This window comes from Mixophyes fleayi, chromosome 2 (genome assembly GCF_038048845.1).
Source record: "Mixophyes fleayi isolate aMixFle1 chromosome 2, aMixFle1.hap1, whole genome shotgun sequence".
NCBI lineage: Eukaryota > Metazoa > Chordata > Amphibia > Anura > Limnodynastidae > Mixophyes > Mixophyes fleayi.
In genome coordinates, this window is record NC_134403.1 from 215,465,199 (window position 1) to 215,537,287 (window position 72,089).

Below are 72,089 nucleotides of genomic sequence, written 5' to 3' on the forward strand. Positions count from 1 at the left end.
GCCCATCCCATCCACCTTCGCTGCTCCAATCCCCAACCCTGGCACTCCAAACTTACCCGCTTCCTCCAAAAATGCTCTCGTACTGCCGAACGCCACTGGAGAAAATCTCGCTCCCTGGCCGATTTCCTCCACTTCAAGTTTATCCTCTCCTCCTACAGCTCTGCCCTCTCGCTCGCTAAGCAATCCTTCTTTAAATCCCTCATCTCCTCCCAGTCCTCCAACCCCCACCGCCTCTTCGCCACATTTAACACTCTCCTGTCTCCCCCCCTCCCTTCCTCTCTGCCACTGACTTCACCTCCTTTTTCTCCTCTAAAATCGCAGCCATCAGACTTGAAATCTCCTCCTCCACCCACTCTGCAACCTTCTCCTTATCGGCCTCCCCCTCTTTCATCTCGCTCCTCTTAGATCTGTACTTAACGCCACTGCTAGGCTTATTTTCCTCTCTCGTCTCCCCACTCTACCAAGCCCTTCACTGGCTCCCCTTCCCCTACAGAATCCTTTTCAAGCTCCTCACTCTGACTTACAAGGCCCTCGCCAACTCCACTGCTCCCTACATCTCTATTCACAGTCCCTCCCGCCCACTGTGATCGTGCTACGATCGTCGCCTCTCTTCCCCTCTGATTACCTCCTCTCACGCTCGTATCCAAGACTTCTCCCGCGCCGCTCCCCTCCATTGGAACAAGCTCCCCCGCTCCATCAGAACTTCCCCTAATCTGTCCTCTTTCAAACGAACATTAAAAACTCACCTTTTCCTAAAAGCCTTCCAGTCTCATGCCTAAACTCCCACCGGTCGACTACCTCTCTTTCTCATCCCTTCTCCCCCTTCCTCGACTCCGTCTCCGTTTCTCCGTCTCATCCATGTGTCTGTCTGTCTTCCCCTCCCTTTAGATTGTACTTTCCTACCTCCTGTTCCATCACTTTTAACTGCGCTCTCCAGCTACTCAGCTCACCTCCTCTCGGTCCCTCTGCCCTCTGTCTCCTCTCGCGTCTCTCCGCTCCCCTCAGTGACTCTTAACCCATCATCCGTGCCCACCCTCTTGGGCCATAGTTACCTGCCTGTACTCACTTTTCCCCTCCCTTCTCTCTCTTTCTTGCTGTGCCTGAGCCCCCAGAGTTATAGTGCTTAATGTTACTTGTACTGTGCTGTTTCACCTTGTACTGTGCCATTGTTTGTCCATGTAGGGCGCTACGGATATTTTGTGGCGCCCTATAAATAAAAATTAATAATAATAATAATTGTGTCTGTCTCAATAGGGCAAGTACCATATAAGCAGAGTGTACCTAGACCCATATTTAGAAATAGATATTTCTTTCTTCAGATCCTTTTCTAGTTGAATACGGGCATGCATATGCAGGGCCATCTTAACAACATTATGGGCCCCCGGGCAAAGCAGTGCACCGGGGCCCCTAGATATAGATATATAGATGTATACAGATACAGATATAGATATAGATATAGATATATAGAGAAAGATAGATGTACTTGCTCAGTGACCCTTGTAGGTTTTTTTTTTGCAGGTTTTTCTCTTTTGCAGGATTATTTATTCTTATTCTATGGGGCCCCCTTGCCCGTGGGGCCCCCGGGCAGCTGCCCATTGTGCCCAATGGAAAAGATGACCCTGTGCATATGCTCGATTTACTTGCTTTTGTCAAAAAATATACAGTACATTCATTTAGCGTTGATTAATCAGTCCCAGAATGTTTAAATATATCTATCAACCAAGCAACTGGCACTAAGCTCAGTGACTAAATGGCTGGATGTGTCCAATTTGGCCAACACAGTTGAAGCAATTGGGCCAAATGATGGGATGGCTTAGGGAAACTAGCATATGAACTGTGCAAATTCAAAATTCCAAGGATACAATATGAAAGAATTTTTCGCCTCACATCTTAATGGTCTTGTGAAAAGAAAACATCCCTTAATCAATTATGTGTTCTATAAAGGCCATTTATGAACCGCTATATATGTGGATGTACAGAGCAATCCACGCTTTTACTGAACACCACCATACCAGATTTTAGAATAGGCACCATAAAAAAAAATCTTCTGCCAGCTTTTACAGGTGTGTGAGCCAAGCTAAAAATGTGCATAGTGTATGTGGAAAAATGTCAGCTTAAAGTTCTACAATCCCTTTTCCTTCATTTCTTTGAAAGTAAAGACTGACGCCTGGTTTCCATAACCTCCCAGAACATGTAAAACTTCAGTCCTTCTGCGGGGAGAAAAATGCATCAGGCTAAACATTCACCTCCCCCATCTCTGCTAAATACCCATTTATCCACCCCGTGAATATCACGGGGCGGATAATTGGGGTAGGGTGGATATTAAATAATCCCATCTGTCAGGGATAAGCCCCTCTAGCTACTCCCTGATTAGATATCTTATCATATGTTCCAACCGTCATATACAATATATCACCTCTATTCTGTCAGGAAACCACTCCTGAACACTCTGCGCACTTGTGACTTGGAAGCTTACTGTAAGGGAACACACAGGATTCCAGCCCAAATCTCACACTCACCTCTTTCTCTAAGGCTACAGATTTCGCTGGTCCCGTCCCAACACAAACACAGGCTTCACACCTCTCAGCAACTGCCGCCAGCTACGAATAAGGCCCGTAGCAAGCCTATGACTTAATCACCCAATTGCGCACACTCTGTGCACCGGTAGCTAAATAGTTAACTCTTCTCACTCTGGTATCTAAAGAATTAATCCAGCCAAGCAATCTGTCTCTTCTAAACAGGCAATGGATTAGTTTAGAGCAATAAGGAGAGAACTATTAAATTTTAGATTTAATATAGAAAAAGTACAACGCTTACAGATAATAAAAACAGTTAGATAAAGATTTGACATACAAATAAAAAAATTGCAAACAGTTATAAAAACAAGTGGGATGAAAGTACCGAGCATTACTTACATATAATAATCTGTATGCCTGGGGCAGGCAGAAAAGATGGACAGTCCTTCAATTAGATTGATCCCCAAGAAGCTGACACTTTGTCCCTCCAGAACACAGATTTTTAAGCAAACTCAAATGGGACGGCATTCACAAGGGCAGTGTGAATGCTAATGTGGGGACCGAAATGTCCCCTGGGTGTCACCTAAGGTTTGTTCAAACTATTCCTAAGTTTTGTCCGGTCTTAACTTTCCTCAGATAACTCCCAGAGACATAACTTTCCCTTCAATAAACCAATCATAATTTCCCGCACATTTAAATACCAAATATGATGAGATTACAACAATATCCAATCTCATCCTGTAATACATGTGACTATGGCTGTTCCCTGTGTAGTTGGTATCTATGTTTTAAGACCCTTGTGTGGTTTTTGCCCCTCAGTACGGAGTGGCATCCAGATTTCCCAAAATATGAACGATGTAGACATTTTCCTTTGAAACCCATATTTCCATATATCTTTATAGGCAGTCTTCAAACGCTACCTTTGTCTACAAGGATCTCACCTAGGCATATGGCTCTCTAATTTACACCTAGGGTTAGTTTGTGTTTACACTACCTATTGAAAGGAAGTCAATTAGCTAGTGAAATATATGATCAAAAGCAATGGATGTCTGTGATCTGCATATCTTAAGCTGGTCTCTTCACAAAGGGCTTGCTTAACTTAATTACCTCCTACTGGGCTCATTTGGGCACACATTTATCTGAGTTGAAGAGCAGGTTAATTTATGTATCCAGGCAAAGTTTTATTTGGGCCCTGACAGTCAATATTCTATTTCAGAAAATCAGATTTATGCTCTCATCCTGACACCATCCAACAAAATGTATTTTTATTTTTGTTTGTGGATGCATAACTAACTTCATTCATGTGCCACATTCAGGGGCAGAGCGAGGATGCAGAGGTGGCAGAGTGAGGATGCAGAGGGGGCACAGAGAGTGGATGCAGAGGGGGGCACAGAGAGTGGATGCAGAGGGGACACAGAGAGTGTGGATGATGATGCAGAGGGGCACAGAGAGTGTGGATGATGATGCAGAGGAGCACAGAGAGTGTGGATGGTGATGCAGAGGGGCACAGAGAGTGTGGATGATGATGCAGAGGGGCACAGAGAGTGTGGATGATGATGCAGAGGGGCACAGAGAGTGTGGATGATGATGCAGAGGGGCACAGAGAGTGTGGATAATGATGCAGAGGAGCACAGAGTGTGTGGATGGTGATGCAGGGGCACAGAGTGTGTGGATGATGATGCAGGGGCACAGAGTGAGTTAGCTGTAAATTATTCTTTGACAGAAATATAATTGAAAAAAAAATATAAAAATATTATTTTCACAACTCTTTATGACTAGGATTGGTTTGTCTGTGAAAATGACAACTATCTCACTAGCTTTACACAAATCTGCCCTGTATGGCAGGGTGGAAAGAAAGTGCCACCCTCAGTCTAATTTGCGCTTTGCAAAAAAACATTGAGCATTCTGATGCATGTGGAAAAAGGTTGTATGGTCAAGTGTGTCCAAGATAGAACTTTTTGAATTGAACTCAAAGCACTATGTTTAGCGCAAACCCAACAAACACAGCACACCACCCAAAACTAGAGATGAGCGGGCTCGGATATCTGAAATCCGAGCCCACCCGAACGGTGCCGATCCGAGCCGGATCCGAGACAGATCCGGGTATTGCCGCCAATTGCAAAAACTGAAACCGAGGCTCTGAGTCATAATCCCGCTGTCGGATCTCGCGATACTCGGATCCTATGAATTCCCCGCTAGTCGCCGCCATCTTCACTCGGGCATTGATCAGGTAAGAGGGAGGTTGTGTTAGGTGGTCCTCTGTCCTGCTATATCTCGTGCTGTGCTGTGCTGTGCTGTTTAGTTCTGTGCTGTGCTGTGCTGCTCAGTTCTGTGCTGTGCTGTGCTGTGATGTGCTCTGCTCAGTCCAGTGGTGCTGTGTCCTGTGCTCTGTCCTTCTGAGTTCAGTGGTGCTGCTGGGTCCTGTGCTGTGTCCTGTTCAGTCCAGTGGTGCTGTGTCCTGTGCTCTGTCCTTCTAAGGGCATTGTAATTTCCCCATTATTCCCAAGTTAAAAAAAATTTTAAAAAAAGTTATAAAAAAAAAAAGTAATTATAAAAAAAAAAAATTAAAAAAAAATTAAAAAAAACAATCCTGCAGTATAAGTCCATTGGTACTGCAATATTACAAAGTTCACTGATTCTGCAGTATAATTCCAGTGGTACTGCTATATTACAAAGTTCACTGATTCAGCAGTATAATTCCAGTGGTACTGATATATTACAAAGTTCACTGATTCAGCAGTATAAGTCCAGTGGTACTGCTATATTACAAAGTTCACTGATTCAGCAGTATAAGTCCAGTGGTACTGCAATATTACAAAGTTCACTTATTCAGCAGTATAAGTCCAGTGGTACTGCTATATTACAAAGTTCACTGATTCAGCAGTAAAGGTCCAGTGGTACTCTCCTGTGCCGCATATAATTTTTAAAGGCTTTGCCGAGTGTGTGTGGCTTCGGGGTACGCTCTCTTGTGCTACATATAATGCAGAACAAAAATTTGGAGGATAAAGTAGGGAAAGATCAAGACCCACTTCCTCCTAATGCTGAAGCTGCTGCCACTAGTCCTGACATAGACGATGAAATGCCATCAACGTCGTCTGGCAAGCCCGATGCCCAATCTCCTAGTACAGGGCATGTAAAATCCAAAGAGCCCAAGTTCAGTAAAAGTAGCAAAAAGAGAAACTTAAAATCATCTGAGGAGAAACGTAAAGTTGCCAATATGTCATTTACGACACGCAGTGGCAAGGAACGGATTTGGCCCTGGCCCGTGTTCATGACTAGTGGTTCAGCTTCACCCAAGGAACAAAGCCCTCCTTTCCCCCCCCCTACAAAAAATTTAAGAGTGTTATGCTGTCAGCAACAACACAGAAAACAACTCTGCCTTCTAAAGAGAAATTATCACAAATCCCCAAGGCGAGTCCAAGGGTATTGGTGGTTGCGAAGCCTGACCTTCCCATCACTGTACGGGAAGAGGTGGCTCCTTCCACCATTTGCAGCACGCCCTCTGTATATGCTGGAAGGATCACCCACAGTTCAGTTACAGATTTGGCTAATGAAGGTGTGAATGTTGTACACCGGGAGGAGGATATTGATGTAGCTGGCGCTGAGGAGGATGTTGATGATTATGATGCAGACAGATACCAAATTGCCTTTCTCAATTTCTATTTATATTCTAGATGATATATAACGGCTGAATAGTTTTCTGTTTTACTCCTAGTGGAGAGGGGATCTGATGCAGACAGATACCAAACTGCCTTTGTCCATTTCTTTGTATATTTGAATTTCTAGTTCTATAGTCTATGCAGGCTGCTTTTTTTTATATTCAACTACAAGTGTAGGGCGGGGGGGGGGGGGGGGCATAGATAGCCACCAAAGTAACGTGGTCCATTTAATTTCACTTTCTAGCTCCACAGTCTGTGCAGCCTGCTTTTTTTATCTTCAAAGTATTTACAAGCCTTGCAATCTAAATTAACAAGAGGTAGTGACGTGCTAGAACTCCACCCTCTATATGCTGCAGAGGATGGAGGAGCATCAAAAGGCCATTCAAGCCTACACAGCCACCTACGACATAGAAAAAGGAGTGGGGATGCACCTGAGTCAAGCGCACTGGAGAATGATTTCCGTGTTGTGCAAGGTTCTGCAGCCATTTGAACTTGCCACACGAGAAGTCAGTTCCGACACTGCCAGCTTGAGTCAGGTGATTCCCCTGATCAGGCTTTTGCAGAAGCAGCTGGAGAAAGTGAGGGAGGAGCTGGTACACCATTGCGATTCCACCAAGCATGTAGCTCTTGTGGATGAAGCCCTTCGTACGCTTTTCCAGGATCCGCAGGTGGTCAGTCTTTTAAAGTCAGAGGAATACATTCTGCCCACCGTTCTCGATCCTCGGTTTAAAGCGTATGTTGTGTCTCTGTTTCTGGCGGACACAAGTCTACAGCGGTGCAAAGACCTGCTGGTCAGGAGATTGTCCTCTGAAGAGGACCGTGACATGCCACCAGCTCCACCTTCATTTTCATCACTGTTTGTGCAGTTCCAAAAAAGAGGAACTGCCATTTCTATTGCTACCTTCTTTCTTTCTGTATTTCCTGTGTCCTGTGGTCTGTTCTGCTAAGGGCATTGTTATTTCCAAGTTATCCAAAAGTTCAAAAAAAACTAATTTATTTTTATAAAAAAAATTATAAAAAATTAATTAAAAAAAAAAAAGAAAGAATTGGAAAAAAATATTACAAAATTTTAAAAAATCTAGCTTGTACTGCTATTTAAAAGTCTAACTACGATCATTCACTGTTGCTGTACCCAAAAATAATAGGTACTGCTATTAAAGTACAGTCCAGTGGTACTCTCCTGTGCCGTAGATAATTTGTAAAAGCTTTGCCAAGTGTGTGTAGTTATGTATCACAGGTTTTAAGAAGAGGCACAACACTGACAACCTGTTAGAGAAACTGAGGGAAATAATCTCTCTGTGGCTCACCTCACTTAGACTCTCCTGGGGATTCGAATAACTGCCATTTCTATTACTACCTTCTTTCTTTCTATATTTAAAACAAAAAAAAAAACTGTCATTTCTATTACTACGTTAATTGTTTGTGCAGTCACAAAAAAGAGGAACTGCGCCCTTAACTGCTATGTTGGTTTTAGACGTCCATCCAGTGTCCGCCATCTGTTTCCTGGAATTCAGACCAGTTGAGTTTTTTTTTTATTATATTGTGGCCCCGGTATCAAATTGGGTACCGGGGCCACTTCACTACGCAGTCCAGATACTTGTTTGGTGGAATTCAGACCAGTTGAGGTTTTTTTTTATTATATTGTGGGGACCACTCCACTACGCAGTCCAGATACTTTTTTGGTGGAATTCAGACCAGTTGAGGTTTTTTTTTTATTATATTGTGGGGACCACTCCACTATGCAGTCCAGATACTTTATTGGTGGAATTCAGACCAGTTGAGGTTTTTTTTTATTATATTGTGGCCCCGGTATCAAATTGGGTACCAGGGCCACTCCACAACGCAGTCCAGATACTTGTTTGGTGGAATTCAGACAAGTTGAGGGTTTTTTTATTATATTGTGGGGACCACTCCACTAAGCAGTCCAGATACTTGTTTGGTGGAATTCAGACAAGTTGAGGGTTTTTTTATTATATTGTGGGGACCACTCCACTAAGCAGTCCAGATACTTTTTTGGTGGAATTCAGACCAGTTGAGGTTTTTTTTTATTATATTTTGGCCCCGGTATCAAATTGGGTACCGGGGCCACTCCACTACGCAGTCCAGATACTTGTTTGGTGGAATTCAGACAAGTTGAGGTTTTTTTTATTATATTGTGGGGACCACTCCACTAAGCAGTCCAGATACTTGTTTGGTGGAATTCAGACAAGTTGAGGGTTTTTTTTATTATATTGTGGGGACCACTCCACTAAGCAGTCCAGATACTTTTTTGGTGGAATTCAGACCAGTTGAGTTTTTTTTTTATTATATTGTGGCCCCGGTATCAAATTGGGTACCGGGGCCACTCCACTACGCAGTCCAGATACTTGTTTGGTGGAATTCAGACCAGTTGAGGGTTTTTTTTATTATATTGTGGGGACCACTCCACTACGCAGTCCAGATACTTTTTTGGTGGAATTCAGACCAGTTGAGGTTTTTTTTTATTATATTGTGGCCCCGGTATCAAATTGGGTACCGGGGCCACTCCACTACGCAGTCCAGATACTTATTTGGTGGCATTCAGACCAGTTGAGGTTTTTTTTATTATATTGTGGGGACCACTCCACTACGCAGTCCAGATACTTGTTTGGTGGAATTCAGACAAGTTGAGGTTTTTTTTATTATATTGTGGGGACCACTCCACTACGCAGTCCAGATACTTTTTTGGTGGAATTCAGACCAGTTGAGGTTTTTTTTATCATATTGTGGGGACCACTCCACTACGCAGTCCAGATACTTTTTTGGTGGAATTCAGACCAGTTGAGGGTTTTTTTATTATATTGTGGGGACCACTCCACTACGCAGTCCAGATACTTTTTTAGTGGAATTCAGACCAGTTGAGGTTTTTTTTTATTATATTGTGGCCCCGGTATCAAATTGGGTACCGGGGCCACTCCACTACGCAGTCCAGATACTTGTTTGGTGGAATTCAGACCAGTTGAGGGTGATATATTGTGGCCCCGGTACCAAATTGTGTACCGGGATCACTGCACTATGCAGTCCAGAAAGCTACCTCGGTGAAACGTTTCGGACTAAAATCAATATTGTGAGGTGTGAGGTGTTCAGAATAGACTGGGAATTAGTGGAAATGAATGTTAATGAATGTTATTGAGGTTAATAATAGCGTAGGAGTGAAAATAAAACAAAAATACTTGATTTTAACACTTTTTATGTTTTTTTCAAAATAAATTCGAATCCAAAACCTTAAAATACGAACCAAAACCTTTCGTCAGGTGTTTTGCGAAACAAATCCGAATCCAAAACACAAAACACGAGACACCAAAAGTGGCCGGTGCACATCCCTACCCAAAACACACTCTCTCTCTTCAGTTGGGACTGGGCGATTGGTAAACCTGTGGCCCTCTGCTAGATAGTTGGAGATGGGCAAGTGCTTCACCTTCCAGCACGATAACGACCCTAAACATACTGCCAAGAAAACAACACAGTGGCTTAAGCATTGGAAAGGGAATGTCCTTCATTGGAAAAGTCACGGCATTGACCTAAATCTGTAACAGCATTTCATAAAACTCTGTTTTTTACGATAAATTTTCTGGACAGTTATATGTTATTCAAAGAAGCCTGGTACGCTTAAGAAACACTTTGTTACTTGCCAAGAATTATCTCATACTGGAAAGAGAGAAAAAGTGAATGCCAATTCAGTATTGTCCAATTTTTATCCCTAAGCTGCTCAGATACAATTATAGAGTATAGAAGTTTACAAGTAGAAAAACCAAGTATTTTTATTTAGGCAAAATATGCAAATAAGGATTCAGTTTGTGGAATATGCAGATTTTCAGGTAACAGAATAAACAGGAATAACTCCAATATACAGATATGAACAGGTGTGATGAATGGCAGGAATAGTCCACAGAGCAACAGGTTCCAAGCAATGACAAATACAGTTTAAATGCAGGAACAAGTATATTGAGTTACCCAATTGCCAGGAGGCACGAGGCCTCGTGAAAGGATAGAGGGTTCAGGATTCCAGATTGCCAGAGGCACAAGGCAGTCCAGGGAAGCAGACTAGCTGTGTCCACTAACCAGACAGAGGTCAGGGCAACAGGCAAACAAGCAGGGTCCGGTACTCAGGCAGAGAGTCACAACGGGAGATGAAACAGCAGTCAAGCAGAACTGGAACAGGGATAAACAAGAGACAAGCAGCAGCCAGGTATAATAGATGAACCGCCCAGAACACAGATTGAGCCAGGTATATGAAGCTGTGAGACAGGTGCTGGTACTAGTCAGGTAAGGAGATTAACTCCTACAGGAGAGGTGTAAGGTTCAGGGGAAAACAGCAGCACCTCTGATGGAATTGAGGTACTGCAGCTACATACAAAATATAGGCAGTCCTAACAATTTGATGATATTTTATGTTTTTCCCCTTTTTTTACTCTTCCTAGAGATGGTTCACATGCGGTCCTACAAGTACCCAGCTTCTTCTAGCGTTGTTGTCAGATTTGTTTGTTATAGCTTATAGCACGTTTAAAATGCCCACTGACATTCGCAAGTGGTTAGCACTTCTGCCTTACAGCTCTGGGGTCATGAGTTCAATTCCCAACCATGACCTTATCTGTGAGAAGTTTGTATGTTCTCCCCATGTTTGCGTGGGTTTGCGTGGTAGGTTAATTGGCTGCTAACTAAATTGACTCTAGTCTGTGTGTCTGTCTCTGTCTGTCTGTCTGTCTGTGTGTGTGTTTTAGGGAATTTAAGCCCCAATGGGGCAGGGACTGATGTAAGTGACTTCTCTGTATAGCACTGCGGAATTAGTGGCGCTATATAAATAAATGGTAATAATAATAATAAAAATATAGGGGTCTCTTTCTTTCAATAAATGTATTGTTTAAAGTTACCTGAAGTGTGTCAGACTGCCTATCACAATTCTAGAGCCTAAAATCATTAAATGTGTGCAAGCAAATGTTTAAAAGCACAAAAGTGTACAAGGCGATGACAACCTAGACCTAGATATGCTCCATTTGTAGAAAATTGGGCAAAACAATAATGTATTTCATTTTAGTTTGAAGTAAAAGAATGCCATAAAATTATATGAGGTATATATTTTAAGTTTAATCAACATTGATGAGTCATCATTTTTAAGATTTGTAGACCGATAGTTTAACAGTAACTCACAAACCATTATACTTGCCACTGCCAAGAGCCAGAGGGCCACAGGCTGGATGTGATACTGGTTCTTTTAAGTGGTTCATGTTGAAAGTATTAAAAACCGCTTAAATCATTTTACACAGATAAAATCCAGACTTTGCATTCCTTATACACAGCGTAAATATGTCACATACCAATAAGGTTACAGAAATCTCAGTAGTTGAATCTTACACAACATTTATCTGAAAGGCCTCTCACTGTAATGCTTCTTCTCCACATTGTCTGATCTAGTAAAAAACCTTCTTACAGAATATGTCACAGAAACATAGCACACTTGTTCCAAGTTTACTATTTAAAATCTTTCCTTATTTTATTCTAATGATAACATTTTGATTATCCTAAACATTCCTTAAAGATTAGGTATATTTTACAACCAATATTCTATGTTGACACTTTCCAGTATATAACAGTATGTAACAAATATGGTTTTAAAAAAAAACAACACAATTTAAAAATAAGCCTCTCAGGTATTAAGGAAAGCTTTTCCGAGCTTAAAATAACTTGTAACAATACAACTTGCAGTTCAAAACATAGGACTCCATGTACTAATAGCCCAGAGCCCTGTGTTTGGGGCAGAGTAGCGCCAGCTGTGCTCCAAAATTGAGCAGACGTGAAAGAGGATTTCAGTTCAGAGGTTTTGGTTTCTTGTATCAAAGGGGCAAACAAATAAAAAACTCTTTTTATTGAAAGCCTTACGTGAAAAACACTGAAGAAAGCCAGAAAGATAAAGACCAGATGAGCTTACTCTGTCACCTTGTCTTTTCTCTCACCAGTCTATATTTGAATTTACAGGTTACTGGGATAAAAGAGCTAGCCCAGTTTACTAACTACTAACTAGCTCCTACCCATTCAGTCTCCATTTTCAAACATTTGCTATACAAAATAGGTCAATCTGAAGAGCTCAGGGGCTTCAAGCATGGTACTGTGATAGGATGCCACCTTTGCAATAAGACGGTTCGTGAAATTTCATCCCTGATGGATATTCCACAGTCAACTGTAAGTAATATTATTAAAAAGTGGAAGCGTTTAAGTACAACAGCAACTCAGCCACAAAGCAGAAGACCACGTAAAATCAGAGCAGGGTCAACCCAGTACAGAAGACATAAATAGATTTCTTAGAGACTTCCATCTCCCCACTCTAGACCCTGAGGTAACCTCCACTCTCCATGCCCCATGGTACCATGCAGAAAGCCAGATGGTGATTAAAAATCTTCCGAGAGACAAAACTCAGGGTCCAGATGGAAATGTTAATGACTTTTATATCACCTTCCAAGCTGAGCTCATCCCCATAATTTTCAATGCTGGTACGGAACAGGAGACCTTCCCCTCTGAAATATTAGGATCTCAACTAATCACCATATCCAAACCGGGAAAGGACCCTACATTCTGTTTAAATTATAGACCCATTGTCCTACTTAATTCTGATATTAAAATATATGCCAAATTAATTTGGCATATAGGCTCAGCCTCATTCTCCCGATCCTTATCCATCCGGACCAGGTTGGCTTTGTTAAGGGGTCTCAGGCCACGAACAATATGAGACGGGTCATTAACATTATTGAGCGGGTTTTGGAGACGCAATCAGAACGCCTAGTCCTCTCTCTTGAAGAGGAGATGCGTTCAACAGGCGCCATTGGGGCTAAATAGAACGGGTCCTTCTCCGGTTTGGATTTCAGGGTTGGCTCCAGTGCCATTTCTGCTCTATACTCTGACCCCCTGGCCAAGATGTTTACCAATGGCTTCTTGTCCAATAGGTTTCCCAATAACAAATGCCACCAAATCGGCATGACCCCTGTCCCCACTTATTTTTATTCTGGTGATGGAACCTTTGGCAGCAAACATTATGTGTTCTCACTTGTTCCCAGGTATCACCCCAATAATACTTTATAAAAGCTATGTCTATTTGCCAATAACGTCCTGCATTCCTTTACGAAACCGGACACTTCGCTGCCGTCTCTACATACAATTCTAGATTCCTATAGTTGTGCTTCTTATTGCAAGCTAACCTCTAAATGGGAAGCTCTACCTATTAATATCTCCCCATCAAAGGTGAAACAACTTAGTGTAAATTTTTGCTATTTTTGGAAAACAACTGTGTTACCATATTTAGATGTGCAAATCACCCCAAATCTAGACGATAGCCTTGAATTTTTAGGCTTTAGTGATACAACTCTTACAAAGTCCTGGGTTTATTGTGAGGTCTCTTGGTTGGGAATGCTTGCAGCCTTTAAAATGATGTTGCTGCGAAAATTTATGTATTTGTTTCGGACAATAACTGTTGCCATACCTAAACGTATTCTTGTTAAATTACATTCTGTTATGATTACCTATATTTTTAAAACCAAACCTCTCCACATACCTAGCTCCTGGATGAGCCTACCTAAATAGGGATGTCTGACCCTTCCAGACTTGGGAAAGCAGACATGCATTATGATATTTACTCAACTCAGAGACTGGTCCCTGTCCTTATACTAAAAGCCTTGGATGGATTTGGAAATCTTAATCCGCATTTCCTCCTAGTGGACCTGCTCTAGGCTCTGTCGAAGTCATATAATTGGATGAACAAAAGTATATTGGTTAATATTGTTTTATTGGTCGATGGCTACACGTGGCATACTGCGATCGCATGGTAAAATACGCATGTACACACTCGCATTACAACATTTAGTTATTTATATAATTCATAACCAAATTGATTCCATTCTACAATGATTTATGAGCAGATAGTATTTAGTTTATTATTAGTTTATATATTATGATTGTATGTACACTTCAGTGTTATTTAGGGTTCAGGTTATAGGAAATGTGTCATGTCTGATATCATTTTATTCCCCTATTCATCAGCAGCTGTCTGGTTCCATCGCCGAAGAGATCGCATATTGCATACTCTAGTTATTGATGTTAGGCAATAAATGGTCAGATTGATATCAGACTGTAAAATGCTAATGGACTAGTTGTAACTGGTTTCTGGGCGGGAGAATCATCTGGAATGTTGACCTCAGCCTTTGAGGGGATTGTTTGAACTAGCCTATGACCTGTTTACCCTGGACCCACCTGAAGTCTGGACCTATAGAAGCAAGCCACGTCATCTGCATTGTTCTCTCTGTAACACTGAATGTATATATAATCATAGCTGCACTCCCAGTAGCTTCAGTCATTCTCTGAACCCAGTATTCAAGGGTGAACTACTGTTCACTGGTACCTGTGGGAGCGCAGCGGTATGTATGTATCTTTTGGTATTGGCTGTGCTGTACTGTATTATATTATAATCATGTATGGAACTGTTAAACTTTACATCTGCTAAAATAAATCATTTTGTGCATTGGAAACACAATACAATCGCTTGGGCAATGCTTATTTGAAAACGATAGAATTACTTTAATAGTTCCCAAACTCTGACAGCCCTCTAGTGCCCTGATGCCACAGATGACTAGAGATTCCCTGCTGGTGTGGGATAGAGTGTTGGTAGCTATCCCTGATGTCAGTGTTCCCACTAGAAATTTCCCGCAAACACACCAAAATTAGGGTCCTTTGACCCCTCCACAATTGGGGGGCGTGCTAATACCAGAAAGCTGGGACTGCGTCAAATATTTAATGTGTGGCTAAAGAAGTGGTATTATGAAGAGAGATGTGGATTATTAGACCTCAGTCATACCATCTGCCAAGATAGGGGCCTATACCAAAGGGACGGCCTGCACCCATCTTCAAGGGGAACCAGAATACTAGTCAGCAGTTTGGAAGCTTCATCAGGAACTATTTAAAATAGCAGAGGGGGGCAGTGCACTAAACAGGAATAAAACAATCTGCTCCCCCAACTAAGAGGTATTGTTTCTGCAAGCTAAGCACAGGAAACATATTCATAGCAACCGGACAATGCAGATCAAAACAAAATAAACATGTAGAGAGAGATAAACATAGAAGATAGGAACAGAAAATCCACAAACAACACTCTTAGAGTTATGTGTGCTAATGCTAGAAACTTAGGAAATAAAATTCCAGAACTAATTGCTTTGATGACAAGGGATGATCTGAATATTGTGGCTATTACGGAGTCATGGTGCAATGACTGGGACATAGCTATACTGGGATATACTTTATTTAGGAAGAGTAGGAAGAATCGGAGGTAAAGGGGGCAAAAGTTTTTTTAGTTATATAAGTGAAAGGGGATAAACAAAAGGAGGAATAATAAGACTAAAGACAGAGAGTGAGGATCTTGTTGAGGGAGACAAGGTAACAGCAGATCATCTTAATAATTATTTTTGCTCAGTATTCACTACAGAGAGAACGGGAAAGGGGCCACAGTTAAGTTGCAAGTATACTCATAAAAATGAGGTAGATACAAATACATTTACAGAGGAGAAAGTCCTAACAGAGCTCTCAAAAGTGAAAGTGGATAAATCATTGGGGCCAGATGGGATACGTACAAGGATACTAAAAGAGCTTTAGGGGGTGCTGGCAACACCATTAACAGAATTATTCAATCAGTCACTAGCTACAGGAGTAATTTAGATGACTGGAAAAAAGCAAATGTAGTTCCACTACACAAAAGTGGAAGCAAGGAAGAGGCGAGCAACTACAGACCAGTGAGCCTTACATCAGTAGTAGGGAAATTGATGGAAACACTCTTAAAAGAAAGAGTTGTAGAATATCTTAAATCCAGTAACTTACAAGATCCCAAACAGCATGGATTTACACCTCACACCTGTCCAGAAAGCTGTCCAAGTACCTCAAGTATCGCTGGAACCATCAAGTGCTGCATTCGGGACAGAACCGGAGGCTCCCTGCAAAGGGATGTTCTGCCGCCCGGCTGGAGTATATGGGGGCATCTATCCTACCTCACTGATTATTGCTACCTGGTTCTCTGGCCTCCCCACTGGCTGCGAGTCTGTATTGGAGATCAGACTGAGTGAGGAGACCGAAAGCAGTCACTTCCGGTCTGCGGCTGTGAACTTCCGTTCAGCAGATATGGAGGCTGGATCCCCGGCCTAAAGTTGGACACTCCCTGGACACCATCAGCGAGGGAGAGGTCCTCCTTGTATAGGTGTTGGAGCCAGCAGAGAGGTACCTTACCAGAGCTAGATTTTTGGCTTTGGGCTTCAGGTCTATAATGAGATAGCTGGTCATATTACTGCAATAAGCTGCTGCCATTTATGTTTTGACCTATACACTGCTCCACTATATCCCACTCTACTAAGTCAATAAGCAGTTTTATTCTACCTTCTGAAGCAAACTGGATATAGCATCCTGCGGGGAAATCTGCTTTTGATCCCAGCCATACTGGAAAGGGTGTTGCCTGAATATCTGTTCCATTAGCCTATAGACCCAACCGTTATCACACTACGGGTTTCTATATTATCCATATTGTGCACCCCTAGGAGCAACCAAAAACCTAATGGAAGTCTTTTGAATTAACATGTAAGTTAACCTCCCACATGGCACCCTAAGCAACAGATCGTCAGTCTGAGTTTCTCTTCAGACCTTACAGGACCAACTCACTGGGCAATTGGATATGGCTCCTAAAAAGATTAAGCCTTTACAAGACATTGCCGCTTTCAATGTCCCCGATTTCCGGCAACTTGTAGAAATCGGAACTTGATACATTTACCCCTTGGTATTACTCGTTTATTGTTCTGTACGGTTTTCCTTGTATGGTGCATTGTTTGTATTGTCTACGTCGCTGTGGAAATCTTGTGGCACCTTATAAATAAAGGATAATACCTGTGATGGGCGTCCATAATCTCTGGTAGTGTGGGCTTGTTTCTAAAATTGAGAAAATAGCAACTAGGCGCTAGTGGAAAAAAAACCAACTTCTTTTTATTATCTGCAGCTCTACTAATTAGCAGGTACTAGGGCTGTTACTATACATGTCTAAAATAGAAAAAAAAGCTGAAATAAAAATAGAAGAGCACTAATATAAAATAACAATTTAATAATAGTGATTTATAAACTTTAATAAACATAAAATCTAGAAACAACACTCAGCATAGCAGAATGGAAATACCATACACATTTCTTAATTGTGAATTGTAATTTTAATAAATGGTTATATTTTATATTATCAGCACTAATTCAATTTTTATTTCCCCTTGTTTCTAAAATATGCTGGATATTTTTGCCTCAGCTTGAGGTTTTAGCAAAATTTATATATATTTGTAAATATCAGAACTAAGTGAATTGAAAGAAGTCAGCACTTTTTGCTGACAAAAAATGTGTTTAACTTAAAATAATTGGCAAAAAACATCATTAATATATATTTTGAATAAAGAAAATGGAAGTTGCTCAAATCAATTTATAAGCTATATCAGGTGCATGAAAGGGTGGGGTTATCCTAAAAGGAACAAACACAGACAAATCCCCCCAGCACACTGCTATAGCCAGCAACAGATCTGCTATTTCTACTGTAGATAAAAATGTAAAAGTCTTAGTTGCACACATTTGCAAATGTATGTTGAAGCCACCCACCACTCCACGGTGCTTTTGCTAATAGGGTGGTCCTACTCTAAAAAATGACCACCCTATTAGCAAAATCACCGTGGAGTGGTGGGTGGCTTCAACATACATTTGCAAATGTGTGCAACCGAGACTTTTACATTTTTATCTACAGTAGAAATAGCAGATCTGTTGCTGGCTATAGCAGTGTGCTGGGGGGATTTGTCTGTGTTTGTTCCTTTTATATATTTTGAATGTCAGAAGATGACTGTTACTGTTTCTTTCACCAACTGCTGTGTATTTTCTGATAAGAATTCACTGTACAAAACTTTTTATAGTATTCAATAATTCAAATAATGAAACAAATAAGTAATGTGATATTAATATACACTGGTCAATGTTGACATGATAGCATCAGGCAGTTGTTGCATATTTGTTGGCTGCACATTAATACTGTTAAACTCTAGTTCCTGGACATTCCAAATGTGTCCTATTGGATTCAGATCTAGTGGCTGTGGAGGCAATTTGACAACACTGAACTTGTGTAACCAGCTTTAGTTGTGTGCATTGTAACATGGCACATTTTCCTGCTGGGAGTAGCCATGGCTAGATGGTGGCCATACAGGGATGGACATGGGCAGCAACAATAATAAGGTAGGCTGTGACATTTAAAACGATGCTCAATTGGTATTAAGAGGTCTAGAAAACATTCCCATACCATTACACCACCACAAACCAGTCTGACCCGTTGCCACAAAGGTGGTTGGATCCATGCATTTATGTTGTTTACATCAAATTCTGATCTTACCGTCTGCATATTGCAACAGAAATCGAGATACGTTACACCAGGAGATTATTTCCCAATCTTCAACTGTCCAGTTTTGCTTAGCCTGTGCCTACTGTAGCCTCAGTTTCCTGTTCTTAGCCGACAGGAGTGTAACCTGCCCACAGAACTGCCGCTCACTGCTTATTTTTTGTTTTGCGCGTCATGCTCCGTAAACTCAAGAGACTGATGTGTGTGAAAATCCCAGGGCAGCTGTTCATTAAATACTCAAACCACTTTGTGTGGTACCAGCAAATCATTCCAAAGTCAATTAAAACACATTTTGTCTCCATTCTGGGGTATGATCTGAACAATAGCTGAACCTCTTGTCCATGTCAGCATGATTTTATGTAACAAGTTGCTTCGACATGATTGGCTGATTTGATGTTTTCATTAATGAGCAGGTGTACAGGTGAAGTCCAGAGTGTATATGATCTTTGAATAAGTATCTATGTGATAAGTTCACAATACCTGGGAAAGATTGGTGTCAGACTCAGGTTCAAGCTTTTTGACATATCCAAGCAGCACAAGGGTTCTGGCGAAAATAATGCGAGACTCGCTCAGCGTAACTTTTCTTATTCCTTCTTTCATTACTATGACTGGTTCTATTTTGCTTACAACCATTAAAAAAAAGATTAAAATGCATAATTTAAATCTTTAATGCTAATTTTTTTTCTAAGTATGTTATAAACTCATTAAGCACCATAGGTTAAAAAGGCTATTGATCCAATATACTGCTTAAGTACACTATATGGACAAAAGTTGGACGTTTGATCGTTGCACCAACTGGGACTATAATGACATTGTATTCAAATACATATACTTTAATATTGAGTTGGTCCCCCTTTTGTAGTGATAACAGCTTCCACTCTTCTTGGGGAAGGCTTTCCACAAGATGTTGGAGTGTTTCTCTGGGAATTTGTGTCCATTCATTCTGGTGAGCGTTTATGAGGTCAGGCACTGAAGTTTGACGAAAAGGCCTGGATCTGTGCAGGCCAGTTCTTTCACACCAAACCATGTATTTGTAGTCCTTGCTTTATGCACTGGGGCAGTTATGTTGAAATAGAAAAAGGCCTTCCCCAAACTGTTACCACAAAGTTGGAAGCATAGCGCTGTCCAAAATGACTGTCTGCTGAAGCATTAAAATGGTTCTTCACTGGAGATAAGGGGCCTAGCCAAAACACTGAAAGACAGCCCCATAACATTATCCCTCCTCCACATTTGGCAGATAATGTTCTCCTAGCATCCATCAAACAAAGGCTCGCCCATCTGACTGCCAGAGAAGCGTGATTCATCACTCCACAAAACACGTTTCCACTGCTCTATAGTCCAGTGTGGGTGTGCTTTAAACCACTCCAGCAGATGCTTGGCATTGGTGAGATGAGGCTTGCATGCAGATGCTCAGCCATGGAAACCCATTCCATTAAGATCCTGCCGGACAGTTTTTGTGCTAAGATTAATGCCAGTGGAAGCTTGGAACTCTTCAGCTATGGAAGCAGCAGAGTGTTGGCAACTTTTACACACCATGTGCCTTAGCAATTGTTGACCCCGCAGTTATTTTGGTCTTTCACTTTGTTGCTGTTGCTTCTAAACTCTTCTACTTTCTAATATCACTTACAGATGACCGTGGAATATCCTATCACAGTACCATGCTTTAAGTCACTGAGCTCTTCAGAACAACCCATTTTGTATCACAAATGGGGACTACATGTCTAGGTACTTGATTTTATACACCTCTGGCAACAGGTCTGATTGAAAGACCTCAATTCAATAATTAACAGATGTGGCCAAATACTTTTGTCCATATAGTGTATTTCTATCAAAAAGTGGCTTAGCAGCAGTTTAGATTGAATATTCAATCCTATTCGTCTGTAATATTGTAGAAATCTTTTGCTTAAATTTTAAAGAGAATAGGAAGAGCAGTGCAGTATAGAAAAGGCCTGGACAACATGTGACTCTCTAGGTTTTGTGAAACTACAAGCCCCAGCATACTTTGCCAGGAGATAACCAACTGGTGGCTGTAGGGCACACTGGGATTTGTAGTTTCACAACACCTGAAGAGACACAGCTTGGCCTGGAACAGAGGAAACTGGGGGAATAAGGTGCACTCACTCTCATTTCTGCCATTTCATAAACATGAAAAAAAAAAAAAAAAAACCTCCAGACGTTTGTTAAAACTAGATATAAATGTCATTGGACAAGTGAAAGAACAGTCCAAGTTTACATAGATCTGTTTCTGCATAAATACAAAATGCTGCAGTTCTTAATTATTCTCAACTTAAAGACTCAGAATTCTTCTGTTGCAAAAATGGAAACTTAGGAGTTACCTGATAGCGGATTGAAGGTTTGTAAAATGCAAGAAAAATACTCATCTAATAATGTTAATTTCCAACATCCAAACATTTTAGATGTGTTATGTCTACAAGTATTGGCAAAATAGCTACTCTGGAAAACCATGGGTGTGCTTTAGCTCATTTGATGTGCTTTTCAAATGCTTAATAATGGAATGTGTAGTTAACTTTTATTTGTAATAACTTTTTTTGATAAACAAACATTCTCATACATTTGCACATAGCACTGTACTAATAATGCTAGTAAAAGCCCACAAAATATATCTGTATTTTGACATTTTAAATTCACTATTAAAATTTCAGAATGCAAAAAAAAATACATTTCTTCGACTTTTTTTTTTTTTATGTAATGCATTTTCATGTGAAATCCACATTTACATAAAAGGTGCCCCTGATGTTTTAAAACAGCATTTAGCAAGTGTGATCAAGTCACTGTTGCCATCTTGTGGATTCCTGTAGTGTCACAGCAGTAAATATCTACCTAAAACATTTCCTGTTTGTATTAAAAACTTAATATGTAGTAATTACTCTTTTCAGAAAATGTTATAGCCATTTTCTATGTAATATAGTTTAGAGGAAGAGAACAATTGAATCCATATGAATTTTTTAAAATGTATATACAAACCAGGAAGAGGGATGTTGTTCATAAGAAAGAAATACTTTATTTTCTGTCCGAATGTTAAAGTTGTGGATTTAACTGAAAATATGTGTTGTCAGAAAGAAAGCTAAATTTAGGTATGTTAAATTGACAGCACAAGAAAAGTGTTAGAGAGAAAGACTAGTAGAAAGTTGTTTCAAAGATAGGTGCACATATACTCCCAAGAGTAGTTGGATATAATAGTAGATTTGATTCCATAAATAAAAAATATTAAAATATAACTTATTGACTTCATTAAAATAAAATAAGATAAAAATAGCTAAATATAAGTGTTTGTGAATAAGGGGCAGCACATTGGCTTAGTGGTTAGCACTTCTGCCTCACAGCACTGGGGTCATGCGTTCAATTCCCAACCATGGCCTTATCTGTGTGGAGTTTGTATGTTCTCCCTATCTTTGTGTGGGTTTCCTCTGGGTGCTCCGGTTTCCTCCCACACTCCAAAAACATACTAGTAGGTTAATTGACTGCTATTAATTTGACCTTGGTTTCTCTCTCTCTCTCTCTCTCTCTGTGTGTGTATGTATGTTTGGGAATTTAGCTTGTAAGCCCCAATGGGGCAGGGACTGATGTGAGTTTTCTGTACACCGCTGCGGAATCAGTGGCGCTATACAAATAAATAGTTATGATGGTGAAAAGAGCTTGTGCATATAAAAAATGGCTGGATGCACTCACTCCATGGATCCTAAATACCTATATAACCTAAGTGTATGTAATCTATGTTAGATAAACTGGAGTGAACACCTTTAGCAAGCAAATCCCTATATGGTAATGAGCCCTTAACAGCTGATGTATGCTCCTATATAGCAGTCACCTCCCTATATGTAATCACTGAAAACAAATCAGCCTGTATAAATGCTGCTAATTGATCATGTCTATAACAGGGAGTAGATAACTGTCTGCCTAATTACTCCATATAAGCCTGAAATCTTGACCAGAATTTTTCCTTGATAATGTGTTTATGTATGCATATATATATATATTTATATTTAACACACACAGTGAGCAAATCAATCTGTATGGATGCTGCCTATGCTATGCTGTCAAGGCAATCCAGCTTGTTCATCTGACAGGATTTTTATACTTAACGGGACACACCCACCAAATGACATCATAATGTTCAGTCAATAGGAGGTGGTATCACAGTTATTGATTGCCAGTGTTCTCAGCCTATTGGAACATTGAGTGAAAATAAACCCACCCCCCAAAGCACTCCATTGATCCTATTCACTCATACAAAAGATAAGGACGCTGATTCATACAAGATCCTAACAAAGTAATGTTATGTATGGTTAAATTCTTATTTATCAATACATATATAACAAAGCATGCTCCCTCATTAGTTCTATTAAGAGTGCCTGTGTATGAAAGCATTATTCACCAAGAAGATTGGAAAACTCCCAAAGGGGCAAACCATAATGATCCTTTACAGTATAGTAATAGGCAAGGAGTAAAGAAACTCTCATGACTCTATATAACCATGTATATCTATAATGATACCCTTTCTAAGACACCATATTAATCTTTTATCTGGGGACGTATCCCAGAAAACATCATGTGATAAATATATGCGCACAACACAAATTGCTTAACTATGAGGGTGCGTAAGTATGTATCTGTGACCAAAATAAAGTTAAGGGGAAAAACCCGATGTAATAGTGTAAGTGTGAAAAAAATTTTTTGCTTAGGATAACTCAAACCGTTACAATATGGTTAACTCAAATCTCACCACACATAAAAAATAAGCCTACTGAAAATTAATAAATACATAAAAAGTGCTAGAGAATTGTAGTGTATAGGCTAATGCCTATTGTGAATATAACAAAATGTGAATGATATACAAGGAGATTTATAAATATAATCCATGTCTCATTTAAATAATATTCTTTCTTACAATGGACTATAATATTCTTACGATAGTGTCCTCAAGTAAATAAGGAATGTTAATTAGGTTGGTGTAATATCCAACGGTAAGTATGCAGTACAGAATCATGACAAACTATCACTAGCCCTCTCGGTTTAGTATCAGCATAACACATATATGTGTGTCTTCTTAGTAAGTTATAGCAATTCATTTAGAAGATTAGAATAAGGGAGGATCCTTATAATGGTAATCAGTATTATGACAATCTCAGACAATCCTTAACAATCTAAGTATCAGCTATATCCACCTTAGCATAGTAATAATTCATCTCTAAAGAAATGCTATAAAATTATTATTTTCATTGAGACCTTTTGGATGTACCGTATCTATCAGGAATATCATTTTTGATTCTTTCTTCAATAACTCTTGTTTCAAGTCCCCTTATCCAATACCTAGATTTATTTTCTCCATCCAAAATGTCATAAGGTATGTAGGGTTACTGTTGTGTTTGTTAATGAAATGTCTTGCAACTGTGGTCAATATTTTAAATTTTTTTACATTGTTCCGCATTGAGGATATTTCCAATATGCTCCAACAATCTTTGCTTTAGTGATCTGCTAGTCATTCTAATGGTGCTTAGACCACAAGTACAGGTGAGACAGTATATTATTCCCGGAGCATCACAGTTTATAAAACTTTTAATGGTATGTTCTTTCTTGAACCTGTCCTTAAAAGTTTTAATTTTTCTGAGGAATTTGCATGCTCTGCACTTACCACAAGGGAAAAACCAAACCACTTATTTTCAAAATTCCTGTTGCATTGCTCTTTTGTTGTTGAAAGTGGCTATGTACTAAAACATCTTGACGGTTTCTTGACCTTCCATCTCCCACAACTTCTTGGAGGTCATGATCTGATTTCAATACATTACTAAATTTTTGTAGTATAGATTGAATTCCACGCCATTGTTAAACATACTACATTTTGATTGTTTCATTGTAGGATTTCTTTATCAGATTACTACTATAACCTCTTTAAAAGAGGTCTTGCACATTATTCCTTTGCACGTTTCTACATAATTTTGTCACCACAGTTACGCCTCGTACGTAGCTAATCCCCTTTAGGGATACCCTTAATAGTTGCGGGGGGAGGTGAGAGCTTGAGGCATACAAAATGCTGTTTGTTGCTGTCTTTTTCCTGAACATATCAGTAGACAATTCTCTATTATTAATAATAAATAAAGTAAGATCTAACAAAAAAAAAAAAAAAAATTTTTTACTTTTTCTGAGCTATCAAAGGTTCGTTTTAAGTTCTTATGAATCTCTTTAAGAATCTCAACAGTTCCCTCCCAGATGATTAAAATATCGTATGTAAACCGTAACCACACAGGAAAAAAAAAAAACTGTGTATTTCTCACTCAGTCGAGAAAACTGTCTCCAGCTTCCACCATCCCAAATAAATGTTGACACCTATTGCCATATCCCTCACTTGCAGGAAACATTGACCAAAGATGAAATAATTCTTGGTTAGGTTAATTAATTAGTTTATTATTCCAATAGGTTATGGATAAAGTTGTTATGAGCAGTTTTAACTTTTGCATCAAGCGATTACTGGTACGGAATTCTTCTCCGTTTTGTGATTAGCACAAGGAAAGTGGACAGTTTTTAAAATAGTGGATAAAAGAAAAATCTCTTAGCTTTTCATTATTTTTTTTTATGGAAAAAATTACTTTTACATTTAGTATAACTTGACCGAGGGCTACACTAAAGAACTTATGTGGTTGAAATCTAGAAATAGATTAGGAAGATTGTTGCCCTTTAAAATATACAGAGCCATACCTGAAAAAGAACATTTAGTAAGTGAGAATCTGAACTCTGCGTTGTGGCTGTGATGAGGCTTTACAGACAGACAAAACAGCAAACCTGTCCAAATCCAGTTTATCTAAGGGAGGAAGGTGGTGTCAAACTTTGCCTGGAAGACCTGTGTTTGACATCTGTCAATCAGGATAGGGCTGGGGAGGAGCTTGGAATTTAAAAGGTTTGAATTTCCTGTGGGTGAGGCAATTGATGCTGGACGATCTATTAACTAAATGGTCTATTAGTTTAGTGCTAGGGATCATCAAGAGGGAATTACGTGTTTATATGAATCTTATTTGCCAGCACAGTGGCTTAAGTGGTTAGCACTGCTGCCGCACAGCACTGGGGTCATAAGTTCAATTCCTGACCATGACCTTATCTGTGTGAAGTTTGTATATTTTGGCCGTGCTTGCGTGGGTTTCCTCCCACACTCCAAAAAAACATACTAGGAGGTTAATTGGCTGCTATTAAGCTGAACTTCGTCACTCACGGTCTGTGTGTATTTGGGGAATTTAGACTAATCTTCAATGGGACATGGACAGATGTGAACGAGTTCTCTGTACACCCCTGCAGAATTAGTGGCGATATAAAAATAGCCGTTGATGATGATACAGACAATAAAACAGAAGATGTTATGCCCAAAAATATTTTGAGAGCATCGTCTTGGAGATACAAGTGTTCCCCTTCAACAGCACAGTCCAAGCCATGTTACTAGTTTGCTGAGATGGAACAATATCACAAAATAACTTATTTTTGGTGATGAAACCATTTAAAAATTGCAAATTTAATGTACAAATCCTACTTAAAAATGCTTTTGGATAACAATTTTCCTTTGAATTACATTTTGGAAAATCTGTCTAAGTATCACATACAAAATGTAACAATATACTACTTCTGGTCAACATGAATTGCGCAAACAATATATAGGATCAACAAGGTTAAGGATTACTAAAAGAAACCCAATTACTGAATACTAGTCAGCCTACACCCATATTCAAATTCAAGAAGAGCAAAAACTGTTCAACATTTTATTTTGTTGCACTGTAAGAACTGCACCCTTGATTTAGGAAGCAAACAGTGTAACAATTTTTCACGTGTGCCTCTTTAAACAGAACAGCAATAAACGAAAGAAAAGTAAACCCAAAAAAGAATACATAACATGACTTTTATTTGTTAAGTGTACCAGTCAACCGTCTTTAATGAAATCTGACTGCTTCTATAATTAGATATTTTTTGAAGTAAAACCAATTAAAAAGGGAGGCTATTTAAAGTTCAAAATATTCTGGTGTCTAAGACATCTACAGTACAAAGAAAAAAGAAAAGAAAATCTAGCAGAAATAAAAAGGCATTAGAAAAACAGAGCAAAAACATAACAACTTTTAATTTTTAGATTATGGTCAATATATTTTGTGTTCATTATAGGAATTTGAGGGGAGAAGTTAAAATAAAAATTGGAAAGTCAATTCTTTTAAACAAACTTGGTACATTTTTTGACACCGACTAGTTTTGATTCACAATAGAAATCAAGTAAATATATCTAGAGATGGCAATACAGAAATCCCTAGACAAAATATTCTGTAAGTCTTACATATATAAAAATAACCTTTACTCTATTTCTTTTATATATAAATGTGCTCCTACCCTGACAGAACTTGAGCTATTCAATATTTTATTTACATTTATTGAGCATAGGATACACTCTGCTCCACAGCAATCAGTCATTTTGGCTAAATGAGGCATTGTATACAAATTAGATTACGGAGAAGCAGTCTACTGTGTGTAGAAAAATATTTATTATATTTATTTCTGAAAAGCTTTTATTATATACATATCTAAATGTTCTTAGTAGTTTCTTTTATTTAAATAAAATTTGTATTTTGGGGTTAATGATCCTTTAAACAGGCTTTCCACCTTCAAGTGAATTACTGGCTTGGCATGTGCCATCTTGGAAATTTTACTAAACACATTAATATTTATATTCCCGTGGCTTCCGTCTGTGCTTTTCAGGCATATAAATGTATGCATCCTAACGAACAGTCATTAATTTTAGTTGCACATGGGTACTATGATGTGCTTTTTGTATGGATATACAAAAATTGGACTAAAAAGCACAGTAGTAAACAAGATAAAACAATTAATAGAAATTGTTAAAAGGGCCTGTACAAGCCAACATACCCCCATAAAGTACATAGTAAGAAGGCAGCTGAACCAAACATCCAAAAAACAACAAAAAAAACCATGCAAATTTAAATGCATTTAATTCTCTCAAGATGTCAGAACTATTATTACATTAAAGTCACAACATAATCTTCCATATTGAATCAACTTACATGTTAGCTATAGCTTTCTTTTAATAAACACTCTGGAAGCCATTGTCTTGTAGGTAGATGGTTAGACAAACAATAGCTTTTAGCTTAGTTACACAAACATTAAAAAGAAGCACATACTCTTAACATGGAGAGGGTATTGCATTGCAAACTTTCCAACATAAAAACTATATACTGCTTTGGGAGTATGCAAAATATAGTACATAGGCTGAAGTAAGCATGCAAACCATAAACATACATGACAGTTTTTGCAATGACTGTGCTTTCGTGCTTTGTAGAACTAAAGCCTGAACACTGTACATGTCCTTATATATTAAAGTTTAATGAGATTGCTTGCCACTATTGCTCAATATGACACCAAACAAAAAACCCTGAATAAAATATAAAAATAGATCTGTACAGAAATGCAGCGAAAAAAAACCCAAAACAAAAACACACAATTCCAGTATAAAATGCCATTACCGATGATACTTTTTGTTGAAATCACATCTGTCTGTTCCTCCCTTGCACCAGTCCCATGTATAGACAATTAAATGGGGCTCAAAAAAATGTGAACATTATGCCATACAAAACAGCTTATTTAGAACTACTAAAAATCAGTACAGCTCTACACCAGAAGCATCACTGCACACTACTTTCAGCATCATATGAGAATCTGTATTAAATGACATTTTCAAATGTTAGTGCTGTGAATTTCAGAGTCATAAAACAAGATATTGCTTTGAAACCGCTACAAATTTAGCGACTAACATATTCCCACAGAGAGAATATATCCAAAGTTATTAATGCTCATAAAAATAATAAAAATGGTTTAAACAAACAATGAACCCATTAGCTACCAGAAGGGCATGGTTTTAATAAGAGACATACAACTTACACACAATGAAATGTAAGACATGACAAAATTAACGTAATATACAATATTCAAAGTAAAGAAAATTAGGGCAAGAGCTTGCACCAAAGTAAAAACACAGGTCACATCTGCAGAGGGATGAAGACACTAGAAGGGTATGGCAAGAAAACGGCATCAGCGATGGCTCAATTATGGAGACTCGTCATTCTCCATAAGCTCTGGAGTCTCTGTAAAGCAAATGTTTCTGGAACAATGAAGCATTACGTTTAATTTTAATAGGAAGATGCTTTTATATTAACACCAAACAAAAACCCCAACCCAGGTTAATAAAATGTATTCGCCAGAAAATCAAGCTTTAAAAAAACAAAAACAAACACAAAACACACACACAATGATGGATTGCAAAATCTTCCAAGTGGAATACATCATTTCTCCCCTTCAGCTCTCTTCCTTGTGGTCGCCATCACACAACATTGTTTAGTCAGACAAACTCTTGGCGGCAGCTACATATGTGGCATGGCATTATAGCATCAGAGCTGACAGGTCTTCTATAACCAAATGTCTCTAATGGGGACTGCTGCATGGGTGTGAACATGAGCAATAGTGCCTACTGTCTACATGTATACTTAGCTGAACCCACTGCATGTTAAAAGTGGTCCATCAACATCATAATCCAGGATTGCATTCGCACTATGCATGAGTGAAACTGTAATGTGCAGACTCCTCTCTACAATTAAAGTGTGTGGTGGTGTAGATGTGCCTATATTACTCACTCAGTAATTCTATGATGCAAGATAGGTTGTTTTTTTTAACATAGGACATGTATTTTGGCAAGTTAAAAAAAAAAAAAGTGAAAATCCATACACGGAGGAAAACAAGCAAGGATCTGCATTTTCTGATAAACACAACCTATGCATATATTTTTTTTTTCCATTTAACCTTAATTCACATAAAGTGACAAAATCCTTGTTAGGGAAGCATGATCACAGCGGAGTAGTTTGCAATCTCAGTAAAATGCACATGTGAAGCTCTGTATCCCACTAGCACAGATGAATCGCAACTAATCAAAAGATTTGAAGGGCATATGCAAAATAAATGCTGTAATAAGTTCTGTATTGTGTTGCTCCCTTTCTTTCTGTCAAACAATGCTATCTCTAAAATACAGAAATGCAAATATTTGTATTCCGCACTCAAGTCTTGATCAATGAGGATTCCAACAAGCGAAAGATTCTTCAAAGTCATTGAATGAATGTGCTGTGAGAAACAGGTGCATTTATGTAAATGGCCAATGAAATGAAGCCAGGAAGCTGTTCAAAATAGTCAGCAGGAAACATAGGATCAAACAGTGTGAACCATGATATGACAGATATTCAAATTTAGTAACCAAAAACCCCACAAAATCATTTCAAATAGAAGGACTCAATCTTCATGTTGTACACTTTTTTAATGCTCTGATTGGTAATTGTGGCATTAGCCTTGCCCATGTTAAAGCCGCTTACAGAGAGGTCTCAAAAACCACAATACAGAAACACTCTTTATTACACACAGTACACAAAAGTCTGCCAGCCACACACAATATAACCCTATGACTTGGGACTAATCACTGAGTCATAGCCTCAGAGTCCAACCTGCACACATACGTAAGTGTCCAGAATGGGTGAAATTCAACTAGTCAGAGCTTGGGTCAAGTAGCCGAATCCCTTCCAGTATCACAGGGCTATGTGCAAGCAACCAAAAGATGACTGCAAAGACAAGCCAGTAGCGATTATCTGCAATCATATTCTGACCATATTAACCAACATGTTAAATAACGATCCATTTTATTTCAGCTTATTGGGTATGTTTGTCATTTTCAGAAACCATTCGTTCAATGTTAGGCTAATTACCAGCTACTGGTGCAGATATTGCAGCATTTGTGGCCGACCTATGATCAGCTACACCATACAAAACAGAACACATTATACTGCGATTCCTCTTTATAATCCCACCCATGCTTGTACTTTAAGCTGTTCTTATAAAGAGGCGTTAATATAATTGCATAAGAGGGCATTAAATATATAAATGCCAAGAATGCCTGGTGGTGTGTGTGGAACGATTTAAGGGGTGGGCACAGTACAGGTGTAGAAATTTCTGTAAAACCAGAAATTGCTAAAACTATTTATGGAGGAAAGGAATGCCTGGGACAGAGTGGGGAAAATAATGTTTTTTAAAACAAATATATATATAACCTAGCATGTTTTAGGCATGTGCTACAAAGACTCTAAAATTACAGAAAACCTTGAGTCCCAAGCATACAGATACCATATTAGTTTTATATATGTAGATGTATTTTGCTTTTTAACAAACAGGCCCAAGTCTTAGCAATTCAGGTCACATTGTAAGACAAACATTGAGAGCACACCAGTGCATTACAAAAGACTAAAGGATTTAAAAAACCAAAAAAAAACAAAAAATAATAAAAAAATAAACCCAAAATCACAGTCTAATAAATATGCAACATCAAGACAGAATAAAATAAAACATGTCTGTTGATAGGGTTAGACTAAATGGGATGTTATAAGCCTGATGGTTATAACACAGCTTATTCTTTCTACAAGGATATTGCAATCCAGCGGATATTCAATATCAAATATATATCTCTATATAAGGATATATATATATATATATATATATTTATATTTATATATGTACACACAATATCTAGATAATACCACCCCATTAGTTAGAAGGGGGCTAAGTTTATTAACAAAAAAACAAAAACAAAAAAAAGGACCATAAAAGACATCTGTTCCATAGCAGACTCCTTCTAATGCTTTATGTCTCCAACATGTGGAAATCTCTGTTTCAAAAACAAAAAAAATATGAAGAGGTAGATTTAAAAAAAAAAAGCTGAATGCGTAAGCATGTCTTCCTATAGTAATGGTTGGAGGAGAGGGGATTACAAAAAAAAAAAAAAAAGAAAGTTACCGATACTGGTACTGCAGTCCAATGCCTGCTTTGGGTGCAGTCAACGGCATCAAAAAACTGAAAACCTGCTCAAAAACAAAGTTGCTACATAAGTTGGTATTTCTTGTGCTGGAAGAGTATTGCTTTAGGATTAAAAGGAAGGGGGCAACGACCAGGGCTCATGTGCAATGTTATCTTTCAGGAAAGAATAGGGAGTAGGGAATGGGAGGTGGAGGAAAAATCTAGCACCATGTAAACCTTTCAGCACTGAAAGGGATTGCTCCACCTGCAAGTTTTTTTCCCAAAAGACAATGAAAGATCCAGAATTAAAAGGAGCTAGTGAGAATTGGGAAGTGTCAGATGTGGTGGTGGGAGGTACCGCTGGGCCAAAATTGCAGCGTCCAAAGGGCTCATTGGCTGAGCATCATACCCCAGTCTTCTAATTGGAGGAAAATTGCCAAAGTGACGTTTCTGCTGGAAGTTTTTGGCTTCATGGATTGTGTTTTTCTCTTCGGCCAAAAGAAGCTGCTGACGCATATAGTTTTCAAACTCATACTGTGATGATTCCTCTGTTACCTTTGCCTAAGAAAAGAAAGGACACATTGGGAATACAAACTTGCTTCATTCAAAATTGTAATTGAATAGTAGTCATACGGACTGGTAGATGTTGTATTTGATTATAGCCAACATTTTTCATTGGCTATATCAAACTACACCCACATTAAACAAACCATGTTTGCACAATATTAGCAATGCTCATTTTCTGTTGTGTTGTGTTGGTGGAAGGATTACTTGCTACCTATATAGTTAGATGTATTCGTAAAAGGTTGCAGGTGTTAAAAAGCAGGTAATAAACATTGAACCCAGAACAAAGTACTATGGGAATTCTGGTGCAACTTTACAAAGCAAGCCCCTCACAAATTTGGTGTAAAATATATCAATCTTCTATTCTGTTGGCACGTTTACAAATTAGACTGCCCAGCCCCCCATGTGGAACTCGCTGAATGGCCAAGTCCTATGCTTTTTGCATGGGAAAAATGACTGCCAAAGTCTATGGTAATATTAACCAGAGTACCAGGAGCTGTCCTATATCACCACTTTCTCTGTGCCCAGAAATGCAAAAATGTTTAAACGTTCTTGCCTCCATTTCTGACCTTCACCACCACAAGAACCCACTCTTTATTCCTTGATGGTAATCCTGCACTCAAAGTAACCAAGTATACAGAATATGATACATCTTTAAATACTGCAATAAAGCATATGGGCAAACCTTTTGGTCTGCACATATTTTTGTGTGTTTGTTCAAAATTTACCAGCTTTTCCTTCTAGCTGCCCTTACCTCTTGTGAACTTTCTGGACTTGTCACATGATCAATATCAGGTACAACTTGCAGTGGTCCACTGAGTGAGGACATGGATTGCCTATGGACAAAAGATAACATTGATATATTCAAAATATATTAGCAACCCATTTTCTACAAGATTGAACAAACATTAAAAGGGGGGAGAAGAGGGGAACAAAAAATAAGGAGATCAGAGCAATCTCTTTAATTTTATCTATGCCAAACCTGTGTAGAAAACAGGGGAGTCAGATTAAATAAGGGGGGCAGGGGTGTAATTTTGTGACCAGAGTGTTCAGATCATGCTTTCAAATGGGTCACATTACAGCCCTCTCAGCCAAGTATCGGGCCAGTCACCCAATAAACAACCGTTCAGCCAGATATTGCATTAGTGTATAAGCTCCAGCGATGGACAAGGATCGTTCCAAAGCAGAGATCATTGTTTTGATAGTTCAGCAGAACTATAAATCTCTTCCAGCTCTGGAACGGCATCCTTCCAATCCTGCAGTGTGTATGCACTCACAATAAGGATCTCCATAGAGTCATGATTTTTTTTCTGCCCATGGTTATGACCGTTGAAGAGCACAGACCTGAGGTTAAACCTTTTAAAACATTTATACTGTGTACGCATGAATCGTCATGCTGATCGGGACTATTACTACCTCCCTCCAGTCGTTGGTACAATCATTGTAGAGAACACATTGATCAGAAAATTCTATAGTGTGTACCTAGCCTTAGGGGGAAATTAAAAATGGCAGCGTTACTGACGAAAGTATCATGGCCTGCGCATTATTCCTATTAATACGGAAATCTTTAACGCTGGTTTTTGCTCACTGCTCAGGGAGCCGTGAGCAGAAATCAGGGTTAAAGTTACCATATTAACGGTAATAGAATTAACGCCTGGTTGAGCACGGCCGAATTGAATATCATCTTAGAGTCAGTAAGATATTTTAATTTAATTACTTTATTGCTCGGTACAAGATTAATATAATTTTTGCTTACAATGTAAATGCTAGAATTGGTACACAACTTGATTTTACTCAAAAGTAGTAAAAGTGTAGCTTTTCATGAGATACCACCATAAACAGCATGGAGAACCACTTATTGAATGTAGATGTATAGGTTTTACAGGGATGTGCAACTTCCCTCTACATATGTTGTATATAAATTAGGTTACTAATAGCATGACCTCAAAAACGTAAACATATGATGATTAAAACATTTTAATTTCTAGGTCACATTTACACATAACTGTAAAGAAAAAAACATTAAACTACCATTTGCTGGCTTGGTTCTAAGAGAAGGACATAAATAACCAACCATGAGGATATGATGCCTCCAAGAGACTCCAGAACTTCTGATGCAGTCAGCCGCTGCTGAGGGTCCAAAACCAACAACTTCCGAATGAGACAAACTGTGTTCTCCGATACTCGGCCATCTCTTTGTAAACATAAAACAACAAGTTTAAAACGGAGAACAAAAGTAAAAATCTACTGCAAAATGATTACCTACAAGATGGGTACACTTATATAGGCACTCATGAAATGCCAATGTGGCATCTCTCAGAACCATATAGAATTAGCATGCAGTAAGCAGACAGAAACAGCTTTGGCAGACCATAACTTTAAAAAAAAAAAAAAAAAAAGTCTGACACTCTTTTTCTTAAAAATATGCATCTCCAATTAATGTGATTTGCAAAACATTTTTACCACACACGCTGCAACATGTGGGGGGGGGGGGGGTTCCTCAAGCAACCTCTAGGCTTTAAAAAAAAATACTATCAAAAGCAAAATCAGATCGTTATTAAATGCAGTCACAGATGACTTTATTGGTCATATGTAGTCTTCATCCTCTGACCCCATTAACAGGCCACAGTGCCAGCAACAGAAATCCAGCAACTTAGCCCAACCACCAAATAGCTAGATCTGGACAATTTGAGAATGAATTATGACAGGTATCATCTAACTCTCCCTCTATTTTTTCCCCCCATCATCTGCCTGTCACTAAGGAATTTATTCCTTTTCTAATTCTATTTATTCCCTGTCTCATGTCTGTCTACTTATGACTCCCTCGTACATCCTGCTATGTATTTTGCTGCACTCTGTGTGCGTCCCCATAGCATAACTCACACTCATTTGTGCTACTTATGTGTATTACCTTATCTATTTGCTACTTGCTTACTGTATCCAGCGATAGAGTCTGATGCACCTTATAAATAATACTCCAGAAACGTTGTGCAACATACATTTGAAAAATACAGTTCACTTTGGATGTTGTGTAGAGCAACCATGGAGTCAAATAACAATGTCAAGGATCCTGCAATGCAGGCATGTTTTCAGAAAAATGTTTAATGTCCACTTCTAACCGAATTTGCAAAGGTAAGGCATATAAGGATTGACTATTTATGTAGCACAAGACTTGCTCTTAATTTTGGTAATAAAAAAATAGCCCAAAAAGGACCTCAGCACCCCCATATTACTCATCCCAAAATGGCACAAGACATTCACTTGCCATAAAACGCCCCCATGCGCCGCATGTACCTGCCACTTTTCTCCATTCACACTTCTCGGCATAACCCCACTCACTGACTAATCTACAGCCTTAAAATGGCTTACCCTTACAGACAAACCACAAAGCTTGAGGGAGAGCACATGGTGCAGAATAAACTGTACTCCCTCATCGAATATGCTGCGTGACCTCCCTGCATTGTACAGAGGAAGTGTTATTACACAGAAGGCAGCTGCTCTCGTTCAATTATATTATATGCTTTAAGTTACACAATAAAGCATAAGTCAGATCGGGATAATGGAAATGGAGTCCACAGGTAAAGACTCTCCAGCCCACTGGTGCATGTGTGCCACCTGTTGCCCACCACCATAGTAGGCAACTGTTACTGTTTTATTGTTTCAATGTGGTTGCCACCATACAAAACAATTAAACTTTAGTGCTGCAGAGAAGTTGACAATTTTAATTCTTAAGTTACAGCGCCTGTTAAAAGCAAAGAAACTCTTGTACTCAATATCCTCCGGAAGCAGTGTTTTTTGTTTAGTTTTTTCTGTTTAGTTTACGCTGATGTGCTCCAACAAATAAAATTACCAAAAATCCTATTCTGCGTTCTGCTGATGGTGTCCATATTAATGCTTTTAAACTGTTTGGGAAACATTAAAATTTAAATAAGGCACACATGTGTAAAAGTCCATTTGCTTACATTATTTTATTATCTTTTGGACTATCAGTACAACACAAACTAGGGTTTGTCATTTCAAATCGATTGGAGCACATTAACTTTTTGAAGTACATGCTGTTAGGATTTTTAACCGATTCTCTATGCGTGTTGCTGTCATCTATCGCCCCCCTGGTCCACAACAACAATTTCTTGAACACTTCTCTGCATGGCTCCCTCACTTCTTATCTACTGATATTCCCACCATCATCATGGGTGATTTCAACATCCCCATTTCTAATCCACGTTCCAATGCTGCTTCCAAACTACTCTCTCTAACCTCCTCACTTGACCTCTCCCAGTGGATTGAATCTGCTACTCATCAGGATGGCCACTGTCTTGATCTTGTTTTCTCTAGACTATGCTCAGTTTCTAATTTCCTTAACACTCCTTTTCCCCTCTCAGATCATCACCTTATTAGCTATGCGCTCACCCCCAGTTCTTTACCCTCCCTAGTGTCAAACTCTTCCAAGCGTCCTCGTACCCGCAGGAATATCAACGCTATTGATTTTCAACAGTTTTCCACCTCTGTCCAACACCTTCTCTCCCCAATTTCTACATTCTCCTCCCCTGATCGGGCAGTACCCCATTTTCATCAAACCCTAGCAACTGCCCTGGATCAAGTGGCTCCAGCGACACTACATACTTCGCGTAGAATTTGTTGCCAACCATGGCACACTACAGTAACACGAACTCTACAAAAACTTTCTCGTAAAGCAGAACGTCACTGGCGTAAATCTTGTGCCTCTAATGATTTCATCACATATACTGATATCTACCGCTCCTACAGAAATGCTCTGGACACTGCTAAACAAGCATACTACCGATCTCTCATCTATGCTCAGGCTTCTAACCCCAAATGCCTCTTTAACACATTTAACTCTCTTCTGAATCCTCCAACTAACATCAGTGCACAGGATCTTGCTTCCTATTTCAAGGACAAAATTGATAAGATCAGGCTTGAAATGGTATCTCCCTTGACCAGCAATCTGCTCAAATCCTTTGTAGCACCCTCTGACACTCTCTCTTTATTTGATCCCACAAATGAAGAGGAAGTTTCTACTCTCTTCTCATCTTCCTACTCTACCTCCTGTCCTCTTGATCCCATTCCCTCACAAATGGGTATGTCCCCGTCTCCTGTGCTCATTCCCCCTCTAACTAAAATCTGTAATCTCTCTCTTTCTACTGGTATTTTTCCATCTATATTCAAGCATGCAGTGATTACTCCCATTTAAAAAAAACAGAATTCTGACCAGAACTCTCTCATAAATTACCGCCCCATCTCCCAGCTCCCGTGCCCCTCCAAGCTTCTCGAGAGAATTGCCTACACACGCCTCACACACTTTCTTACAGCAAACAACCTATTGGATCCTCTTCAGTCAGGCTTTCGCTGTTAACACTCCAGAGACTGCGCTGACCAAAGTTGTCAATGATTTGATCACAGCAAAAAATAATAACCAATACTCTCTTCTAATTCTCCTGGATCTCTCTGCTGCATTTGACACTGTTGACCACTCTCTCCTCATACAAACGCTGCAATCCCTAGGTCTTGAAGGCACTGTCCTATCCTGGTTCTCATCCTACCTATCTAATCGCTCTTTCAGTGTTAATTTCTCTGGATCCACCTCTGCTCCGCTTCCTTTATCAGTTGGAGTTCCACAAGGCTCAGTCCTAGGTCCTCTGCTATTCTCTATCTACACCACTTCTCTTGGAAAACTAATAAGCTCCTTTGGATTTCAGTATCATCTCTATGCGGATGATACACAAATTTATCTATCCTCTCCTGATCTTTCACCATCTGTGTTGTCTCGCGTTACTGACTGTCTTTCTGCCATTTCATCTTGGATGTCTTCTCGCCAGCTCAAACTCAATCTTTCAAAAACTGAATAATATTCCCACCCAAGAACAGAAGCTTCCTGCCTGACATTTCTATTTCTGTCGATAACATGACCATAAATCCCACCCTGCAAGCTCGTTGCCTAGGTGTAATCCTTGATTCACAACTGTCGTTTATTCCCCACATCAACTCTATATCTAAATCATGTTACATACATCTAAAGAACATTTCCAGAATACGCACATATCTGACACAAGACACCGCAAAAACATTAATTCATGCACTCATCATCTCCCGCATCGACTATTGCAATTCCCTCCTTACTGGTCTTCCCAAAGTCAGACTTGAACCCCTACAATCTATTTTGCACGCAGCGGCTAGACTGATTTTCCTTACTAACCGTTATTCCTCTGCTGAGCCACTCTGTCAGTCTCTACATTGGCTGCCTGTATTTCAACGAATCCAATATAAAATTCTTCTACTAACATACAAGGCCATCAACAAGATTGCACCGACATACATTTCCTCACTTGTCTCGAAATATCTCCCTACTCGACACCTCCGTTCTGCACAAGATCTACGTCTCTCCTCCACTCTCATCACATCCTCCCATTCTCGGTTACAGGATTTTTTCCGGGCTGCACCTACTTTGTGGAATTCCCTCCCACGCACAGTAAGACTTTCCTTTAGTCTTCAAACCTTCAAGCGCTCACTGAAAACCCACCTCTTCAGACAAGGTTATGATATTCCTCAACCATCATCTTAATTTCAATAGATTACCCTATTGCCATCCTCTACACTGCTAACGCAAGACAACAACCTTCTCACCAACATTGCAACACACACAGCCCACTCAGTACTTTTACCTTTGCAGTCTGGCTGGTCCATTGTGCAATATGATGTAGTACATGCCCTTGTGTTTCTAACTCCCATTGTCCTATAGATTGTAAGCTTTCGAGCAGGGTTCTCTTACCTCTCTGTCTGTATGTATTACCCAGTATTGTCTTATTAATGTTTGTTCCCAATTGTAAAGCGCTACGGATTTTGCTGGCGCTATATAAATAAATGTTGATTATGATGAACTTCAACTATACATGAAAAAACAAACACCAACATTTTTTTTATTCAGACAAATTACGCAAAATAGACTAAGAAATTCATCAGGATTGGGGAGGGGGGTATTTTGACATGTATTTTGCCAGAACAATACATTTATGAAGATCTTTCTAACTACTATGGATTCATTCAACCTACTAAAGGAAAGTGTACCTGAATAGACAAATCTTGCATGCCATTTTTGGCTTGTTATTTTATTAGTTATGGTCACTTTTACATCTGGCATCCTATGACTCATTATTGCACACAAGGAATAATTTCAAAAGCTATCTGTTTATTGAATGAGTAAATTGTATAGCTAACATTTGAGAGATTAGATTACAATGGAACTATCAGATACATGCTTGAAAAGTTACATTATGTGGAAGACTTGGACACACAAACTGATCACACAGTTGAGGAAAGAAACCTGATGTTATTTTCCCTATGTAAAGAGAACCAACCACAAAGTGATGCCAACACTGCAACACCGCTTCCAAAGCCATGTAACGTATACGTTACCAGTGTAAAGTGTAAATATGGCCATGAGCCATTTTCAAAATACTAACAATTAGGACCACAAAGCAAGAATTATAAAAGAGGGAGTGTGTGTGTGTGTGTGTGTGTGTGTGTGTGTGTGTATAAATTCTGGTCTCCAAAGTAATGCATACTTTACAAGTGACAATGATTCAAACATGACTAGAATAAAATACATAGGCCACAGCTAACCCAAATATATGTAATGTGCCTAAAGCAGCATGAAGATTCACCTAACCTATACATGTCTTGTTACTAGAGAAACGTAAGAATTAATGTGCTAAAAGGAAGACTACAGCAACTCACTCTGGGATAGAGTATTCTGCTGCCTTAATTTTGCGAAACAGTTCCTGAGGTATGCTGTCATAGAAAGGGAATTGACCATACAGCATGGTGAAAAGGACCACTCCAAGTGCCCACATGTCACTTGGCTTCCCACGGTAAGGACGACCTTGGTACAAATGAAAACATAAAGTTAAGAGACAGATATAGTACAACATCTCTGGGTCTAAAATGAAGTCTAGTTCCTCACCAAAACAAAAAATGAACATATCTGGTCTGAAATTCCATACATTTTACCACCCTCTGAATGTGTTTAGTTACAGGGCTGTATTTAATAACAGTAGAAATAGATTGCAAGGTAAAAATAATCTATACATAGTTGGTGGCCAGAGATTGGCAGTTTTAAAATAGTTAACGCTAATAAAGTGTGTATTTAAAAGAAAGTGTCCTGATTCAACTAAAATATTTAACTTGATGTACTAATGCCCCCCATATAAATTGATAAAGTGTCCTCGAGTTTTGTTGTAGGTTCTACTTACCACTAAGAACATCAGGACTGATATATGCTGGACTTCCTCTCTGATCCTTCAATAGGTCATCTTCACTCACCAAGTGTTTTCCAAGGCAAAAGTTGGTGATTGTTATTCTATGAGTCCTGAAAAAGAAATGCAAAGCATAAATCTGCTTTGTACACCAAAAAAAAAACCAAGAAAAAAACACCCCACACATTGCAAAACAGGACACAACCAAGAAATGCTACCATGAGATTACAACTTTGGACATCAACGCAACATTGCAATCAAATGGCTGAATTTACAGCACTTCAGATCACTTGGAGAATTCAAGTCCTTTTACTTGGAGATCTTAAACATCTCCGTGGATGTGCCCCTTTCACCCTTACAACCTTAACAAGCGCAAGTCTAATTGACACATATCAATAAATGCCCCTATCTGTCAAACTCCTTCAATTGGGTGGTGTAAACTTTTGACGCCAGAATCTTGGCTCTCAAATCCACCACAAAATTAGGAGCACAATGTGCAAAGGAGCAGTGCAAATGTGACTTGTGATGTGTGTAAGTGAACATTACTAAAGCCAAATGACTTACACTACAATCAACTGAAACTACCATAAAAAAGTACCAATTTATATTCCACCCACCAAGAAAAAAAAACAAAACAAAAAACAAAAAAAAAAACGATTGCCAGTAGAGGAGATATTGGACACAGCTGTTTCTTTACGGAAACCACCCAAATGGACATACTCTGCCTCACAAATTACAACTCCACTCCCCAATTCTTTGCCCCTGCAAATTTAAAAGTAAATTCATCTTATAATCCCTTCACTGCCATGGACTTAAACATTACACCATGGCCGTTCTGCTCACAGACAATAACCATTACAATCTATGCTTTAGCAGCTGCCAGGTCAACATGTATCAGTTTGTATGTGCATTCTTACAAATCCTGAGCATAAAATCTATACTTTACCATTTTTATTTATTTTTTCCCCACTGTATCTCTTTTCCTACATTACATGAGGAAGATGTTATTACTATAGATCAGGGTTTCCCAAACCAGTCCTCAGGGATCCCTAACAGTGCAGGTTTTCTGGATCACATGTGACATAATTAGGACCACCTGTGCATCTGTTACAATGTGTCAGTCAGTAATGATTACACCTGTGCTCCAGCAAGGAGATATGGAAAACCTGCCCTGTTAGGGAGGCGTGAGGACTGGGTTTGGGAAACCCTGCTATAGATGATTATCTTGCCCCTCAGTTCCTGCTTTCAACTGGAGATCCTAATGAGCTAGGATTACTACTAAAGGGCCACCCTGTTAATTCCTAGGCCCCTGTGCAATAATCCTTGCCCTCCCAGCCTCTTCCACATTAGTACAGCTGCTCATATTCATAAACCATTTTTAGTATAATTACAAACAAAGGCACAGTTTTTATTATGATTTGAAGCCTAACAAAAATCAAAAGGTATGTTGCTGAAAAAGTAAATGAGGACAGAGGAAAAAGAAGACAAGCATTATGGCAATAACTAGTCAACATCCATTTCAAAAATATCTGTATGCTATGTTAGCCACATTGAGTACAACATTGCTCACTGTGGCTAACATAGCATACAGTTTCTAAATAATATAAAGTAGAACAACAAGTATTTAATGGATGAATCAAATAATTTAGTTAAAAAGTATTAATTGTTAAAACTTTAAGACAAATGTCAATTTATACTGTTGCTGTTATTTTTCTTAAATTTAAAGTCTAGGAACCAGACCCAGCTAAAGTCTGTAAATAAGCCCAATTGTAGCCAGTTGGCTTAAAAAAACATTGTGCTAAATGTACTTTTAATACATCTTTCTGTGTAACCGTGTGTGGGTGATGTTCAGGACTGTATTTTATATACACATGAACCTCTATTATCCTAGACTGAACAGGCTGTATTCTTGGAGATGAATCATCGTGATTAAGCCAATAGTTTTATACAAAAGCCCACGCTAAGCTACGGGGAACACACAAAGTGCCACAAACAACTCATTTCTATTAGATTCAAATATAAACTGCATGTGGAAAAAGGGTAAATGCTGTCAATTGAATATATTGGGTATATCAGAATAAAAAAGCATTGGTCAGAATTATATCTGGCATGTAGAAAATATCTGGTGGGACTATAAAATCAGAAAACATATTTTAGGACAAAGTCAAACATAACCATACAATTGTTCTGAATGAATAAACTGCAAAACATTATGGCACAGCTTTGGAAAAATCTATTCCCCATTAAACCCCTGCACAACACCCAATCCTATCTACATGACATTTTAGAAGTTTATATTTGATGGTCTAATTGTTACTTCCATTTGACCATGTCCATATCGAGCAGTAATTTTACCAATAACAAAACTACACTGAGTGACGGATGACTGAAGACTGACTTTCAAATGCTATGAAGACATACAATATAGTAATAGGTATATCAAAGTCTAAACAGTCCCTTCAAATGATTGGTAAATCGCTTACCTTTTATTTAACACCATGTTACCCAACTTCAAGTCTCTGTGTACAATGTTCTTCTGTGGAAAGAGGAGAAAGCACAATACCAGTTATCGGCAATAAAAATACAAGTAAAGTAAAAGTAACGCAAGTTGCTGCATAGATGACTGTCAAAATGATATGGTCACAAATGGTTTACACTTATTACTCTGGCTCGTTAAAAGTCATTATGATTTTTAAAACAAGTGGTGAATGCAGGAGTGAACAGTTTCAACAACATCAAAATAAGCAGGAGCAGATACCCTCCGGGAATGCACATGAGAGGGAGTGGGAGAGGGATCTGGGCCCTCCCCCGGAGGAGGACTGCTGGGAGACCATCAGGCTGAATGTGGCTTCTAGTTCCATCTCCACATTAAGGAAAATGCATACAAAGTCTACTACAGGTGGTATTTCACACCTGACAGGCTCGCAAAGATGTACCAGTCAGCCTCTCCCGATTGCTGGAGAAATTGTGGTCACCGAGGCACCTTCGTGCATATTTGGTGGTCATGCCCGGTTATCTCCTCCTTCTGGGACAGGATCTCGAGACTCCTTTCCTCCCTCCTCCAATGCCCTATCAGGAAGAACCCATGGTCCTTCCTACTCTGTTATCCTATACAAGACCTAGACACCCACTCCGCAAAACTTGCTTCGCATGTCCTGGCAGCCGCCAGATGTCTGATTGCTAAATTTTGGAAGCAAGCAAATCCCCCCCCCCGTATCTCTTCTCTTAGATCTTATATATGGTTCATTGCCAACATGGAAAAAATCACGTCGCTGCTGCGAGACAAAGAAGACAAATTTCATCAAATTTGGGCCCCCTGGCTTTATGCCTAAAATCCCCGCAGCTTTCTCTTCCTCCAAACAGTCTCTCCCTACACAACTCCAAATAACATCGACCCCCTTACTTCTTTAAAATACTCCCATGCAGATCTGACAGCGCTCCCTTCTGAAGGTGAACATGCTTTTCTTAAGTTTATCCTATGAGTCGACCATCTCCTCCCCCCCCCCCCCTTACCTACCCTACACCTCCTTCAATGCCTATTCCCTTTCCCTCCCACCCCTTACCCATTACCACTTTGTTATATTGCAATATATCTTACTGTTTTGTGAGTGACATTGCTGGATATCTACTCTGCTTTGTGATTATTTCAATCAATATGTTTGATGTCCAAAGTCTATGTCATTCATACTTTATTATGCAATAAAATTTTGAGTTAAAAAAAAATAAATAAGCAGGAGCAAATGGATGGTGGCCCTTGTTCCCTGAAATGTGTACCTTGTGTAGGGCTTCCACTACTCTGACAACATCATAGAATATGACCACAGTTTCTCTTTCCCCCAGCCGTTTCTCCTTGATAACATAATGCTGTAAATTAATTAAGTCAGCAGTCTTGTCGCTGAAATCATGGGCACAGAGGCAGTCCAGCACCAGGCATATGCGTTTCCGCATCTTCCTCACTAACTTGTTGGCGTCCATATCTTCAGCAATTTCACATGTCCGGTCCTAAAAAAATAGATGCGTGGGCCCATTAAAACAGAAGAGTTAGGACTTGCCAATAAGCACCACATAAAAGTAATTCACACTGCAACCTGGACAACAGATATTGCTGTTGTATTCATAACAGTTGCACTTTAGCTTCTAAGGGGGGTATTCAATTGAATGCGTGATCGCCGAAAATCGAGCGCTCTAAAAATATTACCGTTAACACGGTAATTACTCGCTGAATTTCAGCTCGTAGTTCCCTGAGCTGCGAGCTGAAATCCAGCGAGTAAATTACCGTATTAACGGTATTTACGCGCAATATTACCGTATTAACGGTAATATTTTTTGAGCGCGAGTATTTTAGTGATCTCGCTCACAATTGAATACCCCCCTAAGAGTCCTCCTCTGTTTTTATGTAGACATTATCCTATAGCAAAGTATCAGGGAAATGCTTTCATCCCAAATAAAAGCATTCAGAAAGCTCTCATTTGTATTCAAGCAAAATCAATCTTCATAATTAATATTTATGGCGCTTTAGATTTGAAATGCATAGAATTAAACTGGGCCTCATTCCAGATTGCAAGACAAAAGTAGGACATAACTATTTTCTCACCATATATATTACTTTTATTTTGATACAGGCAATTTAGTAATTATATATATATATATATATATATATATATATATATATATATATATACACACACACAAAAAAAAAAACTTAATAGGGTATCTTTCAACGTTTATAATTGTGTGGTATTGAGCTTAAATAATGGAACAATGGTTATAATTTTCCTAGCAAAACATTTTACGCTTCAGTGTGATTCCATTGAACAGCCTATCAAAATCTTCTCCCGCAATTATCTCCATTTTCTTTAGTTGTGACAAGTCACACATACCTTTTTGAAAAAAAAGTGGATGCACAATTCTGCAATCTCTATAGAAGTTTAGAAAAACCTATCAGTAAAATGAGCAAAGAGTAATGAAAAGGAAAAATTCAAACAATCCCAGAATACAACTGGAGTGCTTACTTAAAATACTGAATTGCTATTGGAAAATACTGCAGTACTCGACAGAACAGTTACATAAAACATGTGAAAATTAGACATTCAAAATTGTTACTAATTCGTTCACAATACAGTTCTTCTATAGTTCAAAATTTGCAATAAAATCTTAAACTTGCAGACTAAAAAAATAAAACCATTTAGTATTTTTAACATTTGCCCATGTAAACTGTGACTTCAAACTTTTTACAAATAAAAATTATAAAATAAAGCCAGGTATGCTCGAACATGGTCCAACTCATACATTTTATAACTTAATGTGAGATTTGAACACAAATGCACAGCTTAGCAGTTTATTTCCCTAGTTTTTCTCATCTGTGTTCAATAAATCTTCCTGTATAGTAAAATCAAAACCTGCACATATGTACAGTGTCCCAAATACAGATGCTGACAAAAAAAAAAATTGCCACATCATTGTATATATCTTTGGGTCCATGCCATTTATTCCTCGCTGCTCTCTCCTCATGATTTCTATGTACTATTTTAGGGCACATAAAAAAGATTGCTGCATTCGCCTGAATTTAAAGGTAAGTAGCATTAAGCCAAAGCCATATCTGAGAATCCAGTGTTTCATTCTCATTCAGGATGAGGCAACAAAAAGAATATCTAGATGGGGGATATTAGGTAGCAATGAGAAAAAAACCTCTGCAGTCAATATAAAGTTAGACTACAACCCACATAGCTCTAAATGTAGTTTAAAGTCAATCATAATAACCCACCAACTACATCAATTAAAACGCAACTCAGAAAGAGAATGAAATAATATATTTATTAAAAGAGCAGTTTCCCCCTTAGGCATGTATTCATGATTGGACATACACATGGGCCACACTAAAACCATTACCGTTGTTACGGTAGTTCTAACGCCGGCTTTTTGCTCGCATCTCCCTGAGCAGCGAGCAGAAAGCCAGGTTATTACCGTAACAACGGTAATATCTATAACGCGGTGGTACTTCGGGGAAACTGAATTCCCCCAATGTAATCTGTTAACACCAATATATAATCTTAATAAAAAAATAAAAAAAACACAGAGTATGCTGTTAGACAATGCATTACCTGAAAGAGACCATGATGATGGACCACTCCATCTTGATTGTGCAGGAGGGATAAAAGAGAATATTCAGTGTGCAATAGCATTTTGCCTTGTCTCTCCTCTTGCGCCTCCCCTACTTTGTTTGGTCTTTCCTCCAAGCTCAGGATCTGATGGATCAGAGAGAACCTTTTATCACTCTTGCTAAAAGAAGGTCACATTTGAAATATTTACTGTAAAAAAAATGCATGATATTGTCAAAACTGAGCACAGTATGCTGATTAAATGATAAACTACAATCATGTCTGCTGAAGGTAATTCCAATCTTGAAAATAATATTTCCACATTTGGACATGTCCTATAATAGGGGGAATCCTTATTAGGCTAGACAACCTGAGAATTAACTAGAACCAACCACTCCGCAGCATGCTGGCCCTGCTCCATGGTGAGTCACTCTGCTGTTGGTGGCGCCTTTGATGGTTCTAATGCCGATTCAGATCACATGACATTAGCAAGAGGGAGTGAGATAGACAGTACAGGACTGAGGAGACAAGGTTATACTCACACAGCATGAAAATTTTACAAAATCGTGGGTCTGAGAAGTCTGACAAGGGAAAAAAAAAAAGCCTGGATCCTAAGATTAGAAACATTATCTATTATGTGTCAGTAATACTTTTGAAGACATTTCTAAAGGTGGAAATTTCCATCAAGTTCTAGACTACTATACTTTCTCTCTTGTTAAAATAACAAGGTACGAATAAACTGCAGGGAGCTGGGCTACACTAAAAAAAAAAAAAAAAAGAAACATATATTGTAGCCTTCCTGTAGGATACTGAAAGAAAATATGAACACAGACTTATTTTTTTCCGCATTAGATGCAAGTTGTCTATAATGTAGAATACACAAAGGGTAGTCAAAAGTATGGTTTAATATCAAGAGTGAAAGAAAAGCTCACCTTGAGCTGGTAAAAGTCATCTGTGCCATCCTTTCGTGCCAAACATTGCACTATACTGGGCACTGGAGAATTCCCTAAACGTGGACCTAGCGGGAAAGAAAAGTGAAACTGGATCCTTAAATATATAGATGTTGTGAAATAGCATCATTTGTCTGAGCAAGAGCAGAACATGGCCCATGCAAACTTTTGCTTCTTTATTCCGTCTCCATTCATATATATGCATTAAAATGAAAAACAATATCGCTAAGGGAGACAAACTAGTGCACTGTATGTGTATTTTAACTTGACTAGATTGAAAGTCTTTTTGCTGCAAAACTATATATGAAAAGAGATAAACACCATGCAGAACGGTTGGTTAAGTCTTTGAATACTAGGCAAACAACTTCTGAAACAGAATACTTACGACTATTTATAGGGCACAGTTATCTATATATGTTCCCATTTCCACTATGAGACAAGGACACAACCTGTGCACAGTGTTAGATGCATTACTTTCCTCAAGTTTAATTAGAGAGCATACCTGCTGCATTTTATTACTACAATATCTATCCTGGTTACATATTAACATTGCTGCCATATCTACTGATCCAAACATCCTCTCAGAGCTAATTTGTGAACCTACTGGAATAGGAAAAAACGAAGAAAAACCTTACTTAACGATTATCTAAAAAAGAAAATATATATCGGAGAAGGAATTCAATAAGCCACAGAGAGCCTCCGAATGGTCGCAAAGGCACTCCAATGCGATGTAACATTGAATTGTCAATTAGCTGCAATTTTCAGCACATTTTCAGGTACTACGATACCTCAACATCGCAGATTTCTCCTTGCACCATCGCAGCAGAGTGCCTTTCCGACCGGTCGAGACATTTTGCGGCTAATTGAATACCCACCTAACATTATAAATGTTGACATTACAAAGTTAATTATTTACTTTCTACACCTTGCATTTCTTGTACTGTATTGTTAGGGGTGCCAATGACCACAATTCTAAAGATTTAACTCTACCTACATAAAAATTGAAAATAAATCCGGCAAAAGATCGATGGGCACCTGAATCTGGGTGTATGGCAAAATATATATCTTATCCTTTCTTGTTTTTACCTTACAACTACCTAGTGCAAATGTCATGGCTGCAGCGCTGGACATGGCTACCCCTTGGTTACTAAGAGAAAACTGGTCATCCTGCATTTGGTTGTAAAATACATTGTTGCCCCACAACCTCATTCACTCTACAACACTGCATCTTTTTCCCAAATAAATGAAATGCAATTGCCCAATACTATATGAAGATAAAAGCAATGTTAATATGTGAGCTGTATAGGTATTATTTTTACGAGGCGGATACATTTATCCAAAGCTAAATTGTTAAGTTCTGTTACACTGTGTTCTGATTTTAGAGTCATGGAAATTTTAAAGTGACTTTCAGAAGTGCATGATAAATATCAGAGAAAAGGTGCTCAGTTCAAGCAATCAGAAGACTGATGTAACTATCTGGAACCAAAAAAATGTTCTGAGCATGTCATGATTTTTTTCTTATTTCATTTATTTAGTGTTAGTAGTTAGTTTCCATTTGCTGAATAACCTAGTAGTGTTATTACTGGGTAATTCAGCCAATGGAAAAGAAAGAAAGAAAAAAAAAAAAGAAAATCGTAGCAGCAGTTACGACTTAAGTTATGAGCCAGTGTGATGGAAATACAGCTTGTTTATACATGAAAAAACAAAGTTTGCCTTTTAATCCTTCAATCAAGGTTGCTTTAACAGTTAACACAAATGTGTATTTAAAAAAACAAACAAAAAAATTCATATTGGAGCGATAAACTCCTCTGTGTGGGTTATTCTCAGGAGCCACACCAAATCCAGCGATTTAACACTTTTATAGTGGAGTACAGAAAAAAAATTCTGTTTAATATGTCCGATTGCACTGTAAGAATGATTGTGGCATAACCCTAGCTGTATAAAATGCATTATGGTCACCTGACTACACTTTGATAAACTGTTATATGATACAAAGCAGGATATTAAAACAGAGGATTCAACTTACCCAGAATGAATGGTCCTGCTCTCTTGGCATTACTTCCCGAGATACTGGTGCAAAGTGCCTTGGGTCTGGCAGAGGTCTCACCAGAAACCCTTTCAGATGCTCTTCTCTTCATTCTCTATCTGGAAAGGGAAAGGATAAGAGAAACGGATGTATGGGGTGAAATGCTGCTTAATCATTCACGTGTGACTTTTTCCCAACACAGTTTCTCCACCTACTGATTTTACAGTCAGATCCTGAACAGACACTTCTCCATCTGCCTTCGCAAGAAAATGCACAGAAGGATATCGTACACAACGGAAACATTAATAGGTCATCTGTGTTTTAGAAAGAATTAACCATTTTCAGATATAAAATCGTTCTGAAAACAATACAAAAAAATGCATCTGTTCATATATCCAAAATATATCCTTGCGACATCCAAGAAAAACCTTGAGGACTTATACACTGCTAGGCTGAAAAAGCATACCTCCTAAATTGCTTTCATGAAATCAGAAGTTGGTATTCTGTTCTATTTACAATTAAAAGCATTCTAGCCAAAAAAAACACTGATGTATTAAAATGTTCATTAAAGTGATTTCCAAGATGTGTATTTCTCATTTTAATGATGAGAGCAAGTAAAGGGTGACCGTTGCAGAATTCAAGAGCATACAAAAAGGCAAATTTCACTATAGTCTGCAATGCTGATCTTTAAAACAGGTAATAGAAATATAAACCAAGTCAATCTTTTAGATAAACTGACGACATTATTACATAACTGAGCTTGTTTTATTAAGCTCCAGAATTAGTGCTAGCGTAATAGGTTACCGAGAGAATTTGCCACAGAGGACATCTATGTAACCTATTTATTACCAACCTTAGAGAATAATATTGCTATTCACATATGTTGCATCACATAAGTGGCAAGAGAACTGATCTACACACAACACCAAACTCATGCAGCTATCTTTACTCATCCCTCAAGTATTATTTATTTCAGCCACGTGAAGATAGTGGGATAGTGTCTCTAACGGCCTGTAACAGTTGTCACAATATTACATTTTTCAAGCAGTGATGTGTTCAGAAGAATAAGATCAAGGAATCAACATGTTGCTAAATTTCTCATTAATTAATAAGTGTAGTGCATTTTCAATATATAATATCAAAAGATTAACATAAATGATTGATCAAATGTATTCTGCCTCCATAACCAAAAACCACACAGTACACCCAGCTGACACATTTGGTCATTTCACATCAAATTACAAATGACTCCTTGACACCAACGATTACTCTACCTACTCAAAACTGACTATACTGTTACTAGGCCGGTTGAAAACATTTTGGTCAGCGATTGCATTGAAGTATATACGAGGTCACATGAGAATCAAAATGTATACGCTCCATTTAATCTGGTCGTTATGCCAGTGCTGAATAAATTAAATGAGCCTGCTGATGCCAAATTGGAAGTCCTATCTATTCATGTGAATGGATGCAAACCTTCTCTGGCTCATTAAAAGATCCTACTGGCTCCTAGGTTTAACTTATTTTTAACATTAATTTGTCCACTCCTGCGTGAAGTCCAATGGTCCTGTGTTTAGCAAGATAGGCCACAGATCTGCTTGTTTGATTATTATACAGATTGATAGGATTGTTCTTATCAAAGGCTAACATTGTCTTAATTAATAAGGTCCAATCACAGAGGAACTGAATAAGTTATTTTGACAAGAGATTATGATCCAAGACCACCCACTTGATGAAATATTAACACATATTGGGATAACTACATGCTAAACAGTCAATGAAGTCATTTTATTTTTTGTTTAATCTATTTTTATATGCAAAGCAGTTTGCGAATATCACCCCCCCACACACACCCCCGTTACATGCAGGCATTTTACACCTTTATACAGTTTGATGAAAACTGTGGCTCCCTATAACCAGCCAGGAATAATACGAATTGATGAGGATTGTGCAAATCAGTGTGGTGGTGAAGAAAAGATAATATGGCACTCACCTTCTAAATATTACCAGGAAAATGAGAAACGCTGTGTGTAAAGTAAAGAGTCTGTGTTTATAGGAGCATTTATTGTTGAACAAAGCCCCTTTGTACATTCAGAGGTGCGTGGGAACAATTTTCCATGCAAACTAGCTTCCAGGCAGCCATGAGGCAAAATGTCCAAGTCTCCCCCAGAAAACTGTTGTTTTCAATATGGAAAACAGTGTCTCCTACAAACATGCATGTCAGACTAGTACTATGGAGTCTGCAAACAAGCAGCAATTTTTCTTTGATGAAGTACATCCCACGCACACTTAATTCTTTTACTAAATTATACACACTCATTAAACATAGGTAATAAGAGGTTTTAAACACATTTACACAGCAATTTGCAACTGTGTATGTAGCTTTCTACTTATTGTGACCCTAAATGTCTTCTGCAAAGTCAGTTTAAATGTACAACAAACTTTACTAACGCTGTGGTGTTTTGTGGTACAATAAAAGTTTAATGAAAAAGTTGCACTAGCAATGTATTTGGCATACAAACCTCAAAATAAAGTATTATATTATGCAGAACTAGCAGTGGTTATACAATGCAGAGACAATAGCCTCTGTGTGTCGTCATACTCTGCATCACTATTTCTTCTAGCTAATTCCAACAGTCTGTGAGATCTCTGAAAACATTTAGATACAACAATAATAGAGTGCTGTTGTGTTGTTTTGTAGTTTTGATTACAGTAAATGCGAGATGGACAAGTGCAAATAGGTAAGACGACTAAATGAAAAGGAGAAAAATACCCCAACTGAATGCACAACTATTTAGAGAGAAGGGAATATATTGTTTCACTTTTTTTTTTATAACCAAAGCATCGTTTAGAGGTAGCTATACCCAGGGTTTGTCAATCCCACTAATAGTACTACTAACATTTTATTGCACTTTATTGTAATAAATATATATATACATCTTGAACCTGCCTCCTGTATAAAATTGTAGGTCCAAATCTTGCAATTTTTGCCAACACCTACAGCAAAACTAAATACTGTTATGTTTATGGGAGGAGATGAGTAAACATAGAAGGTTGGACTGTCATCACACACACTCCCACCAACAACTCAGAAACATGTGTTGCAGATTTTCATAGATCATAATAACAAAATAAAGACGTATAATTTATTTGGTTGTGAAATCTTAATCCTATTTTGATTTATCTGTGTTGCCACCCAGATGCTAAAAGAAAAAAAAAAAAAGTGTGTTTTAACTTTGGTTCCTTATGGAAAAATATTTTTCCCCTGGCACGCTAATCAGCTTCATCTGGCAAGGCAAGAAGACAGGTAGCATGAACTTTAAATGTTGCATCAAATAAAGTAGCTGAGTCATTATTAAATACCCGTGTCACATCCACTGAACTAGACATCAAACTATAGATCGAATTATATCAAACATAAATTATCCTACGGAAAAGGGATTCCATGTTATTAAAAAAAATAAAAAATAATGAGTTAAGCCATGTTTAAAAACAAAACATAACATTGAGTGTTTACACTGAGCGATAGCCTTTACTATGAATACTTGGCATACTTAGCGATTCCTAGTAACTATATGTATTATATAAAAACCTGTGTTTATAAATCACTCATGTTTTTCAAACACTTACTGATCAATAATAAATTGTAATTAAGGCTGCTGTATAACAAATGCATCTATACTGACATTAGGGACACATGAAATAACCTGCATTCAAGACAGCCTACACAGACTAGTGAAAGCTGACTATGAATTAAATATACACCATCCATTAACCGATCACAAAAGTGGAACCGATATGGAATATCTTGTCACCTTTATATTGAACATTCAACAGTAATAGACATGTTACATGATTGTTACAGCATAATAGTTTCTTATAAAGACACCTTTTTAAATGCCTACATGAGATTAGCCATGTTCTCCGCAGGTATAAATATTGATCTTAATTAAGGAAAATTTCAACAACCCATGAACATGCATGCATACTCTGCTCCTGTAAAAATTAATCTACTCCAAGCTTTATGGGTTTGAGCATAACTCTGAAAAGGTGCATGGTGGAAAACACAAAAATGTTCACAAAGTCCAGTCTACTTCCACTTTAAGATCACCCCCTTCATTCATTTCAACTTTTCATTTTTATTTCTGCCAAAATATATTTCAGCTTAGCCTCATTTATATGCTGAATTGATTTCACGTGACCATTTTTTGTGGTTGAAGTGTGCCAAGAAATGCACCCTCCATTTACACTTATGTAGGAAAGTGCAAAATGCACCCAATTAAGAGTATTGGGACAAGACCTGATCTCTGACACCTCTGAGCCCCTTTGCTGGGAGAAAAAGGCTATGCACCAAAAAGGCAAGGACGTTACCTATAAATGCACCCTTTCCATCCCCTTCTCTCATCTGAACACACTCATACCAAAACACAAAACAATTTTTTTACAGATGCACTTAATCACCACTTTGTCAATGCCATGAGAGGAGCTTTGGCAAACTTTTGCATCTCTGCAAACTCATGTGCTTTGTGTAAAACAAGGTGTAACTGTGGAAAAGTAGGCATGAGACATCATAAAAGAGCATTTTTGTCTGCGGTTCATAAATGAGCCTTATTGTCACTGAACGATCATTGTCACAGTATCAAAAGCCCCTTATCCCTAATTCTATTAGGCTTACTGTAGAACCTCCTTCCATGGTTCCTATATCAATCATACAAACTAAAAGGTCACAACTCAAAGAACTAGATTCTTCCATAAGAGAAAGTTGTTTTATTCCTGAAGAACTAAATTCTACAAAATATTTTGGGGGCTTGTCTACATAGACAGGCCACACCAACTACTAGTTTGACTATTCTTGAAAGGACACACTGACTGTTTGCTCTTTCAGCCAGTGGTCCCAGCACAATTTTTCTGTGAAGTAAAACGTATCCTCTTAATATTTTTATGGGGTACTCCATTATCAATGTTGGCACCACAAAACTCCACAGCGCCAGTCAGTTAGTTACAAAGCATAAAAATATAAGAAAGTGCAGATGCAGGACAGAACTGTAAACATATACATAGATTATACATTTTCTTAAAAAAACCAAAACAGAAATTAAATAAATCTTATGTAAACTCAAATACGACATCAGCCTGGCCAGAAATTATGCCGTAGTTCTTAGGTTTCTTCGTCATTCGATAAGTTTTTTTATTTTTAAGATTTTTCCAGATTAGCACATTATTTAAATATATATTATTGTAGCCAGTGAAACATAACTATACAGAGCACTCTTGCTGCCAAATATTGCGCAAAACCAAGATCACTTTTTTTGCAGCATGTTTGCCTCCCACATTACACTTCACTGTGCAGTCAAAATATACCCTTATTGCAGTGCCATAGTGTGGTTATATTTACACTATTTCAGACTCAGATAAAGTTGCACACGAAGTCCCAAGTTTTACACCAACATCTCATTATTACTGGCAGATTTCAACCTCGCAGCAGGTGACAATTGGCTCTTTTCCAGCACCATCACTATGTATCTGGGGGGAGGTGGGGGACATCAGTGGCACTGCCCAGGTGAGGTGTTGTGGCCCATGAGACTGTTGACAGGACAGGCTCATAGATAATGTTATGCATAGTGCTCTTTTTAAGGGGTATACCCGCTAGAACCCTTAGTAACACAGTGGCTGCACCAAGCAAGAGATGCACTTCAAGTTTCCACAGCTCTGGAGCGCATTGCTTAGGTTTGACTCTCCAGATGATCAGTCTCATGTGTACAACAACACAAGAGACTGATCTGGGTACAAGGGATGCCTGTACACAAATTAATGCAATCTCCGTTATTTTCTAGCCTACTAATGTAAAATACAAATCCATTATATGCAAAATGTAGACTTAACCTCATGTATCAAACTCCCACTTTCCCATACATTGTAAAGCTGGGTACACACTACATAGTTTTCATCCAATAATCGGCTAAATCAGCCGACATACGACCTCTCGTTCAAAAGTCGGGTCAGTGTGTGCAGTGACACGATGGTCGAAAGTCTGCCCAAATGGACGATTGTCGCCTCATTTGGTTGGTCATACCGTTTAATATTTTCGTTCCAATCTCATTTCCGTTGTGTAGTGTGTATAAACTTCCGACCGATCCACAACAGTGAGTATGAAATTACAGTCATTGCTCAGGACAACATGGCTGTAAAAAGTCGCTAAAGGGACGTCCGCTCTTCCCTTTATCGTCCTAAACAAGGCAAGTGTGTATGCAGTCCATGGACCGAGCGATCGGAACATCGATCGCATGTAAAATCGCTCGGCATAAAAAGTTGGGTCGAAATTTCTGTAGTTCTGTAGTGTGCTTTAGCTGGGCCTTCTCACCTCTGTCTGTTTTACCCAGTTTGTTTATTAGTTTACTGTGTTTGTCCCCAATTGTAAAGCCAAAGGGAATATGTTGGCGCACTATAAATAAATGATAGGTCAAGCTGTAATACTAGCAATTTTGTGTCTAAGGTACTAGGAAAATGCTGTGAACAGCATTCTGACAGTGTGAGAATATTGCTGTGAGAAAATGCTTCCCAATGGAAAACTATGCAAACTAATGAGCGCATGTCACAATGCGTGATTAAACTGCTTATTTTAAGTCAGTTTCTTTCCAGCTACAAAACCTGTACAAGGCCAAGAGGAAGGGGATATTCATGTGGAATTTAAATACAGCTGACATAAAAATAAAGCTTTGTAACTTATGCTGTAACACTTTTTTCAGTTACCCATAAAACTGACACATTCACTTTGGCTTTTTGACACAAAATTGTCTTGACACACAGGTCAGAACCCATGACATACATATTTTTAGCACAAAGATTAACAAAATAGGTTGTTGTTTTTTTTTAAAAAAAAGAAACAAAACCTCACAACAAACACTATGTTGTGAAGGCAAAAAAATAAGTACAGTACTATGCAACTGTAGGAATATTTCTCAAATCATTTTGTCACCAATGAAAAGCAAGAGCTGCTTTATCAGAAATTGTGAAGTTGCGCTTACAACACAGTCTTTAGGACAAATAAATGATGCAAACACTATATTTGTAACTTACTTGTCTTCATATTTAGACAACTAAATTGTGTAACATTTCACTTCTAACTACTGCATTGATCCACACACCTGGGAAGCAACAAGCCCCTTACAAAAGCTTGAATGTAATTAATATGGCATTTTACTATACCATTGTGGAGTATGCAACTGGCACCCAATGATTTCATTAGGTGCTAAAAGTGAGGAAATGGATGAAATATGCTAACATACAAAGATATCTTCCTTAAACCCACTGTAAACCAAAATCATAGTTCAGTTGCTAAGTATATATACTGGTAATGGCTTTTATGAAAGTTTGACAGATTATTTTCAGAAATATTAGAATGCATCCATTCTGTCTAGGTAACCCCTTGTTGTTGCCATTCATAAATAATACAACACAATCCCCATTTGGTTGCCCAAACACGTACAGGTCGTTGTTTCCAAAACAAAGAGCCGGATTAATGGCAACCTACATCCGAGCTCTACACAGCGCGGTATCCCGGGGGCAGATTACGTGGAGATAAATAAACCCTTTCGTCACACCGATTACGACCCTCATTACCCCACTACAGCCCGCCTCTCACCTGCACACCCAGACTATCCTTCCTTCTCCTCCACCTGCAGCCATTTATTACCTCATCTTATTCAGTGTCCTCCCTCCCTAGCACATCGCCCCACCCAAAACATTGTGGACCCTCACCTCGGTGTGCAGCTACCCGGGCTTCCAAAGGCCCGGTTCATGCCCCGGGGTGTGCGCGAAGACCGAGATACAGCGGGAGGCCTCCGCCGCTTACCAACCCCGGCTCTCCATCGCTGCGCACTTGACAACGGAAATTACGCATTACCCTACGCAACACGAGCGACCAATCACAGCTTGTGTAACAGTTTTCCACAAACCTTCCCAGCGAAACAGAGTTCATCCCATTGGTTAGTACTATCACAGTTGTCGTGTACTGCAACCGTACCTCCACTCTTAGGAGTAATGACGTCATCCTGAAGCGGCTGCCCTCTCATTTGTTGCTGGTGGTGAATGGAGGCGGCTCTGATTGGTTGTGGACAAGAATAATTTAAAGCTCCTTTAACAGAATTGTTGCATTTGATTCACAAGCGAAGGGATTGTAGAGAGAACAGCATTACATATATAAATAGTGGTATCGTAGTTACTCATTTAATATTTTAATATGGTAAATATTAATAACTACATCCATTAAAATAAATTATATTTGTGAAATAATGTGCAGTACCCCAATAAATACAAACTAAAACAAAAATAAAAATTCAGTGTTACCCGCTGTCTTACAACTTAGATGCATGCTTAATGGATTAATAGCAAATGCAGCAGGCATGTATTGTCACTCATATTCATCCCTATGCAGCTTGTGTAGGGATCATACGTATGCCCAAGAAATCTATATCTCGGAATGCTTATTTTCCTAACATTCGAACTCCTGCTGCACCTGGAATAACATGATTGATATCACTTTTTTGTAAGAGAGGTTTTAACTAGCCCATACTTGCCAACCTTTTCTCATTAGCTTCAGGGAGATCCTGGGGGAGGTGGGAGCGCAGGGGTGGGGCTTGACGAATCGCATCATTTTGGCCCCACCCCCTAAACAGTTGTCACAATTTTGGCCAATTACAGCAGGGAGCTAAGATGACACAATATTGGCATCATTAAGCCCCGCCCCTGCCTCTTATCTATTGTAGTGGCGGGGACCGGGAGGTTGCCCTGCTCTCCCCGGGGCATGGAAGGTCTCCCAGAAACGCAGGAGTCTCCCGGATGTTCTGGGAGAGTAGACAACTATGCGTTAAAAAAAAGAAGCTAATGAATCTCTAGAGACTGAAGTGTCTTTTACATTTCTGTCTCCATTACTGAAGTCATGTTGTCTTCCCTGTCAGTCTTTGATTAAATCTTGGTCTCCATGAAAATGTCCATCTCCATAGGCACCAACACATGGACATAGGACACAATTTCTGAACTGTGTCATCATGCCACAGATGGCGAAGCCAACCACGTCTTGTACTGGCTCAGCATCAGGGAGAATGCCAGACTCTTCAGGGAGTGAGGGAGATCACTCCTATTTCAGGGAGTCTCCCTGACATTCAGGGAGAGTTGGCAAGTATGAACTAGCCTATGAAATGAGCAGTAATTAAATACAGTGCAATTCTATCTTATCAGTAGAGCACAGTATAATGGCTAATCTGCAATGTTTAGATCATTCTAGAACCCCTATGGTGACTAGAATGCAGACCATTGTCTTGAGCCCATTATACATTGCAAACTCCAATCTGATATGCAATATATCTTGAAGACACCAGCATCTGATGTTTAGTAAACATGTATTTCCAAATTTATGGTTGTTAGTGGACAATGTAGATCCCAATCCCTGATGGTTTTTAGAGAATACAATCAATCCTTTGTGGCTAGTGGACAATGTGGTAACCACCCTGTGCCTACTTCCGACCCACATACCTGAGGCCAGCTCTGCCATTTGTCTGTGGTGGAAGTTCCAGGGACTCATAAGTAGGGACCCAGAAAGGGGGAGGTGGGTACTAAGTTTTTTTTTTTTTTGTATTTCATTTCAATTGGAGATTTTATTCTGATCTGGCGGGAGGAGGTGTGGCTGCCTGCCACTGGCCACAGTAGTTGCCAAAGTAGTCATTGGGGCCAGTTCCAATACTACTCTCTGTGTAGTGTATTTTCCTGTTCCGTGACAGTGACAAGAGTGCAGAGCTGTAACTTAGAATTCTAGCGCCTGGGGCGAGAAAGACAAATGCCGCCCCCCCAAGCCCTCAATTTTAACCAAATTAACCTAAAATATTCCTAAATTGTGCCCCCCTTCAGCGTTGAGCCCTGGGCGGTCGCCCCTGTCGCACAGCCCTAGTTACGGCCCTGCAAGAGTGGGCCACGGAACTCTGGATCTTGCGAGATAAGCCAGAGTGTCATAGCCCACACTGTAAGTGCTTTGATGCACACTGACTCTGCATGAAGCGTGACAATCTCCTGCGTCTGTCCATGCAGTGGAGAACATAATGTAATAAACTTGTGGCTGATGGTTGCAGGCTGGCAGCATAATGTGGTGGGGGTTGGCAGCATCACGGGCCTGCGGGTGGCATTGGCAGCATGATTTGGTGGTTTGTGGCAATGGCAGCATGATGTGGCTGGGGGTGGCAGTCTGGCAGCATTATGTGGGCATGACTGGGGATGGCAGCTTTTTGTGGCTGGGGGTGGCGTGATGTGGCTGGTGAGGGAATGATATGGCTGGGTTGGCATGATGTGGCTAGAGAAGGACATGAGTTGGTTAGGGAGGTCATGGTTCTGCTGAAGAAGGCATGATGTCTGTATTGTTTGATGGTAACAATTATGCTCTCTGTATTGCATGTCAGTCACAAGGATATTAAATACTACTCAGTTGGAGCTGGTAGATGTTGTATTTATGACTTAAAAAAATGTCCTATATTTTATTGGCTATATACGTACAGATTTTGTCAAGGCCCATTCTCTGTTGCTGGTGCATTGGTAGAAGAGCCTGGGCCTCTATATTGTGTTTACCATCCGGGGCAAAAGCTGTCAGACCTGCCCCACTTGTTATTCAGCAGCCGCAGATCTTCACACTGAAATCGGAAGTGTAAATTGCATCCCCTAATTTACACAGTATTTTGAGTGGCATAGATCTTTAGAATAATGTGCAAATTGCACAAGCACACCCCTTTATCTGCCTTAAGGGCCGGCATGCACAGCGCCTTGTAAATCACATGATAATAAATTAAAAAAATGTAAAAATGAAAAAAAAAATTTTTTTTACCTCCAAACAGCACACAGGTTGGTTATGCTGTTTGGGAGTGGGAGAGGGTGCACAACTTTTTTTTACAATTTAAGTTATTTTTACTTGTTTTTTTCTTACACCGCGGTATCTTGATCCAGCTGAAAACACCCACAAAAGGTACGTCTCCTATAGACCTATCTGCGTTTGCTTTCAACTCAAAATAGCATGTAAAGTGCTAATCTACACGCCTTTACAAGTGCTAATCTTGCACGCCTATACATTGCTAGGCTCACCCACTACCTCCTCCGTTCCACCTCTCTAAGCGCAGAGAGGTGCAATCGGGATATCCATCTCATTCGGATCTTTGGCCAAAAGTGCTTTTTGCGCTGAATAGAAGGACTTGCGTCCGACTATAAAATCAGGCCCTATGTGTCATAAGTGCAGAGCCATAACTTAACCTTTTAGCAACTGGGCCGAGAAAGAGAAATGCCACCCCCATATCCCTCAATTTTGACCAAATGAACCTAAAATATTCACAGATTGTGCCGCCCCTTCAGCTTTGCACGCTGATCGGTCACTCCTATCACACAGCCCAAGTTACGGCCCTGCATAACTGTATGTTGTATTATAATGTAAATATTATATACTGTGGTATCTGTTTAATGTACTGTGTTCACTTACTACTTGGCTTCCCGTATGTCATGTACCTATACATTTTCCAAACAGGCCCCAACCATCAGCACGTTGTGAAAGCTGCAATAACAGGTAGGAGAGAGCAACACAGTCCACCAACAACATTGTCCTCCTAATCTTACCTCCCAATCTCTCTCTGTCTTTTTGTCTTTTTTTTCCCATTCTCCCTTGCTGTCTCTTATCTCCCTCTATGTCCTCTGTCAATCAACATGCTCCATGTTTCTAACTGCCATCTTCCTACCTGCCTCGCCAATGTGGCCACAACCCCAACGCATTGTGGACATGCCCCTTCGGTGGCGCTGCACTGCAAAATTTGTACTAATAATCCATGGAGGGGGAGCTAAAAAGCTGTTATATGGGGGCCCCAATTTTCTCTTGACGGCCCTGGCAATAAAAATCAGTAGATAGTCCTAGCTCATCAAAGCAGCAATGGTCAATGAAATTTGATTCTGCATCTCCAGGTCTCAAGAAATCCAAGAGATTGTATGTGAGAGTCTTGACATCTAGAGACTAGGGTTCAAATTCATGTACATGTGTTTTAATTGATTGAAGTGGCAATTATACCCTGCTAACAAAACTAAATTGTGCTGGAGTGGACATAACAGTTTCATATTCTTATGCAAATATACATTGACCCTATATACATGTATCTATATATGCCTTATAAATCATAGTGACATAGGGTACTCTACATAGGGAATCTCATTTCTATGCATATTTGAATTTATTCACATTTTTGTATGCTAATCAACTTGCACATCATACAAAGTAAATAGATGTGTTGAATTATATCCAACTTGCACAATGAGAAGTGGTACTGAGTTACGCTCTTATAAAGTAAGAACAAATGTGGAGCCGTGCATGTGGCATACATAACAAGTGATACTGTGCAGCTGTTCATATGTAAGCAGAAAAAAACATAATGCAATCTAAATCGCAACCATAAAAAATTGGTAGTGTGAGTTTGTCCATTAATCCCTGGGGATTTTGTTATTTTAAAGAAAAACTTTATTTAGTAATTTTGTGTTCAATTCCAATGTTCCGAATCATACAACCTCTATCTGCAACATAGTATACAGCTTCAATATGCAGCTCAGTAAACAACTATGCTGCATTACAATGCATAAAGCACCACAGATTGCATGTAATAGATGCCCCAAGCCCACGGAAATAACAAAGCCAGATGCATTTAAAGCCTGTCCAAAACATTTGTTTCTTAAAAAGAGGACAAATCTCAGTAATATTTATGGTGATCCTATATTACTTATCAAACTAACATTATATTTAATAATCTATCTGCTTTAAAATGCAGTAATATTTGTAAACAATATCTGCCAAACATGGGGCTTTCGTAATATTGCACTCATTTTCCTTCTCCTTGTATTACTATTGGAATACCCAGTTTGTATTGGAGACAAGGTGCGTGTGGAGGACTGGGGTATGCGCATAACAGGGACTGGAGTATGTGGCCGCGTCATTCATTAATAAAATATTGTACTACAATATTACTTAACTTACTATAACTTGTAGTACAATATTTTATTAATGAGTGATGCGGCCGCATCGCGTAACATGTGATGCGGCCACCTGTGCACTGGATAGCATTCTGTATATGCTGACGGCAGCTCATATACAAACAGGCGGCCCCTGCTGCAACCCTGGTAATGACCATAGTTACATGTTCAGTGCTGCCTACCTTGACCTGCACTTTGACTACAGCTCTGTGACACTTATTTTGAACTAAGTTTGTATTATTTTTGCAATTTATATTATTGTTACCATTTATTTACATAGCATCAGATGCAGAACTTTACAGTTGGTAGCAAACACAATAATAAAAGAAGACTATGTATTAAAAAACAGATAAAGACTTAAGAGGGCTCTGCTCACAGGCTTACCCTTATCTATAGGAAAATAGGCCTTTGATACATTAAGTACCACATATTGCACATTATGAAAGGATGGTCCACTAAGCGCTCCGGCACATAAAGAAAATATACATATAAATATATATATATATATATATATATATATATATATATATATATAAAGAAATGTGATTAAATGTTTTATTGCAGATGGGAAGGAGCCGGAAGGAATGTAACTTTCGATCAATGCAGCGTGGAGTGCTGTGTGGTATATGGAGGAGATTGTAGCACATGGTGGTGAGATAATCCTGCCAAGTTTGTGGGTCAGAAACAGTCTGGTAATCACAAAGTATGAGAGCTTTGATGCCAATGTTAACCTCTGTTTATTTGGTGCAGGTAGGTGCTAGGAGACTGTGCAATTACCTTCAATTTGTGGTGGGCTCTTCAGATGGTGTCACAGTGTTGCTACTCCAGCCGTCCGCTCCTTCTAGTACAGTCGTCTGGTTCTATAGTCAAACAACCTACTGAACTCCAAACAAACAGTGTAATATAGCTCCACTGTGCATGTTTCCATTGCAATGTGTGTAAACTAATATACAATATGTGTGGACACTCAGATTCTAGTTATCATTTATTTAGTACATTTTACAAAATGACAGCTAGAATCTGATTGGTTGCTTTAAGGCAACATCTCCACTTTTTCAAACCCGCAATTTAGTAAATATACCCCTAAATGTAATTTGTATTGCTGTTTTTAAGACAAAACAAATATACAAAATACAACCTGACAATCCTGTATCACCTAGCAATACCTGCATATCTGTCTTGCTTTTCCTGTTTGCACAACTAACCTACTAAGATCGACTCCTAGAAATTGCTATGTTTTGACAGAAAACTAGCTCTCGGAATGATCCTAAAACAATACTAACTGTAATGGTGCCGACCTATGGGTGTTTTAAACACAATATTACGTATTATGGGCTATTCTGTTCCATCCATCCCATTTCAGTAATTTGCATGTGTCTAGACTGTAATCTAGCTAACACTCAATTCAAACTATGAACTATAGGCTGTACGTTCGACTGGGCTTAAATCCCAAATGTTCCAGAGGGATAAAAGTGAGCCATTGTTGGACTGAAGTCTTTTGCCCCAAAATGTTGCAGTGTGGTGATAGTGTCCTTTTAACAGTATTTTCTGTACATATTCTGAAACGTGTCTCACTATTTCTTGCTCTGGACTGAAACACAATACGAAAATCCCAGGGGGGAGGGGGGTAAATTTATCAAGCTGCGGGTTTGAAAAAGTGGAGATGTTGCCTATAGCAACCAATCAGATTCTAGTCATCATTTATTTAGTACATTCTACAAAATGACAGCTATAATCTAATTGGTTGCTATAGGCAACATCTTCACTTTTTCAAACCTGCAGTTGTTAAATTTGTCACAAAAAAATAAAAAAGATGCAGAGATAAGGTTGTGAATTGTTTTGTTTATGTTTATGCTGTGGTGAAACTGGATATAATACTTTTGAAAATATGTTTGTTGTTCTACTGTTATAATTATATTTTGTCATCTTTATGTATGTCAGCAATATTTAGTACATCACCATACATCTAGAAGATCATGTTACAAACTACATCACACTTGGCAACTTATTTGCCAAGTGGGGGGGGAGCAAAATGGAGTGGGCAAGTATGAACCACAAGTGATGTAATGAAACAAAAGGTAAAGGTGAGCAAGACAAAATGAGCTCCAATATTGTTCTAATTTGGTGATATATATATATATATTGAATTTAATGCATAACATTATGCCCTTGTTTTAGTCAATATTTATTGCATTTTATATGTATTTTTCACTTGTTTATGTGGTTAGATTAGATTGTATGATCACCTAGCAGTAATGGTGTATAAAGCAACATATAAACAATTTTCTGTGTGTGGGCTAGAGACTGATATTGTTACCACAGACAACACCCAGTATGAGTCAACCCACATCAAACATCTGCAAGCCAAATATATCTCACTGAGGGCCAGGGGCTGGCGCCTTGCCTGTTGTGTCCATAAGCTATTATTCATTGGGAAGCAGGCCTAACTCCTCATATAAAAACTTGTAGACCAGTGCAACTCAGTGGAAAGATTCATTTTGAACAAGTGACTGAGTGGAAACCTCAGTATCAAAATGACAGTGAAATTGTATTGAAAAGTTACTGATGTACAAGTAAATGAGCAGCATTAGTTAACTAAAAAATAGCCTCCATTCTTATCCAGGATACAGGTAATGAGGTATCAGTATGGATCTCATACCAATGCACATATTTAATTAAGTATATACCATCCGGTTATTTCATGAATATTATTCAACTCAGTAATACATACATGTTATATATATATATATATTTATATTGTGACACGGGCACACTTCAGGTTATGCACACATGAACACTTTGTTTTTTACTTTGCTTTTATCAGGATAGTAAAGTAAATTGACAGCATAGAGTTCCACACTATTTCTTGTGAACCTAATAAGAGATAGACAAAGACCAACTCCCTAGCCACCAGCCACTATCTGACATGGTGTCACAACTGAGCAATGAAATAGATGGGTTTAAATAGTTTATACTCTTCCCACAGCTCTAGTTTGATGGACAAATGACACTCCCACCTTGCATTTAAAAGGGAGTTCTGTGCAGATGTTCTGTTTGTTGCAGACACAACCTGTCAGGCTGCTGCTTGCCGTGGATAAGATGGCTCTTTAAACCACTTCAAAATATGCAAGTTAAATCAGACTCTTTACTATTATTTTGTCACATATATGTCCTCCACCTGTATCTTTTTAACTTAGGTGCCCTGCTGTACAAATGGGTAACTCTGTTTACAGCCTTTCCCTACAGAGCTATATACCTGTCTCCTCTTTTAGAAGCCTGTGGAAAACACCTATCTTTGGCACAATATATATATATATCTATATGTGTGTGTGTATGTATATATATATATATATATATATATATATATATATATATATATATATATATATATTGTGGCAATTGGGACACTTTGCATTGTATAATATAGGAAAGAGTGGGGGTTTCCGTGGGAAACCACACCCTAAAGGTGCAGAGAGGGTTAAATACACACACACACACACACACACAGATCAGGTTTAGCGCCTGGTCTAATCAATTATGGAGTCAGCCAGAGCAAGGCCGGACAGGAAGCTTAAAAAGCTGGGTTTGAACTGTGTGTGTGTGAGAAACTGGTGCCAACAAGTGGCCAGTGACCAGTTAGGGACTTAACTGTGATAGCCAGTGTTTAGGGCTATTGGATTATGTTTATTGCTGTGAATCTTTCATTTGTTTGCTGAAGACACTGACAAGACTATTTATCCATCCTGACAAGTAAAATAAACGTCAAAGTGCTTCAGAAAAACCTGTGTGAGGAGCCACCTGTTTGCATGCTTTTCATATGACCCCAACAATTATTCCACAGTGAAAGTGGGGGAGGGCTGGCAAATTTTAACCTGGACACCAAGACTCAACTCCGCAGCCTATGAAGAACATTTAAAGGAAAAAAAATGCAGGTGGCCCAGTGACCCAAACCAAGGTAGTCCACTATTGGACCGGCCCAGGTTTTGGTGTGAACAACAACGTAAGCGCTTGATCATGTCTGCCTGTTTTGAATTGCTGCCAAATTATTGACTGATTATGTATTTGCATTAACAAGCAGGTGTACCAGTATACCTAATAAAGGTAACGACTGAGGGCCTGATTCATGATTGTACGCAACTTGCAATTAAGTTGTGAATTAAAAAAGAGCATGGAATGCGAGCGTAATTTCAAAGCAAGTCTCAACATGCTGTGCATGCTATTTCATGCAAGATACACTACGCAAATGGAAGTACGTCCAAATATAAATCAGGCCCTGAGTGTTTATAGTTAACTAAATTTGATACAGCAACTCAGTATTAGCTTTTTGACCGGTTTTAGATCATTTAGAGACAGTGTTGTAATTATGTGGGAGGAGCTTCAACAGTCTGTACTTTTTAGCAAAGCTTCAGTGAAAAGTCAGCTTAACACCAAAAAATGTATTGTTATTTTCATGGTTCATATCTAATAGACTAAAATGTTGGAGTATAGTGGTCCATTAAAGAATAACTCAAACAGTAATACAAAAATACATTACACAAGTGATGCTCAAATATGTATACACTGTAAATAAGGGCTGCATAATCATTGAGTTCTGATGTCATCACTGCTGTGTTCATTAAAATAAATGTGTGTACTATAAGAAATATCACTCTCTTATCTGTAAATTAATTTCAAGTTGGAGGTGCATTATCCCATATATTGCTTACCTGTGGTCTACCGATATCAGAAAGAGTCCAGCAATGCTCTACTTGCTCCTACTGTGTCCAAACTTTTTTTTTGCAAAAGTTCACTGAAGAGGGGCATTGGCAAGACTGCTGTCTGTTTGAAATAAGAAAGCTGCAGAACCAGTGAAGTGGTTGTCAGGTAAGAAATAGTATTTTTCTTTCACTCAGTGACTCCCCTCCCAAAACCATTCAGTTTTGCAGCCACTGTTATCAGGAAATGCCATTAGAAAAGGGAGATGGGTAGTGTCACGCTTGCTGTTTTGTTGCTTTGTTGATTCCAGATCAACTATGTTGAGTCTGAATCATGAGGAATACACATTGCATTGCTTCACTCCAACTAATTCACAATTAAACTGCAGAGCTCTGTAGTAGAAACTTTAGGCAGGCAGAAAGTATGTTAAATATACACATATTACATGATTTATTTATATGTGCCAAATTTATATGGCTGGTTTGGTAACCCACCTTTCAGTTCAAATCAGATGGTAGCTGAACAGTACACAATGTTCTGCAGATGGTGCAATTTTTAGTATCTGTTCTTATAAATGCTGTATTCATTAACTTTTTGTGATTGATATTTAAGTACAGTAGATCAGGATTCTCAGTAGCAGTGTCCATGGAAGATGTATTTAGATATTCGCAACTACATCCTTGCCACATTAACTCCAACTGCTTCATGTAATTCCTCAGCCTGACAATGTAAACTATAATGCAACTAAAGTTACCTGCAAAAACATCATTTAACCATGATTGATGGGTACTAATTGGCCAATCTTGTTTATAACAGAAAAGTTCTCCTTCTCAACCAAGTGCAAATAGGTTCCCACGGATATAGCAGTTATGTGTCACAGCTGTTTTCTGTGTGGTATTTGCAAGAGTTGACGTGGCCTGGGCTGCAAGTCAGCATGATGACTCATTTTCCAAACAAGATTGCTCACCAATGTTCCTTACCTATAGAACTGGTGTCAAGTTATATATAATGTATTGTCCCTCACTGCAAATCAGGTGGTGGGGGTTTTTAAAGTCCAGTGTTATGGATGCACTGATAAATTCTTTTATGCAAGAATTCATTTTATTACAATAAAACAGATAAATCCATTATTGTGTAAGCATCTTTATACAAAGAACCACAAAATGAATAGGTTGTGTTATATAATAGCTATTAACAACATTCACAAATATAAGTTTCCAAACCTTGAGATGTGTGACATAGGGGCACATTTATCAATATTCACATAAAGTGAAAAGTAGTTTTCAATCCTTATCGCAATGATAAGGATTGAACTACTTCTCACATTTATGTACAGCCCTGCACAGAAACAGCAGTTCCGAAAAACTGCTGTTTCAGTGATAAAGAAAATCATACTTACCCCCCTCTTCGGAAGCGCTGTCTTCGGGTCTTCTCTTCACTCTTCAATTGCGCATGTCCAGTTCCAAGAACTGGACATGCGCACACAGATCCCCTCTCTGTCTCTGCAACGATAGTTGCAGAGAGAGAGCGCTGAGTGACAGGGAGGGATCATGTGATCCCTCCACACATGCGCTGTCCAGCTCTGCTCTTCGGAGCAGAGCTGACAGCATTAGATTTCTTTAATTAGGATGATGTACGCCAGCTTCAACATTACAAGTTCCCGAAAAAAATGTTTTTTCGGGACTTGTTAGATTGCGGCCAGGAGCAGTCACCATTCTGTTGAATGGGGACTGCTCCCAAAAACGAAGAGGAATGCAAAGCAGCAGATATCCATAATATCTGCTGCGATGCCCCCTTAATAAATTTGCGGAGGACACTGTGGGACCTTAATGACCCGTTAAAAGCACTATCATGCTTTATTAAATATGCCCCATTGTCTTTACATTTATTGTGCAGCTGAGTGCAAACTATTGTTAGTCATTTTCTGCAAAATCTAGCTAAAAGCAGCAGAAATGTCCTTCCATGGGATTACTGACAGGATGTCTTCTGTGCACAGGAAAATACATCCCCTTACATTAACAACTTTATCTTAAATATCATCTCATCTGATAGGCTCTAGAATAGTAGTAGTCTAGAACAGGCACCCCCAGCCAGCTGCTCATCATCTGGCTTATTCACTGCTTTGTTATAAAACTAGGGATGTGCACTGGCGACTTTTGGTGTCTCGTGTTTTGGATTCGGATTTTCGTGATGTTTTGGGTTCGGATTTGTTTCGCAAAACACCGGCCGAAAGGTTTTGGTTCGGATTTAAGGTTGTGGATTCGGATTTTTTTTGAAAAAAGCATAAAAAGTTCAAAAATCAAGTTTTTGGGCTTATTTTCACTCCTACGCTATTATTAACCTCAATAACATTCAATAACAATCATTTCCACTAATTTACAGTGTATTCTGAACACCTCACAATATTGTTATTAGTCCAAAACGTTGCAACGAGGTATCTTTCTGAACTGCGTAGTGGAGTGGTCCCCACAATATAATAAGAAAACCATCAACTGGTCTTAATCGCACCAAAAAAATGTACCTGGACTGCGTAGAGGAGTGGTCACCACAATATAATTTAAAAACCCTGAACTTGTATGAATCGCACCAAAAAATGTACCTGGACTGCGTAGAGGAGTGGTCACCACAATATAATTTAAAAACCCTGAACTTGTATGATTCGCACCAATAAATGTATCTGGACTGCGTAGAGGAGGGTTCACCACAATATAATAAGAAAACCATCAACTGGTATGAATCGCACCAAAAAATGTACCTGGACTGCGTAGATGAGTGGTCACCACAATATAATTTAAAAACCCTGAACTTGTATGATTCGCACCAATAAATGTATCTGGACTGCGTAGAGGAGTGGTCACCACAATATAATAAGAAAACCATCAACTTGTATGAATCGCACCAAAAAATGTACCTGGACTGCGTAGTGGGGTGGCCCCGGTACCCAATTTGATACCGGGGCCACAATATAATAAATACACCCTCAACTGGTCAGAATTCCACCAAACAAGTATCTGGACTGCGTAGTGGGGTGGCCCCGGTACCCAATTTGATACCGGGGCCACAATATAATAAATACACCCTCAACTGGTCAGAATTCCACCAAACAAGTATCTGGACTGCGTAGTGGGGTGGCCCCGGTACCCAATTTGATACCGGGGCCACAATATAATAAATACACCCTCAACTGGTCAGAATTCCACCAAACAAGTATCTGGACTGCGTAGTGGGGTGGCCCCAGTACCCAATTTGGTACTAGGGCCACAATACCTCCTCCAAGTTCCAAGTGTAGTGTTTATAACATATTAACACTACACTAATTCTAGCACGTCAATACCTTTTGTTTTAAATAATGACAGGGCATTTAACTTTTGATTTAATTTTTTGAATTTGTTGACATTTTCTTTTACTTTTTGAACATGGCAAACGACTGTTGAATGGTCACATAATGCCAAAAAAAGAGTTGCAAGATGGAATTGTCCTTGGTGTTGAAAGTGTCCAGCAATTTTGCGCGCCACCCCAAGCATCTCCTGCACACCCCTGTCACTCTTGAGGTAATGCTGCACCACCAAATAAATGGTGTGGGCAAAACATGGGACGTGCTGGAAATTGCCCATATTTAATGCCCGCACAATGTTACTGGCATTGTCTGACACCACAAATCCCCATGAGAGTCTAAGTGGGGTAAGCCACTGGGAGATCATTTCCCTCAGTTTCTCTAATATGTTGTCAGCGTTGTGCCTCTTATTAAAGCCTGTAATACACAATGTTGCCTGCCTTTGCACGAGCAGCCGTTTTGTAGATGCTGCTACTGATGCAGCTGTTGCTGTTGCTGCGGAAGGGGATGCATCTACCCAGTGGGCTGTCGCAGTCATATAGTCCTTTGTTTGCCCAGAACCACTTGTCCACATGTCCGTGGTTAAGTGGACAGTGGGTACAACCGCATTTTTTAGAGCACTGAGGACACTTGATTATACTTCTCTGTACATTTTTGGTATCGCCTGCCTAGTGAAGTGGAATCTCGACGGGATTTGGTACCGGGGACACAATACCTCCATCAACCCTCTAAATCCCACTCCACTGATGGCGGACACCGGGCGGACGTCTAACACCAACATAGCAGTTACAGCCGCAGTTATACGCTTTGCAATAGGGTGACTACTATCGTATTTTGTGGTCATGGCAAACGACTGTTGGACGGTCAATTGTTTTGTGAAAGACTTAGCGGTCTTACGACTTTCCCTCTGGGAAGATGACCGACTAACAGCAGCAACAGCAGCAGTGGCAGTAGTAGGCGTACCGCTGCAGGATTCCTCGGATGAATCCCATATTTGAGAGGACTCAGTCTGGCTGCTGACTTGGGCTGTAGGACTGAATCTGATGGATATTGTGGAGGAAGTTGACGAGGAGGGTGTTGCTGGTGTGTATCCAACTGGACCACGGGATTTAGGTGTCCCTGTACCGATGACGGTCCTAGCCCCAGTTCCTGAACTAAACACTGAACTATGAAGGTTATTCAGGTGACGTATAAGGGAGGATGTCCCTAGGTGGGCAAGATCCTTACCCCTGCTTATTTGAGCTTTACATAAGCTACATATGGCCATACATTGGTTGTCCGGATTTGGATAAAAATAACTCCAGACCGAAGAGGTGCATTTTTTGGTCTTCTGACCAGGCATGACGATGGGCTTTTTCATCCCATGGACATCAGCTGTTTCCCCCCCTGGTGCCTCATTTTCAATTACCACATCACCATCCTCATCATCAAGTTCCTCCACAGCGCCAGCTACATCATCAATAGCCTCCTCCCGAGCCACCTCTTTCCGTACAGTGATGGGAAGGTCAGGCTTGACAACCACCAACACCCTTGGACTCGCCTTGGGGATTTGTGATAATTTCTCTTTAGAAGGCAGAGTTGTTTGCTGTTTTGTTGCTGACAGCATAACTGTCTTCAATTTTTT

At 39.0% G+C, this 72,089-nt stretch overlaps 1 protein-coding gene across 1 annotated transcript; it reads right to left on the bottom strand.

The window, feature by feature from the left end:
* Positions 1–27,590: 27,590 nt before the first annotated feature.
* Positions 27,591–57,283, bottom strand: STK40 (serine/threonine kinase 40). The gene is made up of 11 exons (XM_075195438.1): positions 57,163–57,283; positions 49,405–49,523; positions 47,361–47,446; positions 46,432–46,575; positions 44,105–44,332; positions 42,814–42,866; positions 40,328–40,443; positions 39,813–39,957; positions 34,135–34,254; positions 32,815–32,896; positions 27,591–32,057 (listed from the first exon to the last, which is right to left on the bottom strand). The coding sequence occupies exons 2-11, from the start codon at positions 49,514–49,516 to the stop codon at positions 31,812–31,814; spliced, it is 1,332 nt and encodes a 443-aa protein (XP_075051539.1). The 5' UTR covers positions 49,517–49,523; positions 57,163–57,283; the 3' UTR covers positions 27,591–31,811.
* Between the last annotated feature and the right edge of the window lie 14,806 nt (positions 57,284–72,089).

What these genes read in the sequence shown, in the direction of transcription:
- STK40 (XM_075195438.1), bottom strand. Translation starts at nt 49,516, where the DNA reads ATGAAGAGAAGAGCATCTGAAAGGGTTTCTGGTGAGACCTCTGCCAGA. An exon ending in AGCAGGACCATTCATTCTGG is followed by an intron (nt 47,447 to 49,404) that starts GTAAGTTGAATC and finishes CTTTCCCGCTAG; the next exon opens with GTCCACGTTTAGGGAATTCT. An exon ending in GTCCAGAAAGTTCACAAGAG is followed by an intron (nt 32,058 to 32,814) that starts GTAAGGGCAGCT and finishes TTCTTTTCTTAG; the next exon opens with GCAAAGGTAACAGAGGAATC.